The 58,417-nt window shown below is 36.9% G+C and overlaps 2 protein-coding genes across 2 annotated transcripts; both read left to right on the top strand.

The window, feature by feature from the left end:
- Positions 1-14,894: 14,894 nt before the first annotated feature.
- Positions 14,895-16,495, top strand: LOC311185465 (uncharacterized protein C2orf66; the record flags this gene model as incomplete). The annotated part of the gene is made up of 2 exons (XM_084256090.1): positions 14,895-15,023; positions 16,316-16,495. 2 exons carry the CDS (start codon positions 14,895-14,897, stop codon positions 16,493-16,495), a joined length of 309 nt encoding a protein of 102 aa, XP_084112216.1.
- A 4,256-nt stretch (positions 16,496-20,751) lies between these two features.
- On the top strand, positions 20,752-53,959 carry GTF3C3 (general transcription factor IIIC subunit 3; the record flags this gene model as incomplete). Its single annotated transcript, XM_084248615.1, has 18 exons — positions 20,752-20,853; positions 21,757-21,868; positions 23,375-23,565; positions 25,653-25,776; positions 27,036-27,227; positions 27,998-28,160; positions 31,826-31,973; positions 32,500-32,569; positions 35,585-35,688; positions 36,567-36,738; positions 45,273-45,475; positions 45,796-45,897; positions 46,835-46,970; positions 49,181-49,418; positions 50,021-50,211; positions 51,872-51,996; positions 52,399-52,551; positions 53,837-53,959. 18 exons carry the CDS (start codon positions 20,752-20,754, stop codon positions 53,957-53,959), a joined length of 2,649 nt encoding a protein of 882 aa, XP_084104741.1.
- Positions 53,960-58,417: the final 4,458 nt, after the last annotated feature.

The following is a 58,417-nucleotide window of genomic DNA, read 5'->3' as shown; positions in this document are numbered from 1 at the left end:
GGTCAGAGATTGTATACCAGGTCACATACTTGCAACAATATGTCTCAGGAAATATCTCTGTCTAGCATTTCAGAAATCTGAAGGCCCATATGTGGATCATAAATCATATATAAATTTTGATAATAGATAAATTCTAGCATTTCCCAACTTGATGTTCTGTAACGCCTCATGTACATGTGAATTGACATTTTATGGTTCCCATTCTATTTGATGGAATTGCAGTTGTTTCTCCCGGAGACGTGCTTTCTACTTTCCTTATGCTAGCTTGATGTATAATCTTGAATGTCTAGTTTCCCAATTTTCATGAAAACAAGAGTGATATAGACATTGTTTGTAAACAGATTACCAGGGCACCCTAGAATTACTAAATTTGATAGGCAGAGAAGAAATCTGACATTGTTTTAACAAGTGCCCCAAATAGTAATTCTTAAACATTGCTTTAGTCAATAAAATTAACTTTCTAGGGCTCCCAGAAGCAATTAGAAAGACTGTCCATGAGATTACAAGGTGCCACAAGAGACACTAAATAATTGGGAGAATTTTATATAGATCTAAGCCTTATAGAACAAATGAGAGGAATAAAATGAGGTAGGACAAACATCAAGGGACAAGAGTCTTCTGATGCATTGATTAGAACAACGTTTTCTAAACTATTTAACCAGCTTCTCTAAATATATGACCATTTATGTAATATCTACATATGGTAACCTTATGTATGTTTTTAAGTATACCCCCAAAAAGTAAGAAATAAGGTAAAAAATATGCAACTAGAAGTTTTAATATTTTCCTTAGATACCTACAGGATTATCTTGAAACCATCCCAATTTGGAGACCACTGGAATATATAATATGAAAGCTTCATAATTGGCTTTTCTCACTAGTTTTTATCCTCTCAATTCCCATTTCATGCTCCTTTTCCATACCTCTATCTGTCTCTATTTGTGTGTGTATATATACATGTGTGCATATTTGCATATATATTTTTAATTGCTACATAGCAAATTAGAAAATTTAACATCTTAATGCCTATTTATTTGCTCACAATTCTGGGCACAGACCAACTATGTTCTCTGCTTATAATTACACTTTCTGAAATCAAGATATCAACCAGGACTACTGTCCTGAGACTCATTCTGACGTTCCTGTTTTCTTGTTGGCTGTGCTCAGTAAGCACCCAGCTCTTTCCCATGCCATTCCTTACTATGTGGCCCTCAACAAAATGGCAGTTTGCTTCTTTCAGACCAACAGAATTCCTTTCACATTTTGAGTTTCTTAAACTTCCTCTGTCTCTGACCATTAGATGCCTGTTCAGAGGGCTCATATGAATAGCTCAGCTCCACTGAGATAATTTCCCTTTTACTTACATCAAGGTCAGCCTAGCAACAAATGCAGAATCCTTTTCACTGTGTATGGTAGCGTAATGATGTTAATTGAGGTATGTTTAATAAATATTTCATACTGCGTATGAGTTAGAGTTGTGACAGTATTCAAGCAAAATTATATAAAATCAAATTGAGTTTAAAAATCTCTTTAATGATTTACTTTTCTCTTGAATATGTTTAGAGAAAGAAATTTCATAGACTTTCTAGGTCTGCTTAAATTGTGGAATACTGTGTAAATGATGCTTCAGGCTCAGCAGAGGTATGTGTTCATTGGTTAAATACATAAATGAATTTATTCTTCAATATCAAATTATTCTGTAAGATATATACTGTGCCCAACAGAAATACAATGAGTGTACTTTTTGCATGTAGTATTCATGCTATCCTGATCAAGAAAGAACTATGGAAGTTTAAGAGAAAAACAGTGTGATCTAGGTACTAGAGTTTGGATTTGACTAAAACAATATAACACTTCACTGGAACTGCAAAGATATAATTAGAAGGTTATTGAAAACAAAACCTTATAATTCACTGTTTTTATATTTTAAGGAATAGTTTCTTGTAAAGAGTATTTTTTAGCCACTTACTCATTTTGTGACAGTTATGTTAAAACTAGATAACGTAATAATAACACAATCTGACTTGTTTAACTGGCTTGCAAGTACTTCAGTGTTACAATATGCTTAAAGTGAACATGCAAATAAAACCAACTAGTGGGGTACCCTGTTATCTTCCTACATGCTGTAAAATTACCACTCTTCTCAAAATATGTCCCGTAGTGACCAGCTATGATAAAGGCTGAGCATTTATATCAATCCATACTAGAATATTAGGGCACTAATTTTTTAAAAACATGAAAATAATTTTTTTCCTCCTATACCTCAATGATCTGTTTTCTTGTTTACCAGGTAGATTGTACATAACCCTTTTTGGAGAATCCAAGAATGCGTTTTGTAACTCTTTTAACTTGTCTTTGATAAGTTTCTAATATCTATATTTACATTATCCTAGAAGCAAAAAATGGGGGTTTTGGTCAGAATAGATTACTATTATCTTCCTGTGTTTGATTTTACCTTAACCCTTTGCCTGATTCCTGTGATGCAGAGGGTATCTTGAATACAATTTTAACATTTCTGAAGATGCTGCCAGTCAATGCCTATCTTAATTATCATTATCTCCAGCCACAACTACAAGGGAGAGAGTAGAAAATAGATATTTTGTCTCAATTTTGTTCATTAATCTGTGACAGTACTTTACAGTTTAAAGTTAACTTTTTGAAAATGTTTATTGTTCTGAGACTATAATGCAGTGAGATCTTTAGGTACTAAGTGCAATTGACTGAAATCCTTAATCAGAAATATGAGCTACTATTCAATTTTGAAGAAAAAGAAACAAAAGAAAATGAAAAGGTATAAGCAATTTTTAAAATCAGAACATTCTAGAACACACTGTGGGGTTTGCACAGACTGTCTTGTCACTGTACCTTATTCTTTTAGCAAACCTTCAGTGAGTACCTTGTGTACCAGAATCTATGCCAGACACATTCACATTCAGATTCTCATCTCATTCTCCATAAAAACCTTCAGAAGAAGGAATATTATTCTCACAATGTAAGAAAGGAAATAGTCTCAGGGAAACTAAGCAATTTGTCTGTGTTAGAATTCAAGCCAGATTGTCTAAGGAACAGAGTTTTTTCCAGTGAAGACTTGTAATATGTAATATTAGTTCACCTCCTATTCTCTATGAAAATCTTTTCTGACCTTACTTGTCATTCCTTTTGCCTTGAAAAAAATTGTTTCCCAATGATTTGCTCGTTGTCTTCCTTGTTAATCTTTCTATACTTGGAGATTTCATCTAACTCTGCCTTCATTGTAATGTTCTTGGATGATTCACCGAGTTGAGCAGACTTGGTCTCTCTGTTTCATGTCTATCTCCTAGTCAATAACAATACATCTAGCCTCTCTGAGACTTCATCCTCATCCATAAATTATAGCTAATAATATCTTGCAAACTTGGGGTGAGGGATAAAGGAGATAATAGAACCAGGGCACCTGACACATAGTAGGTGCCCGAGAAACGGTAGGTACTTCTTGGCTTTTGACTCTCTAGTTTTCCCCAAGCTAGACAAACTCGGTTTCAACTCACAATTGAAATTTAGCATGACAATTTCCCCCTCTTAACAATTCTTTTTAGTTTCTGAATTTCTATTGTACCCTCCCATTTACTCAAGTTGAAAATCCATTCATTTTGATAATTTTCCCTTGTCTGCCATATCCAATTACTTGCTAACACCTAGAGTGTCAACCACTTTAGGGTTACTCTTACACTGGTCCACTCCTGTCTAGCTCCCATCCTAGTTTAGGCCATTATGACTAGTGTTCCAAATTTTACAACAGCTTCCCAAATGATCTCCCTCTCCTTGTCTCACCAACCCTTCTAGCTTATACATTATGTTCCCATTCATCTTTTTTTTTTTAAATATCAATTTAGCATTATCACTTTCTTCCAAAACCTTTTAATCTTCTCCCACATTCTGTAGAATTCAGTCCAGATAATATAGCCAATCTAGGTTTCCAGCCTTCTCTAACCATTTCCCACAGACACCCATTCTCCCTCCCACCCACACAGGCACACAAACTGTTTCAGTTAGGATTAGTTTGCAAGAAACAGAAAAGATGACAACAGTTGCTTAATCAAATCTTCAGGTACAAGTACAGGATAAGACATCATGGAATCATTAAGAACTAAATCTCCTATCCCATGTATTTTCCATCTTTAATATTTGGCTTTCAAACAAAATGGTAGCTGCATGATTATTCCATTCCATGAGGAAGAAGGGAAAAGAAACAAAAGAAATTCTGCCTTTTATTTAGAAAGGGTTCTCCCCCCTCCTCTCTTTCCCAACTTGAGGGGGTTCCAAATATAGTTTTTTGGTCAGAATATCACATGGCTACTAAGAAATAGCATGCATATCCATAAAATAGAATACTAGTAGGCCAGCAAAGGAGTGAACAACTAATAAATGAAATAATGATTAATTTCAAATGCATTATGCTAAGTGAAAGATAACACACTATAGGATTCCACTTCAGGAAAAGGAAAAACTGGAGACAGAAAACAGGAAAGTGTTTTACAAAGGGACTTGAGGGGATTTTGAGGGTGATGAAAATGTTCTAAATCTTGATGGTAATGGTAGTTACATAACCATATACATTTGTTAAAATTTATGGAATGGTTCACAATGACTTCTGCTCATCAAAAGGCATCATTAAAAAAAAAAACAGGCAAAGCGCAGAGAAAGTTATTTCTGACAATGGATGTGTTTTTCAGAATATATAAAATGCTTCTACAACTCAATCACAAATCTTCAAGTAACCTGATTTTTTAAAGTAGAATTTTTAAAAAACAACCTAATGTACTATTTTATCAGAAATCGAGAATGTTCATACTACCACTTGAAGCACATAATTTTTGTAGGATTCAGGTGAAATCATCTCTGCTCTTGAGACTTGTCATGGATTTTCTCAATGCCAGAATTACAGAATATACTTTGAAGGGAAAGAAAAACAAATCTGCTATTCTTTTTTGTTTAAAATAATTGGATATCATTGTATATACCTAGAGTACTAAGGAGCTCCAGAATACTAGGAACTGACCATTGTTGCTTGGGATAGGGGGCAGGATTAGTTTGATTTTGAGGAAAGAGGGGTTGCTGGTTTATTGGTTTTTGTTTTTATGATAAAATCTCCCTGGCTCTATTTTAGAGCTCACAATTGAGGACTAGCAGTAAGAATCATTTACTCATAATTTTCAAAATATCCAAAGAAATACCCATTTATTGATAAATTGTCCTCAGTTTTTTCCTTCTCTGAAGCTGCTCCCTTTATCATACAAAATATGCAGGAAAATTTAGGTAGTTATTTTATTTTTTTTAATTTATTTTTAATGCATTTTTCTTTTTACATCATTGATCATTTTTAAACAATATTTGCTTCCCCCAATCCCCTCAGGTTTAGTCCCCATAGTATTTCCTTCCTCAGTGCACCCGTGCACCATCACCTCAGTCCCCTGCGCTCCTCCCTCCCTCCCTCAGATCCCTCTTCTGCCTCCTCCCCTGTAGTATGTCTCCGATTTATAATTGTCCATTTTTGCTTTGTTGTGTTTTGTACTGTTATTTTTTTTTTTACACTGATGTCTTATTTGGTTTCCCTATATTCCTGTTATAAGTGAAACCATCCAGTATTTTTCTTTTTCCTTCTGGCTTATTTCACTGAGCATAATTCCTTCTAGCTCCATCCATGTTGCTGCAAATATCATGAGTTTATCTTTTTTGATTGCTGAATAATATTCCATTGTGGGAAATGCAAATGGCCAACAAGCATATGCAAAAATGTTCAACAGCCCTTATAATCAGGGAAATGCAAATCAAAACCACACTGAGATACCACCTTACACCAGTAAGAATGGCACATATCAAAAAAAAAACAACAACAAATGTTGGCGAGGACGTGGTGGGAGGGCAAACTGGTCCAACCACTATGGAAAGCTGTCTGGAGGTTCCTCAGTCTACTAAAAATGGAACTACCATATGACCCTGCAATTCCATTCCTAGGAATCTACCCAAAGGACACAAAAACATTGAATTCAAAAGAGCACCTGTACCCCTATGTTTATTGCAACACTATTTACAATAGGTAAAACCTGGAAATAACCCAAACGCCCAAAACTAGATGACTGGATCAAGAAGATAGGTAGTTATTTTAAGAATGTGTTTTTTTTTTTCCCAGACACTTAATTTTATTAATAGGTTAAAATATGGGGTTCATTACAAAACTGTGTGAATCTTGGATTAGGTCTTACCTAATTTACTAGTCTAAGATGAAAATTTATTCATTTTTTATTAAAAAGACATTTTAAAGGATAGTTTTATATAAAACCTTGGGTTTATAATAGATGTTTCAACCCAAATATCTTTTATATTATGAATTGGGTGACAGAAGAAGTTCCACCTTTCTTGGAAGGGAATAAAGAATTTAGATCCAGGGCCTCCTTGGTGGCGCAAGGGGTTAAGATGCAACCTATGAAGCAATCCACAGCCACTGCAGCACGAGTTCAATCCCCAGGCAGGGAGCTACACACATGGTGCAGCAGACCTCTCCTAACTCGCCCACTGCTCCCCTCAGTAGTGTATTTCAGTCAGTCTGCCTGTTCTGTTCCCCACTCTGTCTCTGGTGGATCCTCCCACCCCCCACACCTCTGGCCTGTACCCCAGTTCTTGTATGCATAAATAAATAAATCTTTAAAAAAAGAAAAAAAATAGATCCAGCTTCTAGGTCTGTTCAGAGTAGGTGCAGTCTATTTAGTAGAAGACAAAGCAGTTTGGTGAGCGATGGGTCTTCCTCTTTTGTGATTGACCTGGTATCTTTACATGTCTTGTAGTAGCTTCCTTGGCTATTGTAACAAATTACCCCAAAGTAGGTGACTTAAAACAACAAAAATTTCTCTCTCACAGTTCTGGATGCCAGTATGAAGTTAGTGTCACTAAACCCAAATCAAGGTGTGGACAGGCTCACAATCTGTCTGGTGACTGGGAAGAACTTGTTTTTTCCTCTTTTGGTGACTGCCCATGTTTCTTGCTTGTGTCTTCAACTCCAGAACAATTTAAATAGGTGTGTGGGCATAAAAACGTTACATGCTCCCCAGTTTCCGTTAGTGTGCAACAGCTAGATTGACTATTAGTTTATACTTTACTGTTCTATTAAATACTCATGTCATATCACCACATATTTATTTGGTCACCTTCAGTTATCTCTTCTCCTATACCAAAATATAAAATTATGTAAATTTTTAGGTGAGCAATAAAAATGGAAATGTAAAAGATTCTGGTAAGACTCTATACCCACATTTTATCTAAAGAATTATTAATTCTTGGGCCTCCCTGATGGTGCAAAGGGTTAAGAACAGCATTGTGAAGCTATCCACAGCCTCTACAGCATGAGTTCACTCCCCGGCCAGCCAGGGAAAAACCCACATAGCACAGCAGACCTCTTCTGTCTCGCCCACTGCTCCCCTCAGCAGTGTCAGTCTGCCTGTTCTGTTTCCCCCACTTTGTCTCTGGTGAATCCTCTCACCCACCCACATCTCTGGCCTGTGCCCCAGTTCTTGTATGCATAAATAAATAAATCTTTAAAAAATTATTAATTCTGAAAGCATTTGTGACCTGTCTGTCTACTCTGTGTATGTAAGAACCGTTTATGTGAATTGAGTTGTTTTTTTTTTCCAGAAGTGAAATTTAAGGTGAGCCTTGAAGGCTAGAGAGAAGTTCTGATTGCACTTAAGGATTACAGAAGCCCCAGCAAGTTCAAAGGCACTGAGGTATAGGGCCTCCCTGGTGGCGCAGCGGTTGAGCGCTGGGTTGCGAAGCTGCCCGCGGCCTCTGCTGCGCAGGTTCGATCCCCGGCTGCTCCCCGGCCACCGAAGGCGGGTCCCACATGGCGCGCAGACCTCTCCTGCTGCCCGCTGCTCCCCTCAGCAGTGTACTTTGGTCCTTCTGCCTGCTCTGCTCCCCGCTCTGGCTCTGGTGAATTCTCTCACCCTCCCGAGCTTCTGACTGTACCCAGTGCATGTATAAACAAACAAACAAATAAAATAATAAATAAAACATGCCTCTATAAAAAAAAAGAAAAAAAAAGGCACTGAGGTATAATAGTGGGTGATAATCACTAAAGAAGTCAAATGACTTGAGTGGCAGAATTGGGTCATATTGAGGACATTTTTATATGGACAAGAGTTTAGATTTTACCTTTTTATCAAGAAGCCACTAGATATGGATGTGATGCTAGCAAACTTTTCTTTAGCAGTCTGACTACTGTTGTCTCTGCTACAGGGTCAGTTGCAAAACCAAATGTGTTGCCAGCCATCTCAGGCTCTCTGCCACAAAAGCAGCCTTCCTGCTGAAAGCTGTGGAGACCTAAGAAATGATTTAGCCTTCTGTGTATTTGTTGAAAAATTCTTTGCTCTTCTATTATGACTTTGAAGGTACCAGTGTGAACTGAGATGACAGAGTGTTTTAGAAACCTGGCTGAGAGTTCAGTTTATATCTTATTCTAAATATAAACTGTGTGAACCCAGATGCCCAGATGTCTATTTTCTTGCTCTGATTCTGTGAACTGGCTTCAGATCAAGCATGATTATTATGGTTTCTACTTTTTGCCCCCTATACTATACTTCTTTTTTTTTTTTAAGTTTTTTTTTTAAGATTTATTTTTATTATTTATTTATACAAACACTGGGTACAGTCAGAAGCGCCGGAGGGTGAAAGAATTCACCAGAGCCAGAGCGGGGAGCAGAGTAGGCAGAAGGACCAAAGTACACTGCTGAGGGGAGCAGCGGACGGCAGGAGAGGTCTGCGCGCCATGCGGGACCCTCCTCCAGTGGCCTGGGAGCAGCCAGGGATCGAACCGGCGCTGCAGAGGCTGCGGGCAGCTTCTCAACCCAGCGCTCAACCACTGCGTCACTGGGGAGGCCCTCCCCTATACTTCTTTATCTTAGTTGCAAGAGAAATTGCTCGCATATTGGGCAAGATTGAAAAGTATGTGCTTGATTGCCCCTCTTTTCCTACCCAGAATGATGGTATCCATGTTTCAGGGGAAGGCTACTAGCAGGGAGAAAGAGGGACCAGATCAGGGATCATAGGAGAGAGGTAATAATGAAGACCTTACAAAAACAGAGACAATAGGTCAGGCTGAGCTTGAGAGCAAGTGCTGTCAAAGAAGGATGGCAACACTTGACCTTCTTTCATTACAACGTAGGCTTCTAGAATTGGCTTACTTAGGCCTTACGACATGAAAAGAGCTAAAATATGTTTTAAACAGAGGAAGATTATTTTCCCTCATTTTTATACCACTTTAGAAAATTTGTTCAATAAATGACATTGAGAAAATTATATAACCACATGCAAAAAGAAACTAGTCCACTATCTCATACTCTATATAAAAATTAATTCAAAGGGGATCAAAGACTGTGGATTTAAGACCAAAACTCATAAGATACAGAAGAAAACATAAGCCAACATTCCATGACATTGCCTTTAGTGATATCTTTTGGGATCCCACCCCAATGGCATGTGAAACAAAAGCAAAAATAAACAAATTGAACTGTATCAAACTAAAAAGCAAATGAAAATATTGTTAAAATGAAAAGATACACTACTGAATGGGCAAAGATACTCATACATCATATACTCAACAAGGTGCTTATATCCACAACCTGCAAAGAATTATATAATTCAACAAAAAGAAAACAACCCAGTCAAAAAATGGGCAGAAGAGCTAAGTAAATACTTCCTGAAGAAGACATATAGATGCCCACATTGGTCATCACTTATGCCCGACAGGTAAATGCTCATCACTTATTGCCAGGGAAATGACAACCAGAACCACAATAAGATACTACCTTACATCTGTGAAATGGCTCATATCAAAAAGACCAAAAACAACATGTGTTGGCAAAGGGTGTGGAGAAAAAGAAACCCTCTTTTGTTGGTGTGAATGTAGACTGGTCCTGTCCTATGGAAAATAGCATGGAATTTTCTCAAAATATTAAAAATAGAACTACCATATGATTCAGTGATTATCTTCTAGATACCTACCTGAATAATACAAAACACTCATTCAAAGGGAGCTATACACACGCACACACACACACACACACACACGCATTCATTATAGTACCATTTGCAGTAGTCAAGCTATGGAAGCAAACGTAGTACCCAAGAGCAGATGAGTAGATGGAGAAGATGTAGTATATAAACACAATGGAGTGCTATTCACCTATGAAAAAAGATGTAATCTTTCCACTTGTAACAATGGAGGTGATTATGCTAAACGAAATAAGCCAGAAGGAAAAAGATAAATATTGACTGTTTTATTTACACATGGAATATAAAAACCAGAACAAAGGAACAGAGAAAACAAACTCTTAAAATGTGTCTGTGGAACTGAGGTCGTCAGAAAAGGAGGGAGTAGGTGGAAGCAAAGAGGGAGGGGCTTCAGTAGACCTTGGAGAAGGATTATTGGTGCTTTGGTGGTGAGCATGGTGTGGTAACATACAGCTGAAGAGGCATAAACCTATACCCATAAAACATATACAGTGTTATAAACCACTGTTACTTCAATTAATGTAATTAAAAAGTAATTATACCCCTTTAACATTTTTAAACATAAGGAAGGATAGCAATGTATAAGGCAGATTTCCCCATGGTAAATGATAGGAGATTTCTCAGGATCAGTTCTATATAATCAGAGTCACTTGCATTGTATTGGTACTATGGAAAGAGACAATTGGTTTGCCATATTGTGCAGGTGTTCCAAAATCTCCAGGCTTTTTGTTAAAACCAACCTTGTCAAGCTCTAAACTCCATCCAAATGGAGGAGGAAGGGAATCTAATTTCACTGATATCTGGGTCTTCCCTCATCTCCAGGGTCTCAGAATCTGGAAGATTTTTGTGGCCACAGGGTAGAAGGAGGGAGCCTATGCTCTGCTGTCCATCGTGGTCACTGTGGACCCCTTGACTTACTGCTCTTTGCTTCTGTCTTGTGCGCAGCAACAACAGATTTAACTCTCTTCTCCTCATTTCTCCTGGTGTATCTTTGAGCTAAAATCCACCCACTGCCACAAATAGCATTTATTATTGCTATGAGCAGAAGGCTGCCTGGAGTGTCCTGTTGCTCATTTGAACCACCTTCCTGTGATCTTTGAAGTTCTTGTCGTCACTGAGGAAGCAATCGATAAACAATAATTTTCCCTTTCCCTTTCGCAGACCAGGGAGAAGAAAAAGGAGATTAAATTCTAACTAAATAGCTATATGAGTTTTGTCTGGTTTTTTCCTTAATAGAGACAGAACAGACTTGAAAAGGTTATATAACCCAACAAAGAGTTTTAAAATTTGTCTCTGCCTGCCACAATATTCTTATTTAGCAACTTTTCATCACTTTTACCATTATTTTTGAATTTGTAATCTAATTTTGTGATCTAATCAACACACATTTGTTGGATTTCTTTTATGTATATAGGTCTGTGCTGAGCACTCTCTTTTCTTTCTCAATTTTAATTGAGTAATGACAGGAATGACCTTCATTCAGATACCCTTGGTATGGAAGAGCCTAGGATATCCCAAATACTACTTTAAAAAAATTATTTGTATAGATTTTGCATCATTGTTTATTTTTGTACAATATTTGCTTTCTTCCTCTCAGGTGTAGTCCCTGTAAAATCCCCACCACCAGTTCACCCGTGCACCATCACTATAGTCCCTTGTGCTCATCCCTCCCCTGTTTTGATCCTTCTCCCTTACCCTCCCCTGCAGAATATCTCTGATATACAGTTGCCAGTTAATTTTGGTTTTTTATTTATTATCATTTTTTTCCTGCTCCCTTATTTGGTTCACTTTTGAAAAATGCTATATTTTGAGCTCCCAAGGTAGCTTGTTAAAGACCTTTTAGAAAGCTCCACTTGTATTTTAAAAAGTTTTCTCCCATTTAAAGACAAATTCTAGGACAAAAAAGAAATGCTTTATTTTATGAAAAGACCAAATGGGATAATTTGGATCACAAATTAATGATTTGGGAACCTGAACTAGCTTGAGTTTCCAGCCCTCTTCAGGACAAGTTCTTTGTTGAGAAGGCTAGCCATCTGGACTGGAAATGAGGATATATGGCTATGGTCTCAGTCTTACCATCATTATCTTGGGTAATTCACTATGATGAAGAGAATGTCATCATCAACTTATCAATGGCATTACTCTTTTAAACAGAGATTTAAAATAGGGCCTCCCTGGTGACGCAGGGGGTTGAACACAGCTCTGTGAAGCTGTCCACGGCCATGCAAGGATCCTCTCCAGCCGGCCCACATGGTGCAGCAGACCTCTCCTGTCTCACCGGCTGCTCCCCTCAGCAGTGTGTTTCAGTACATCCCTGCTCTCTCTTGTGAATCTTCTCACTCCCCGCAACTCTGGCCTCCCCAGTCATAAAAAAAACAAACAAAAAACCCCCCAAAAAACAGATTTAAAATAAATAATGGCTTTATTTAAATATACAATTTCTTTTAACAATCAGGGAACTCCAGTTTTAGTGAAGATACGATGTGTGTTGCCTTTAGTCCATTGCTGCTTTGAGAAACTATATTTTTAAACAGAGAACCCTTAAAGGGGATATCAAATGAGCTATCTTTTAACAAATTTATGTCTCTCTTATTTAAAAAAATGACAATACCTGCCCTTGACTCCACTTCTTCCAGTTACTTCCTTCTCTCTTTTTCTTCATAGCCAACTTTTTCAAGAGTTTGATGTACTCTCTACTTCTCCTTTCCATCCTGACACTTCTAATATATCCTCACCTCTATATATAAAAACAATGCTAATGCTTGATTTTATCCAATTTGTCCCTTCTCCAAATACCTTCTATTGTTTCCATGCTCTCCTGGTTTTACCCTTACCTCCAAGGTCACTTTTGTGTGTGTGTGTGTGTGTGTGTATATATATATATATATATATATATATATATATATATATATATATTCCCAATTATAACTGTTACATGTTAAAACTTTTCAAAGCTTAAGTCCTACGCCACCTATTTTTCTCATTTTTTAATCTTCACTGAGGAGATCTCATCCACATATATGCCAATATCTCCCACATGTGCATTTCCTGCCCAGGCTTCCTATCTGAGCTCTAGACCTGGGTATCCAGATCTGTGCTCACCATTCCCATTTGGAAGTTTCCTCAAATTCAACATATCCCCAATGGTGGTCGCGATCTTTGTCTCTCCATGCCAGTGCTTGATATCTCAGTGAATGGACTATAGTCTACTCAGCTACATAATCCTGAGATATAAGGAATTGCCCTTAAAACTCTCCTCTTCTTAGCTCTCTCTCCCACAGTATCCAGAACATTGCCAGTATCTCTCAGATCCAGCCACATCTCTACTTTTGTGCTAACTACTAATATGTTAGTTCAATGAAGGTAGGAACTATATTAGTCTTACCATTTTATCCTCAAATCCTAGTGTAGTACCTGGCACATAGTAGGCATTCAATGAAAGTTTGCTGAATGAATGAACAAAGGAATGAACAAATGAAGCTCATAGTGAGTTACCCAAGATCAGGATGGCAAGACTGAGATCATAGCCATATATTCTCATTTCTAGTCCAGATGGCTAGCCTTGTCAACAAAGAACTTGTCCTGGATTGTCTGAATTACTGGAATCAGAGTAACTTCACAACTCATCAAGTGCAATTTCTTGACCCTACCATTTTCTCCAGAGGGCATTTATTCAACAAGGGGATGCTGTAGATATAGTAATTTTTCTTTTTTCCATGAAACATGTTATCTACTTGCTTTATTTTGAAGGGATATTATGATAAACCATGCCACTACTTAAAATTTTAAAAAGCTGCTTAAGATTCTCAGAAGAAATATAAGGTATAGGTCAAAAAGAGCAAACAGATTTCCTGTTCAAAAAATGCTGTTAATTTGAAAAGCTAATACCTCCAATAGAGAATTCTATTAGGTGAGAGAATCATCATCACACCCCCAGCTACCATGTACACACTTTCTCTTAAAAGTGAAAAGAGAGAAAGCCACTTTGTGTTATGGAAGTGTCTTGTATGTTTTATAAAAGCCCACAGAAGATTCAGTGGTTGGAAGAGAGGCTGCTGTATTTATAAGACAAATAGGTTCACTGTTACCCCTGAAGAAGCCTGAAGATGTGACTCTCAAGGGTCTTTGTGCCATGGATGAAAATGGAATCATTATTTTTGAACTCCCCCTGCTCACGTCAGTGACTCCCACCTGCAGATAATCTACTGATTGACTATAAGTAGCCAAGAATCACCTTGCAGATTGTAAGCAGGGTAACCAACCAGAGTCAGCCAAGACCAAACTCCTGGTAAGCTTTACTGAGTCTTTTATGTATTTCATTTCCATTTCAGATGATGCAATAGGAGAAAATCTCTTCTTACACTGCTGCAGTGTGTCTGTCTCAGATGTGTGTGTAGGCACCTTTCTTTGTGTGAGGTACCTGAGTTCATTTATTTTCTTTTCCTTTTGGGGGAAAAATTATCATGCATAAATAATTTAGGACTTTTTCTTTTAAGAATTTCTCTTTCTTTGGAGATAGCAATGCAAAATTTCAAAGGTAAAAAAAGCATTTTTACAATTCTAGGTTATATTCATAATTGCTTTGTTCATCACTATATCATGTTCTGATCATCATGGACTCCTTTAAGCTAGTCAATTGGATTTTGGAGACCTCATTTGCATGTGAATTTGGAAAAAGGGGGCTGCAAAATGCAGGCTGCAAAAGGGGGCTGAAATGAGATGCTATTTTTTTCTTCTTTCAACAGTGTTTCATCTTTCTCTTTTGACTTTTGCCCTTCTCTCCTCTCTTTCTTTCTTGTTGACCATTGGTGGGTATATACCCCATCCATCCTTTCATCCAGCTTCATTCCATCATGCCCAAAGCATTCCTGTGGCTGTGTGTTGCCCTGTTGCTGTGTGTGCTACTTGGGCCTGTGCATGGAGCCACACTGAGAAACAAAGAGAAGTGGAAGCCACTCAACAACCCCAGAAACCGAGATCTGGTAAGATGTGCACTGCTGCAGGGGGAAACTGGCACCTCTCTGGATTGACACACACAGCACTCTGCTAGAGCACAGTGGAGAGAGATTACAAAGGACTAAGACAATTCTCCATCAGAAGCTGATGAGGGTTTTGCTTTCCTAGTGGCTGGTGTCCTATTGTTCCTGTGGCCAGCTGACATTTGTTTCTGTAAGAAGAATCAAATCTATCTTTGGAAATGAGCTTATACACACATAGCACATTACATTTGTAAATGATCTTATCTGCACTTTCACTTTATTGCTTTTATTTCTAATACATGTACAAAATCAAATGTTTTTTGTACAACTTAGATTAAACTGGTAATAAAACAGATTCCCAGGGCCTCCCTGGTGGCACAAGGGGTTAAGCACCACACTATGAAGCAATCTGCAGCCTCTGCAGCAAGAGTTCGATCCCTGGCCGGCCAGGGAGATACCCACATGGCTCCGCAGACCTCTCCTGTCTCACCTACTGTTCCCCTCAGCAGTGTATTTCAATCAGTCTCCCTGTTCTGCTCCCCACTCTGTCTCTGGTGAATCCTCTGGCCTGTACCCCAGCTCTTGTATGCATAAATAAATAAATCTTTAAAAAAAAAAAACCAACAGATTCCCAGCCAACCAACATTTGCAAAATACACTTGCAAAAACTGAAAGTGGGCCTGCATTCTTATTAATGTATTAGGCAATATTTTCAACATTAAGTTATCTAGGAAATATAATTCAAAATATAAGTAAAAATTCTCTCTTAAATATATACCAACTAGAAGAAACATGCTATGTCAAAACATAGTTTTCCTAAAGAAAATTATATGAAAAATAGCAATGTAGGATTAGGATAATCTGGTAACACTTTGCACAGCTTCCATGTATTCATTTTCTGGAGGTAAGCTGAAAACAAAACATGTCTAAAAGGAAGACACTGAAGAAAATAATGACTGAGAGCTCTCTGTCAGTGAGAGGGGAGATCTCCCAAGATCAGATCATGAGGAGTTCAATTTAATCTCTGACTCTGGCTCTCAGAGATGGCTTTCAATGAACCCTTGGACACTGGTGCTGTGTAATAATTAATGTTCCTCTTTTAATTTCCACCAACAGTGGTGAATTACCTTCAACAAAGTAGGGTCCAAGATAGTGGAGGGGGACGGGAGAAGTAGCCAAAGCTTGTACTTTTGGATTTTCTACATTAGCCTTTAGATCAGTTGAAGGGGGAAATACTCATTGTCAATTATTTTGATGTTTATATATGGCATTGAACTTTTTTTTTCTCTCTTCAGTTTTTCAGAATCCTTCAGGAATATTTTAAGGGAAGAGGTCTTGATCTTGGCAGGTTTCCAAGTACTTTCTCCATGAATGAGAATCCCAGGCCTCTCTCTTTACAATCAGAACTTATTGCTTCTGCATTTACAGATTATGAAGAACAGAAAAATTCCTTTCCCAGTTACCTCAAAGGCTAAATGTTCCTTCTGCACACAGGTAAAACAATGTTCTCTTTATTCTCAGGATTCATTAAGACTTACAACTTACTCATAAGGAGATTTGGAAATAATTTATTTGAAAAATGATTTTATTTTCTTATGGACATAAGTCCTTGGTTAAGATGGTTCTCATCAATAATAAAGTTTGGATATGGTTCAAATATTTATTGTCTGATTATAAAATAAAATGACATGATTTTTTAGCATAGTTTTACATTAACATAGGATTATCACTTTTCATAGGATTATTAAATATAGGCAACACCATTTACAGATATCTTTTTAAAACCAGGCCATATGCTAACTTATGTGAAAAAATCACATACAAAGAAATATATTGACTTGTACAGTTGGATTAAAAGGAGTGTGAAAGTTAAAAGAACAATTCTTTTTGGGAGAAAGTATGAAGCATATATTTGAGTTTGAATTTCTTCACCTAGAGAAAAAAGGTAGAATAGTAATAAAATGGCATTTTTCTCATAGAAAAAAGTTAGAAATTTATGTTTAAGATTTGAATGTTGTTATTTGTCAGCATTCCTATAAAAAATGTCTACCATTTAGAAAAGAATAGGTATGAAGCATGCCAAGAAAATGAATTATTAATATTGTCTAACAGATTTTTGTTCAATTGAATAGTAAAAGTAACTGAATCATAAATAAATCTCTTCCTATGAAATTGAGAGGAAGCATAACATCATTGTACTTCATTGTATTTGTGAAAAGATTTTGATTATTCTTTTAAAGTGGTAATGTTTTTTAAAAAATGGTTGTTATGCCTAACAGAAGATGAAATTTACCAAGTGGCATGTGCATTTGAAAGCTGTCCTACAATGAGAAAATAAAATAGAATTTTAAAAAATATGTCAGTGAAGAGTTTCCTTAACTGTTTTTACACTTAAACCCGAGGCTAGCAAAAGCTAAAATAAATAGTTATTAGTAGTACTGTACCTAGTTTAATATGAGACATGATTGCATACAAGTTGCTTGTAAGCTTCAGTTTCATCTATGAAATGCAGTTACTAATCTCTAACTCATAGACTGTATCAGAGAAATATCAGAAATACATAGTTTTGTGTGAGCATAGAATGAGGTAATGGTTAAGGGTAGAAAGCTGAGAAAGTACTCAGTTGATAGTATTGTAATATAATGGGAATTATTCAACTTTAGGAAAGAAATAAAACTGCTGATTTGGAGAATATTTCATAATTACGAGCTCTCCTGTCCTGATGTCTCTGATTAGAAAATGAAGACACAAAGAGTTTTGTTGAAATATGTTGATCTTTGGGTCTTTATTTTGCTTTTTGTCTTCATTTTCTGTTTAATTATAGTATTTTCTTGTTCTTTCAGGTATCTGGCTATTTTAAAACAACAGATGAAGCTTCTCATTAGAAAAAATCAATCATGGTCATGGCTAACCTTTTCTCCCTCCACCTTTGTCAATTTGCAATGATTTTATTCACCATTTCCAAATTTACATATAAATAGCTTTATCTTTGGGACATAGGTGATTTATGTGCATGTTTTTGGAGCACTTTTTCTACTCTATAACCATAAATAGTGACCTAGAATATGGCATGTATTTGTAAGAGCTACAAAAACACCACACTGTCAAAGGAGATGATGATTTTCTCAATTACATGTTTCCTTTAAGTTTATTTTTAAACTTGTTTATGTTGTTATCAATCATAATTTTTATTCTAAAGGAATCTTGCTCCTTTTCACTGTAATTCATTATATTCAATAGAGATTTCAGTTTAAATCAAACAAGATGTATTCCCATTTTCACCATAAGATACTGGAAAGACTTCACAGCCTTAGTTTCATAAGAAGGGAGAGTAAGTGATAACTATCCACAATGAAGTGGGAAGCAAAAAAACATGGCATCCTAGAAGTTACTGGGGTCTCTGGGAGATGTTCTTTACTACTAGTCAGAGGTGGACATTGTGGTATACCAAGTATCCCACCCACAACCCCCTCAAGAAAGGAGAGTAGAGACGAATGGATTGCTGCTCTTTTATAGCCAACCCTCCCGCCTACCCCCAACTTTAGCTTTGGCTGAATTATTCTGATTCTCATATTCTTGTTTGGAATAGGCACTTTTCCTGTGTTTTTCTGGAGAGCTGTTTCATTTCCCTGTGATTTTTGCCAAAGGAATGTTGCAGTAGAATGCAAACATTGGTGTGGTGTCCATGTGCCACTAGTCTGTACATTCCAAATTAGTTTTCTGTGAATACTGACAATGAATAACAAAAATAAAACACGCAATGACAGATTCTACATCTGTTTTAATGTGTTCTATTGTAATTATTTCTATGTGTGTGTGTGTTTTCCCTGGAGGGCTATTAGGTCTTTGTGAGCAGAGATGATATCTATGCCATTTTTATTTCTCTAGCACCTAGCACAATGCCTAGCAAGTGTTCAATTAAGTGCTTGTTGAGCTGAAGTAAATGTGTACCATTCTGCTATTATTTTATACAGTAATGGAAACTTTCTAATGTCAAGATTTTGTTAAACCATTCATTTTTTTAAAGATTTATTTATTTGTACATACAAGTACTGCAGTACAGGCCAGAGTTTTGGGGGGTGAGAGGTTTCACCAGAGACAGAGTGGGGAACAGAACAGGCAAATGGACCGAAATACATTGCTGAGGGGAGCAGCGGGCGAGTCAGGAGAGGTCTGCTGCGCCATGTGGGTCACCTCCCTGGCCAGGGATTGAACTTGTGCTGTAGTGGCTGCAGTGAGCTTCATAGGTTGTGTCTTAACCCCTTGTGCCACCAGGGAGGCCCCCTTTAAACCATTTAAAAGATTAAAGTTATTATTGATGAGCTGTTCCTCAAAAAATATAGCCCATTCTGAGAAGTGGTAGAGTATAGGGAGTGTTTCACTGCTATCCATTTCCATTCAAGTGCCAGAGACTGCTTTTCCCTTTCAACACCCCCACTCTGAATGTGAACGCCTCCACAAAGGGAATAGATGGAATTCCAAGCAATTTAATTCATAAAAGTTTTGAACACAAATCATTAGGTTACAGTGGAGGGTTCACAGATTCAGCAGGTAGTGCTGTTCTCAAGATGGTTACCGCTGGTGTGTCTAGAATAGGATAGGCAGAGAAATATAATCCAAGGTTAAAAAATAAACCAGGGAGTTGTTGGAGTTGAAAAACAGTTCCACCCAGGGAAGGCAGTATATCATACAATTTCAAGCATGGGATTTGGAGTCAGAAATATCAGGGTTCAAACCCTGGCTCTACAACACTAGTCCCCCTAATCCATACTTACTCATTTGCAGGTTTCTGGTACCTACAGTGAATGGTGGACCAAAAATATTATGTGCAATAAGATATTTTGAGTGACCACATTAACAGTTTTGTTGTAGTATATTGTTATAATTGTTCTGATTTATTGTTACTGTTCCTAACTTATAAACTTAATCACAGGAAAAAACATAGTGTATAAAGGGTTTGGTACTATCTGTCTTCTCCGGCATCTGGTGGTGGTCTTGCAAGGTGTGGGCCCTGCAGACAAAGTGCCAGTGTCTGTTATACTTGCTAGATATTTGCATTCGGAATAACAACATCCGCTTTGTCTCAACATCCACAAGGATTGTTGAAAAATGTATGTTACATGCACAACACTGAGCTGTAGTAAATTGGCAACAGTGTAGAGGGAGCCCGAGGAAAGTGGATGTGAGAATTTGTGCAAGAAGGGAAAATTGATGGTGCCGTTAACTGGAGGGGATGAAATTCAGAGCTAAATTAGGGGAGGACTCTAGCTTTCAACAACAACAAAGAAGTGGAAATTAAAATAAGCACACGCCAGACCCAAAAGTTAAATTAAGAAAAAAACAAAACAAAACAAAACAAAAGAACCATTAGAGTGAAAAAACAGACTAAATTTCTAGGGAGGAAAAAAAGATTCAGAAAAGGAAACGGATTGGGGTAAATGATCTAATGAACGAAAAATTCTTCAAAGCACATCTTTTTCAAGTCCTTAATAAGCAGAATCCCTCCACCCTTTGCTGGGTCCCGCGGGCGCGGGGAGGGTGGGTCGCGGGAGGGTGGGTCGCGGGAGGGGCGGGGGGAGGAGCCGGGCCTGGCGCGTCCCCGGAACCCAAGTGTAGCAGCTGCGGTGCAGGCCGAGCCGGTTTCGCGAGGACTCTGGGTCGCGTCTAGGAGGAACTGCGTTTCCGCTTCTGCATTCCGCTTTTCGGAGCTGAGCGTCCTAACCCCGCAGACATGTCGGGGTTCAGCCCGGAGCTCATCGACTACCTGGAAGGGAGAATCTCCTTTGAGGAGTTCGAAAGGAGGCGAGAAGAGAGAAAGGCTCACGAGAAGAAAGTGAGGAGATACTAGACCCGGATGCTTCTCCCTGTCTTGTTGCCCTAATACGTTTAGGCAGGTGGGAGGGACCCAAATGACCCCTTTCGCTGTTTGGGGGCGGGCCGAGAACTCCCAGCTGTTTCGCCCCATTCTTAACCAAAACTCTGGTTCTCACTCTTCATCTCTGTGCTTAGCTCCTTTTAATAACCTCCCCTCCCCCCCCCCCCAAGCATCTGCATCGGTGGTAACCTTGTTTTTCTTTTGCCAAACAGTAAAATTTTACTTAAGGAAGGATAGTTTTAATGCAGGTTGGTTAAATTTGTAGTTGGGAGTAGAGTTTGAAATTCGAGTATCTACTAGCTAATCTTAGCTTTTCCATTAAGGCCTTTTGTGACCTTGGATGGGCAACTGTCCTGTCTTCTCAGTTTTTCTGTTTCTGAATAGAGATCTGAGCTCCCGTTTTTGAGAAGTCTCCCAGTAATGCGATACAGCTTTCTTGTTTGATAACAAGATCTTCACTCATATTTTTTCAAACTTTTGAAGAAATACCTAACATATCTCTTACTTATTTGAAGTTAAAGGGAAAGTAAAAAAAATTACACCTTTTGAAATAAGCTAGATTCTTTCCTAATTCATGTATGCTCAATCTTTTTTCACTGAAAAGGTTTGGACACAATGTACAGATTAATGGAATCATCAAATTTTGTTTTTTAATTATTTTTTGCAAATGACTGACTGAAAGATGAGATCTAGATCCTCCGAAATGCTCTGACAGTTATCACATTTAGATTTCACCTACTGTATATGTGTGCAGAGCTCAAGTTTTATAGAAACAAAAAATGATGCAAATGTCCCATTCCCAGTTGGACAGTGCTATGTCTGCTTTAGCTTTAGGAATCATTAATTCATATTCAATCACAGACTCTTCAAGAAAAAGGAAAGTTGGCAGTTGAAGAAAATCCAAATGACTCTGAAATACCATCATCATCAGGAATTGACTCTACCAAATTCCAGGATAAAGATGTCAATGAAGGTATGTTAGGATCATTTGCAACCAGCATTCGATATTAAGAATACCTAATAATTGAATGAAACATTTTTTTCATTGCAGTGGCATTCTGTTGTTTATTACCTGATTTATCAGGAGCATGATGCTTGGTACATCATTCTCAATAAATTTCTTGAGTTAATGAATGTGAGGATAGTTTTGGGGGAGATTTTTGTGAGAAAGTTTCAAATTAATGGTGCTATTCGAGAGCTTTTTAAGTGTCATTTAAAAAAACTGAACTCTCAGTTGTTTACTAATTCCAGACTGTACTCCCTCAAATTGTAGAAATTACTCTTCTATGTAAAGTGGCTTCTGAACCACTCCTTTAGTTTTAAAGGATAAGATAGAAATGTCAGAGTGAAAGGACAGTTGATCTATTCCTTATCTCTGCATGTCTAGATTTTGAATTTAGTTAGTGCACCAGTGCGTAAACTCATGGGATCCTAATTGATGCACTCACATGCAAATTTATTAATTTCTGGTAATTATATACCTTTTTAGTGATCAGAATACTGATAATTGTTCCTGGCATCCATTTACTGCTGTCATATTACTTGGGATGCTGAACTATCCATTAGAATGTAGCTTGGTGTATAAGATTTGACTGAAGTTGAAATTAAACTCTCTTGTCCTAAGGGGTAGAAGTAGAGGCAGATTCTTTACTTTTTAAGTTACTAATCCTTTGCACAGAGAACACATTTATAGCATGAACAGAAAAGAAATAGACTTTATTACTACCTCCTTGGTCCAAGTGGGAAAGAAAGGGCAAAAAGGAGAAAAAAAAGGCAAAGTTCTTACTTTGCCAGGCAATTTGGGTAGAAAAGGGGGCCAAAGTTCTAATAACCTGTGGGTTCTTCCTTATCTGCTCTTCATCATAAGGTCTTTGAGATGCAACTGCAGTAGCAAGCATCACTTACTTGCCAGTACTGTTGCCTAACCTGCCCCTAAGAGGTGGACATCAGGCGCTTCCTAAAAAAAAGTGTGTGTGTGGGTGCAAGGGGAGGGTGTTAATTGAATTCAGTTGTAGCTCATTATGAGCTAGAATAAATGGCTTTGAGACAGATTTCTTCTTTGTTTTGTTTTTGGGAGTGTTCATTTGTCTGTATTTTACTTACAAGTTTGAGGTTGCTGGGGTAGAAATTTATATTCTGGGCTTTCCTGGTGGTGCAAGGGGTTAAGTCTCAGCACTATGAAGCAATCCGCAGCCACTGTAGCATGAGTTCGATCCCTGGCCAGGGAGCTACCCACATGGCTGTCTCACCTGCTATTCCCCTCAGCAGTGTATTTCAGGCAGTCTCCTTGTTCTGCTCCCCACTCTGTCTCTGGTGAATCCTCTCACCCCCCCACCTCTGGCCTGTACTCCAGCTCTTGTATGCATAAATAAATAAATCTTTTTTTTTAATTTATGTTCCAAAAATATGTATTTTTCTTTTGATTACTTGGATGTTTGAAAGCTGCTTTATTTTTTCAATTTCATGGTGTCTTTCTTAGGAGAAACTTCAGATGGAGTCAGTAAGTCAGTTCACAAGGTCTTTGCTTCCATGCTTGGAGAGAATGAAGATGATGAGGAAGAAGAAGAGGAGGAGGAGGATGAGGAGGAAGAAACACCTGAGCAGCCCACTGCAGGCGATGTGTTTGTATTAGAGATGGTTCTCAATCGTGAAACCAAGAAAATGATGAAAGTAAATTATTTCTTATTTTGGTATTCATAGACAGATGTGAGAAAATGACGTAGTAACTGAAAAAAGAAATCTTTAAATTATATTCAGAAAACAATTCAAACTGTATGAAAGGAAATGTGAGAAAGCTATTGTCACTAATTTCTCATCTTTCATTTTAGAGATTTATTAGCTGTAAACCTTAGTCATTACATGTATCAAAATATAGTATAGTTTTTCTGTTAAAAGGTTCCATTTTAAACCAAATAGAAAACCCAGAAATAAATCCACAGATTTATGGTCAACTAATCTTTGACAAAGGAGCACAGAATATGCACTGGAGCAAAGAAAGTTTGTTCAATAAATGGTGCTGGGAAAACTGGGTCTCTACATACAAAAGAATGAAACTTGACTACTACCTCACACCATGCCCAAAAACCAACTCAAAATGGATTAAAGAACTAGACATAAGACCTGAAACCATAAAATATATAGAAGGAAATATAGGCGAAACACTACATGACATATACCTCAAAGACATCTTTACAGACATATCACCCAAAGCAGTGATAGTGAAGGCAAAGATAAACAGCTGAGACTACATCAAATTAAAGAGGTTCTGCACAGCAAAAGAGACAATAACCAAAACAAAGAGAAACCCCACCAACTGGGAGAAAATTTTTGCACACAATAATGATAAAGGACTGAGCACAAAAATCTACAAAGAGCTGATGAGACTCAACAAAAACAAAGAAAATAATCCAGTCAAAAAAGGGCAGAATAGCTAAAAAGAAACTTCTCCAAAGAGGAAATGCAAATGGCCAACAGGCATATGAAAAAATGTTCAACAACATTTGTAATCAGGGAAATGCAAATCAAAACTACAATGAGATACAATCTCACACCAGAGAGAATGGCACATATGAAAAAAACTAGCAACAACAAATGTTGGTGAGGATGTGGAGAAAAAGGAACTCTTCTGCACTGCTGGTGGGAGTGCAAACTGGTCCAACCACTATGGAAAGCTGTGTGGAGATTCCTCAATCTGCTCAACATGGAGCTTCCATATGATCCAGCAATTCCTCTCCTAGGTATTTCCCCAAAGGAACAGAAACATTAATTCAAAAGGGCACCTGCACCCTTATTTTTATAGCAGCACTATTTACAATAGCTAAGCTTTGGAAACAACTCAAATGCCCAAAAATAGATGACTGGATCAAGAAGATGTGGTGTGTATACACAATGGAATATTACTCAGCAATCAAAAAAGATAAACTCATGCAATTTGCAGCAACATGGATGGACCTGGAAGGGATCATGCTCAGCAAAATAAGCCAGAAAGAAAAAGAAATACCAAATGGTCTCACTCATAGCAGGAATTTAGAAAACCTAAATAAGAGACCAGGAAAAAGAATAACTATAATAAAGAAAAAAATCAAAATCAACAAGCAACTATAAACCAGAGGCAAAGTATGGGGAGTGGGGAGGAGGTATTGGGGTCAAAATTAGGGGGGGGGGTGCAATTGTATGGGGAATATAAAAAAAATCTAAAAAAAAGTAAATTTAGTTTGTGTTTAAATAGAAATTTAGCACTTTCAAATAAATATGTTTAGTACTTAAAAAAAAGGTTCCATTTTATAATGACATTTTTAAACTAAATTCTTTCTGGGTCTTTGGTAAATTATATCATAATAAGCCTAGTGGCATAGAAATCCATTTTGCAGCATCCACTTCTCCATTTGTTGTTATTTGAATTAGTAATTTAATAATTTCTTACCACTTTGGATATTGCTTTCTCTCTATATTTTACTGTTTTAGCATGCTTCAGACTTTCTACTGTAGGAAGTTTTTTTTTTTCCCCCGAGATACTCTGTTTTGGAAACTATCATAGAATAATTTCTTTCTTCCCTGCAGTTGAATATTAGACTTTCTTGAAATATAAACTTTAATGTTAATGATCGTTAGAATTACAGCCATTTAGTCCAGTTCTGAATTTATAAAATTGATAAGTTTTTAAGAAAAATTTCAGGTCTGTATTGATTAATATGGTAGGAATTAAAATTTAAGACATTACTGTATTTAAATCAAAATGTCGTTTTTGTTCTGTACAGGAGAAAAGGCCTCGGAGTAAACTTCCCAGAGCTCTCAGAGGCCTCATGGGTGAAGCCAACATTCGCTTTGCTCGAGGAGAACATGAGGAGGCAATATTGATGTGCATGGAAATCATAAGACAAGGTATGTTCTGTGGGATTATTGATAATATTTACTAGTCTGACTTTTCAAACAAATGGAGGCTCACTTCACTATACTTTTTTGGGCTTCCAGAGGTGGTTATATAAAAGTGATTCCCACTTTTTATATTGAGCAGGAATTATTATAAGAAAAAAATTACATTAATGAAGTATTAATGAAGTATTAATATTTATTGAACTCACATACTTATTTTTTTGTTTTTTTTTAATGTTTTATTTTAGGGGTTTTAGACTTTTGTAGTGTTAGTTTTTTTAAATATGTCAAAGACATATTGTTAGAACCACTTGAAGAATGTTGTTTTTTTCCTTCCATTTTACAAATCAGGTAATGCTAGGTATCTTCATCTACCTTTGTGAAAGACACATATTATATACCATTCATCTTCCATTAAACTACAGATCTTGGACAGAGTGAAGGATATCCCAGAGTAACTTTTTGACTAAATACTTATATTTCCTATTTTACTTTCTTGATGCATTGCATCGTGTAGTTGCAATAGTGTGAACTTTTTCATTTATCTTTTCAACATTTTGGCATTTCCTTTCATTTAGAATAGGGTAATTTTAGAATTCTTATTATAAATTTCCTGGGCTAGTCACTAATTTGAGGTTACTGCTTTTTCATTTTTTAATCCCAGCAGAAATAAGATTAACCAGACTTTCCCTTTCCTTCAGGATATTTTGATTGGTTCCTACTTCCCAATACTTGTTTCTTCAGTTTATAAAAATTATTTATTTTTGACAATTACCTTTGATTTTAACCTATCATAATCTTACAGCCCCATTTTAAAAATGTTATTTCAGAAATGCAGATTAACCATTCACTTCAATATATCCTGGGTTTAGGTGTTGCTTAAGTGCCCTTGATCCATTCATTCTGTACTCCTGGGTGTGGAAGCCTGCTGAGTTATGAAGATTCAACCTCATGATGTGACTGAAGCTCATTGAGATGAACTTGCTGAGTTATTGAGCCATGTTTAGCTTAGCAAAGGGGTATTTTTATAAGGGGGTGCTTGATAGTAAGGATTTTTCATGAAATAAACTTTATTTAGAGAAAAGAATGGATTAAAAATGTCAAAAAATATGTGAAACTAAAGTAAAGCAAATTTAAATTTAGTATTCTAAATAAGTTTGTATAATTCCACTAGAGTTATTTAAAGAGTTTAAGTTTGAACCATGGGATTGACATCAGCTCAAGCCTCTTCCCTCAGTCAATGAAATTTGTTTTTTAATTTGGTTTAGCTCCTCTGGCTAATGAGCCATTCTCTACTCTTGCTGTGATATATGAGGACCAAGGTGACATGGAGAAATCACTGCAGTTCGATTTGATTAGTGCACATTTAAATCCCAGTGATACTGATAAATGGGTCAGATTGGCAGAAACATCTCTGGAACAAGACAATATTAAGCAGGCTATTTTTTGCTACACGAAAGGTAATTAAAATATTTTTCTCATAATGTTTGATAAAATGTTACACAGTATGGATATTTGATAATTGTACTTGCTGGGAGGATGTGAATTGAAATTTATGTTATACCTGGGGTAAGTATTGGTCTCTCTGTTTTCATGTTTATCAGCAACTTTATTTATATCTTCAGTTTATGCAGCATAGAAGTTGGAAGAATAGCAGAAACTTTAGTTTCCTACCAAGATTAGAGTTGGTTATAAGATTTTCCTTAAAGGTTTACAATCAGATTAGAGCGACCAAGTAAAGATTAGTATGGAGATTCAGAATATATCTTGTCTTGGGTCAAACTTAGTTGAGAGTTGCTGTGAAGGTAGATTTATTTCAGAATAACCTTTTTGGTTCCACTGAAAAATTAATTTAGAATGTATATTAAATTATTTGAAAAGAATGTATATTAAATTATTTTATTTATGCATGCAAGAGCTGGGGCACAGGACAGAGGTGTGGGGATGGTGACAGAATCCATCAGAAACAGAGTGGGGAACAGAACAGGCAGATTGACCGAAGTACACTGCTGAGGGGAAGTACACTGCTGAGGGGAGCAGCGGGCATGTCAGGAGAGGTCTGCTGTGCCATGTGGGTTGCTCCCTGGCCAGCCAGGGATTGAACTCATGCTGCAGAGGCTGCGAATTGCTTCATGGTACGTTGCTTAACCCCTTGCTCCACCAAGGAGGCCCTACCTGAGACCCTTATTGTGATAAAATCTTTGTTTTATATTCCTTTTTTTCTCTTTAGCTCTTAAATATGAACCCACTAATGTCCGTTATTTGTGGGTGCGATCAAGCCTTTATGAACAGATGGGAGATCATAAAATGGCAATGGATGGTTATAGGCGTATTTTGAACCTTTTGTCTCCATCTGATGAACGTTTTATGCAGTTGGCCAGAGATATGGCAAAGTAAGTTTGATGTAAAGTATGTATAGATGCTCTTATTACTTATTTTAGAAATCGAAGCTTATGTATTTGAAGTCAAATATACTTTTAACTGAGGTTCAAGGATTTTTTTCCCTGTGTTTCTATATTATGTTTAAAAAAAAATAAAAAAAATATATAGTTTTTTTTCTGTTGACTTTTCGTTTACAACTCAACTGTGTGATTGCTTAGAAAAATTTATATATATGATTACATTTCAGGTGCTCAGAAGGTTAAAAATGGGGCATGTACTGAAAGGATGATTTAATTCCCAGATTCCCATAATTTACTTGAAGTTATGTACATTTGCAGTAATAGTATTTTAATTTTATCTATTGCATATGTGCTAATGAAATTTTTATGATCTGGGATCTGCTATAATCATTTTTTTCTTGAGCCAGTACAGAATCATATTTTAAGACAAAAATTCCTAATAGCTGCCACATGCTAAATCATGCCCTAATGCAATTTCTTCTCTGATATACTTATATACAGCAAAACAAAACAGGAAAGATTTTAGCTAAATAATCTCTTGATGTGTTCTTTATCCTAGGGTTATCTACTATATAGTTTTCAGCCTAAGATTAACAATTTTTTTTAAAGTTTTTATTTATTTTTTATTGCATAGAAGAATTGGGATGTAGGCCAGAGATGCGGGGATGGGGGTGAGAGAATTCACCAGATACAGAGTGGGAAGCAAAGCAGGTGGATTTACTGAAATACATGGCTAAGGAGAGCAGCAGGTGAGACAGGAGAATTCTGCTGCGCCATGTGTGGGATAGCTCCCTGGCTGGAGATTGAACTCAGGTCATTGAGGTGGGCTGTCATGGTAATAGCACTGAGACTTAATCTCTCGGGCACCAAGGAGGCCCAGTATAACATTCTTGGTCTAGGTGTCTTAGGGTTAACCTTATTAATTCCATGGTCATTGTCATGAAGATGCTTGTGAAATCACCCTCTGCCCTCCTAAGAATGGATTTTATAGGAATATAGAGGATTTTTAGGAAATTTGTTGATGCATGGAAACCCTAAGTTGATACCTAATATAAGTGATGAATATTGAGGATCTTCCCAAGTTACCTTCTGTTAGGTCTCTGTTATAGTGATTCTACTTTGCACACTATTAGATGGTCTCTGAGAGTAAATTTGCTTTCTAAATGTATTAATGGTAGTATTTTCTGTTACTGTAACTTTGATTAGGCTTTCTCCCAGTCCCTAATTTCCCTCCAGAAATATTTACTGAATATATATTATGTACTAAGCATTGTTAAAAGGTGCCAGGATGTCCAGTATTGAGTGAGTTTAAAATTTGCTGCCCTTGTGGATCTTTACATTCTACTTGGAGAGAAATAACAACTAAATAAATAAACAACTAAATACATAGTACATCAGATGTTGGTAAGGGATATGAAATCCAATGAAGCAGGGAAGGGGAGATAGAAAATTGAGGTTTAGGAATATATTATTCAAAATAGGGTGATTGGAAAAAGAGTTAATTCTGTGTTATATTCACACTGACCAGAAAGTGAACTGAAGGGCGTGTGGGAGCAAGAATTAGGGAAGAGTTACAACAGGCAAAGGAAATGGCGAGTGCAAAGGTTTGCCCAGGGAACTGCATGGCAGGTGAGGGTTTAATGAATGCATCCCAGGGGTCAGAGGACATAAAGTCAGAGATATCAGGGAAAGTTTACATAGCCCTATGGATCATTGTAAGAGCTTTGACTTTTACTCTAAATGAGTTTGAAAGTCACTGGAGCATAGTGAGTAGAGGTAGAGAGTGGCATGATCTAGCTTAAATTGTAAATGCCTCGGTTCTGGCCGCTTTTTTGAGAACATATTGATGAGTGGTGAGGGCAGACAGGAAAATCATTTAGGAAATTACTGCAATAATCCATGAAAGGGATAATGATAACTCAGCAGGGTAAAAGCAGCAGGAGGTGGTGAGAAGTAATTAGATTCTGGCTATATTTTTAAAAGGCCAAGTTCACAGGATTTCTGATATTTTGACTATTAGGTAGGGTGTGTGTGAGAGAGAGAGAGGAAGAGGAGAGAAGAGGCGAATTCTTAGGACTAAATGGTGAGGTGCTCTAGAAGTCAGGAAGATGAGCAGGAAATGTGAGAAAATGAAAGGAAATGAAAATGGACAGCCTGATTTAAGAAGATGCAAATTTTATTGGAGAGAGCACTTCAAGAAGGGATGATCATCTATGTGAAATACTGCAGATAGGTCATGTAAAATAAGGACTGAATTTTGACATTGGATATGGGATGAGAGGGTCTTGGGGTATAGGTAACTCTGGAGAAAGTTATAAGGGGATCAAAGAAAAGGGGAGGTAATTGGAATGGGTGTAGAGGTAAAAATGTATTTCAAATGGGAATTATGCACAACTGAGGGACATTGAACATTCATGAAAGAAGGCACAATTACTTGATAGATACCTTTTTTTTATTTTAAAGATTTATTTATTTATGCATACAAGAGCTGGGGCACTGGCCAGAGGTGTGGGGGTGAGAGGATTCACCAGAGACAGAGTGGGGAGCAGAACAGGCAGAATGACTGAAATACACTGCTGAGGGGAGCAGCGGGTGAGTCACGAGAGGTCTGCTATGCTATGTGGGTAGCTCCCTGGCCAGGGACTGAACTTGTGCTGCAGTAGCTGTGGACAACCTCATAGGTTGCGTCTTAACTTGCGCCACCAGGGAGGCCCAAGAGATATCCTTGAGTAGATTGGAGGGAATGAGATCTAGTTGGGGATTAAGTTTACTATAAAAGGATAGGGCAGAAGACATAGTCTTGGATATAGATACTAGGTCATGTATTGGGTTTATATGGGATATTTGTTTTGATTCTCTTTGTAAAACAAGAAGTGGAGTCATCAGTTGAGAATGAGGTTAGAGAGTGTTGGAAGTTTGACAAACAGCTAAGAAGATGTGAAATGGTTGTCTAGGTCCTTAGGAACTTGCTGTCGCACAGACCAGCAGCGTTGCATCACCTGGGAGCCTGTCAGAAATATAACCTCTCAGCCCTACCCCAACTCTACTCAATGAGAATATACTTTTTTGCAAGATCCCCGGTTAATTTGTATATACATTCCACTTTGAAAAGTACTGGGCAGTACCGGGCAGTGTAACTGATCAGCACCATGGTCTAGTTGAGGCTTGTGGTCATTAATTTAGTTTGAGTCTGGACAATATAGTCAGCTGGGAAGGTGGTGAGGAATAGTAGGCATATGACTTATCCAGGGTTGGGGTTTTGTCAGATGATTTTGATAAAGGGTGATAAGGGTAGGAGAATTAGGAAATGTACAAGGGAGTGATTATACTCTTAAACCATGGGAGGAGGAGTGTATGGACAGGAATGGTACAGAAAACAGCTTTATAGAGGTAGAAGCTGTTGTATTGGGTTACAGAGAGAATGAACTGGAATGATGGGAGGCAGCTTGTGGAGAGTAAAATGCTTGATATCATGATATTGTTATGCTGACATTTATATTCTCCTCTGGATCAGCTGTGATTATGATTTTAAGGACGTTTTTTCTCCACAATTTTAAGAAAATGAAAATTATAGTTAATAGAGAGCTTAAGCAAAGAAATGGGTTTTATAATTGGTTAAGTAAATGCTTATTTAATTTTGCCGCTTATTTTTTTAGGAGTTACTATGAAGCCAATGATGTTACTTCAGCTATTAACATTATTGAAGAAGCTTTCTCAAAACACCAGGGTTTAGTCTCCATGGAAGATGTTAATATAGCAGCTGAACTATACATTTCTAACAAACAATATGACAAAGCTTTGGAGGTAGGAACTCTGTTAGATTTTGAACGCATTTCTGTGTTCTAGAAGTTTTTATAAACTGAGTTTTCATTTAGCTATTTACATATTAAAATACATACTAAATTTCATATTTAAAGTGTGTATGGAAACTATTTCTAGATTCCAAAGTAATTCCACATGAAATATGAAATGTAAATATCATGATAAAAGCTGTAGCTATTATCACAGGTGTCAGATATGGCTGTACTTCAAGGTAGTAGAAGTCAGCAGGCCGACTGTGATTCGGTTGCTCTGATTCAGTTCTTAAGCTTTTGGGAAAAGTAGATAGTTTGATACAGAGGAATTATAAACATTAACCTTTAGTAAGCATTAATGTGATGTGAAAGTTAATATATCACAATGTTATTTCAAAGAAACTTATTCTTTGTTTTTTTATAGCTGATTTATGTGTTGTAAGGATTATTTAAATTAACTCTGCAACTCTTTGCAGTGTGGAAATGTTTTCCATGCATACTTTTGTCTTATTTTCTTTATTTCCTCATTCTTTTAGGTAATTACAGATTTTTCTGGAATTGTGCTGGAAAAAGATACAGAAGAAAGCACTTTGGAAGAGCACAAAGGTTGTAGTTTCCTTGCATGGGGAAGCATATATAATCCTTCTTGTTCATAATGTATCAATTTGAAATTGATAGTTAATGTTCTCTTTAGAAGTTTTCCCCAGAAACATTCTTTCTGCTGAGAGATTTCATTGTTTTCTTGTATTCACTCACAAGTAATCTTGACAACATTGTTTTTGGACCTTTCATATCTCAATATATGTCCATTTGAACACTGCATTTTTATTTAGTCATGGTGTTTTTAGGTTATGGAAAAAAAAAGAATGAATTGCTAAATGAACAGCTTATCAGAAACCTGTAGCTCTAAAGTAATTTACTTTTCAAAAAGGACATCAGATGCTCTCCTTGAAGAAAATTCTGCTTCAAACTTAAGCATTCACATAAAGAATAAATACTAATGTAACCACCTTATATTGTTTGAAAACTTAACATATATAATTAGGAATCTGGTTAGAAAGTTGTCGCTATAATATAATTTGCTCTGTCCCTAATCCTAGTTTTCTTTGTACCACATCCATTAACTTGTTCTCTGAAAATACTCAGTGATCTTCTTTGGAGCAGAGTGGATATCCCTGTTCTTACAAAAAATTCTTGCATACCTTCTACCCCTATCCCATGCAGCTTTTATTGGTGATGGGGGAGCAAGGAAGGCACTTGGTAACAAGTGCTGTCTGCTTCAAAATAGATCCCTCTCTAACTTTTCATGATGCCAAAAAATTCCATCATTATGTAATCCCTTGAGTTAAGACATAATTACTCAAAAACCAAAAACCTTTTTATTTAAACGATCCTTCTTAAAAGAGAGCAGTAATTAATTTATACTAGTCATTTTGTGCTAATTCATATACATCAAGGCCCAAGATGGGATATGATGCATGTTGACATGGAAAGTTATCAGGAAATGAAAAGCTCAGTTCAATAAGTTTCTTATCAGGCTCTATACTAAGTGTGTGGGGAATACTTAGCTAAGTATAAAATTGTCTGCTCTCAAGGAAGTGCGGAGGAGTTCAAGTGAAGTGTATACAATTTAATTATAAGAGGAGCTGTGTAATAATTTCTGTGGTAAAATTGGCTTTATGAGAAAATAGAGGAGGGCAGTATAACAAGGTCAGAGGAGGTATCTAGAGGTAAGGTTTCAGCAGACATCTATGGGTAAATATATCAGGCTGAGGTCCCAGGGTGTGGGAGAATTGCTTGGTATGGACAGGATCAGATAGGAAGCTTTGGTGGGTGATCTTAAATGATTAGAGTGGGGTGAGTGAGTAAAGTTAAGGAATGAGAATTGTAATTCTATGAAAACATTTACTAGGCCATCCGAAGGACTGCCAGTTTTGATACTTTTCTTTCTTTCTTTTTTTTTTTTTAAAAGATTTATTTATTTTTATACAAGAGCTGGGGTATAGGCCAGAGATGCCGGTTGGGGGGGCGGGTAGAGGATTCACCAGAGACAGAGCAGGGAGCAGAACAGGCTGAAGGACTGAAATACACTGCTGAGGGGATCAGTGGGGCGACAGGAGAGGTTTGCCACGCCATGTGGGAATCTCCCTGGCCGGCTGGGAATCGAACCTGCGCTGCAGAGTCTGCAGACAGTTTCACAGTGCTGCATTCGCCACTGGGGAGGCCTTGATACTTTTCTTGCACCTGATTTAGGTTAGAGCTGAATCTCAATTTGTTATCTTCTAGCTATTATTTCTGTTTAAGATTTGTCTTTAAAAAAATATATTCGGTTTGGAAATTATTGCTATCCTTTGTCCTGGTAAATATTAAAGAAATGCAGAATTCAAGGTTTAGTTGTAGGTTTAGTCATTTTGTTAGTTAGTATATTTTACTGTGTTCTGTTGACTCTTCTTCCTTCCCTTCCTTCTAGTCCTCCCTGCTTCCTGTCCACTTCCTTTCCACTTCAGTTTCCTAATGATTTAGCATATCCGAAGTCACGGAACGTCTTAACATAAGTCAATGACTTGTTAGTTTTAAGTTGTGTTTTTCTTTCTTAATATATAAAATAGTGGTATATCTGAACTCTGTGACATCTTAAAATTGATGAAAAAACTTTAAAGAAAAAGATATGTCCAGAAGACTATGAGATTTAAATGTTTCCAGAGTAAGCAAAGATAGTGTTTCTTACATACATTTTGGAAAACAAGAACATTTGTTAGTGTGTTAAGTATTGCTCTTGAAATTCATATTTTATTAATTCTTGTAAAAGACCTAAAAGTTCAGGAGAATAAATTGTTAGTGGCTAAAAATCAAGCTCTTTAAAAGATTCTGTTAAGGGTCTTATTTATGTTGTAGAAGCAATAAATAATAAATTACTTTCTTGAGCATTGTCTGGTTGCCATTCAAGCATCTGAATACTTACTCTTTTAAATACAGTTTCTGTACTTATCTGATTAAATTGGAAATTGCCATAGTTTTCAATTTACTCTTTGAGTAATACTTCCCTGTAGCATCATAAAGTACACTTCTTGCCTTTTTAAATATGGTTGACCTGATTTCTCCCGTTTGATAGTGAGATTATAACCACTACTTGGAATTTACTAGACTTTACAAAATATAAAATACTTTAAGTGAATAAAACTTCCTTTAATTTTCCAGGACTTTAAAATTTCTGTTGCTGTTTTAGAAAATAACATACTATTATCTTATCCTTTTCTCAGCCTCTTTGTACTGAAGACTTGAAAAAGGGCTTTTGTATCCAAGAAGAAAAAAGAAATTCATATACCCTTGATTATCATCTATATTTTTATAGTTCTCTATAGCTTTGATAGATGGTGTAGGAGTTTATGTAGATTTTAGATAAGTGTGTAAAGTATTAAGAAAAGAATAGAAAGGGTAATTGCTACTGAAAGACAGACTGAAGGAGGTATGAGAACCTAGTAATAGATTTGGCTAAATTTAGAATTGAATATGGAATTACTTACTTTGAAGTAAATGATCTCTTACATGGAAGATATCATTTGCTTTATTTGCCTCACATTCTAAACTTGATGTAGGAACTACTTTTTGTCTGTTCCATAGATGGTGAAAATGTTACCTGCTCTATACCTGATAGCGTGCCAATAGATATCACGGTGAAGTTGATGGTCTGCCTTGTACATCTTAACATCCTGGAGCCACTTAATGTAAGAAATGTTAAGATCTGTACTTGAGATACTTCAGATTCTATACGTAATGTTTTCTTTAAATGGGAAAAAATTTAAGTTGATCCTAGATTTCACATTTCTTAATAACCAGAAAGTTATGGTCAGCATCAAATTATCTTTATGTGAGTGTCTTAAAAGTGTTTTGAAACTAGATTTGTGATAATGTGTCTCTTTTGAAATGAGAACAATCTAAGATCAGAATTTGAGATTGAATCTTTTAGATAATTGTGATGATGCTGATATCTATTCTTTTTTTGTCGACTTTGGATCAAGTATTTCATTGAATAAATTGGGTTATCTTCTTTGCTGACCTTAGTATAAAGTATTAAATAAAGTGTGCATATCTCTACCTTCAAGTATCTCTTCTTCTAATGGGATTAGATAGATAATAAATAAATAAATATGGAAAATAAAATACAATGTTAGGTGGTGGTAAGAAACTTGGGAGAAAAATCAAGTGGAAAATAGAGAATATTGGGATGGAGGAGATGCACTTTTAATTCAGGTGGGCATGAAAGGCCTCACTGAAAAGGTGACTTGTGAATAATGACCCAGAGGAAGGGGGAGGTAAGCTTCGTCCACATTTGCGAGAAGAGCAGTTCAGTGTTGTGTCCGCTCCTACAAGGCCTGTCTTCCAGTAGGGCCTCAGAAGTGATGGGTTGAATAAAATATGAGTTCTTTTTAATAGAGATACACAAGTGAATAGAAAGACAGTTATATAGAGCTGTTGTTTTTAAGCCTTGCTCCTCCTATGGGCTTGCCTTACAAAACTGGTATATATTTTAAAAAGAGAAATGTGCATAGTTGGGCATATTTATAATGAATGTTTGACCTCAGGCTTTTATTTTGGGGTCTAGCCTCTGCTGACAACACTAGTGGAACAGAATCCTGAAGATATGGGAGACCTCTATCTAGATGTTGCTGAAGCTTTTTTGGATGTTGGTGAATATAATTCTGCACTCCCCCTCCTCAGCGCATTAGTCTGCTCTGAAAGATACAACCTTGCAGTAGTTTGGCTTCGGCATGCAGGTAATACTTCTTTTGTGGTAATACTTCTTTAGTGTCCTAGTGACAGTGTTTCCCATGTTGTAGGGCAGTACTTTAAATCAGTCTTAAAATGTCAGTAATTTAAATCATCTTGGTGTACCCCATTAGGTAATTTTCATCACTAATGCTCTGAAGCTATGATTCATTTAATAGTAATCAGAGTAATGTAGAAGGACTAACTAGTCCCTGTTAAAAATATTTTAAATACCTGTCTTTTACCTTTCTAAACCATAGGCTTTGGTTATTAGTAATAGATTGTCAGACTTGTGAAATCTAATTTTTGAAGAGTTTTTATGGATTTATATTTCATGATATTTTGAGAAAAAGTTAATATATTTTCAGTGTTCTTTGAGCTGTAAATATGCTCAAGATTGGGCTTTATCATTTTTGTTTCATTGTCTCTAAGTCCACAATAGTCTGAAATAAATCACTAGAGTAAGAAAAAAATAACAAGAAAAATCTCTTAAAGAAATATATAAGGGCCTCCCCGGTGGCGCAGCGAAGCGCTGGGTTGCGAAGCTGCCCGCAGCCTCTGCAGTGCCGGTTTGATCCCCGGCTGCTCCCCGGCCACCGGAGGAGGGTCCCACGTGGCGTGCAGACCTCTCCTGCCCGCCCACTGCTCCCCTCAGCAGTGTACTTCAGTCTTTCTGCCTGCTCTGCTCCCCGCTCTGGCTCTGGTGAATTCTCTCACCCTCCCGCGCTTCTGACTGAACCCAGTGCTTGTATAAATAAATAAATCTTTAAAAAAAAAAAAAAGAAAAGAAATATATAAAACCCAGAAACATTCTAATAGGATTTCCTATTGAATTAACATTAAAGATGCATTAAAATTTGAATGTTCCTGGTTTAAAATATTGCATGATGACAGAAATTTCTAATAGTTCTTAAAATACTACATAATAGCAAAAAGTTTCTGACTAGAGAAGTATTAATTGACATTTTGGGATATGGAGACATATCACAAATATGAAATAGCAAAGAGAACACTTAATGATTAAGATAACACGTTATTGTTGGATGAGTGAACATGAAAACAAATGTAATACCATCATAAAAGACTATATTGTTTGTGATGCTAAAATTTAAAGACAGGTGCCTAGAGTTGAAGTTTGTATTGCCTTTTTAAGACTGTGATATTGAAACTGCTCTTGTTACTAATATGATACTTTATAAATCCCATCAATTTCTGCTCATAATGCTGGTAAATGCTGTTTCCTTTTTGAGCCTGTGTGGTTTGAGATAAATAGGAGATAAAACCTGTGAATCATCTTAATAAAAAAATTTGGGAATCTTTATACAAGAAAGATTGGTAAAGGAAATTAAAGCTTATAGCATAATAGCAAATAATACCTTTTGAAGTAAAAAAAAAAAGTAATGAGAAATGCCATCGTGATGATCCTTCCATATTTAGAAATCTTTCTTTACTATCAAAGATTAACCTAAAGATATAATCATTTGGAAAGATTTGAGAAATTTGAGATTTGAGAAAACATTTGGAGGCAAAAGTACCTTCTTTGCAGATAATTGCAGTTAAAAGGGAGGTGAAGAGGGCCTAGATTAGTGTTGTGACTGTTAGGGGAGGAAGAAAAATTGCTTATAAGGATTTGTCTTCAAGTTTAAATGATAGGATTTAGCAATTGATTGACACAAAATTTGGGGAATAAGGCACAATACCCTCACTTAAGAGAATTTATCCCAAGGTGATAAACTAAGCAAGGGAAGTGTGGGGAGGTAGGTGATAATTCTGAATCTCAAAACTCAAAGAACCTGTCAGGTAACAAATGTAAGTGGCAAATGGGAGGACTGGAGGCAGTGACAATGGAAGAGCCCTGTCTAAAGGTGCTGCTCTTTTTCAGCATGTGCTGTGTGGGAATGGAAGGCCCCACTGGTGTCAGCCAAATCAAGATTTTTCAAAATAAGCCAGTAACCTGAATTTCAAAAAGATCCAAGTTTCTAAAATGTAGATAATTTATTGTCTAAAAGATGTGTTTTGTGTTATGTGAGTTAAATTTGTCTGCCAGTTTGTGAACTCTGACTTATGTACATGAAGATATACATTTATTAGAATGAAAATTTGGAAATAATCTAGATGTCAGATAACATGATTCAATAAACAATTGTGTTACTTGAATGTTACAACCATTTAAAATACAAATGAAGAAATAGGAGAACGTTGAAAGCATAATTCTAAGTGAATAAAGCAGAACTACAGTTTATGTATAATGCTGATTCTACCCTTGCAACAGTTTGAATTTAGAGAAATTATTAGATTGATCAGTCAATACAAGATTAGAAGGTATAGCAGTGTTCTACAAATCTTCATACATTTGTTATTTTTTTATTGCTATATTTCTTTTTTAATTTTTAATTTTTTTTATTTTAACATTTATCATTTTTTACATTTTTTTAGACAGTATTTGCTTCGCCCCATCCCCTCAGATTGAGTCCCCATAGAATCTCCTTCCCTACGGCACCCATGCACCATCACCACAGTCCCCTGTGCTCCTCCCTCCATCCCTCTCACCCCTCTCCCTCCTCCTCCCCTGCAGGATGTCTCTGGTTTATAATTGTCTGTTTTTGCTTTGTTGTGTTTTGTACTGTTATTATTTTTTTACACTGATGTCTTATGTGGTTCCCCTATATTCCTGTTGTAAGTGAAACCATCCGATATTTTTCTTTTTCCTTCTGGCTTATTTCACTGAGCATAATTCCTTCTAGCTCCATCCATATTGCTGCGAATGGCATGAGTTTATCTTTTTTGATTGCTGAATAATATTATATTGTGTATATATACACATCTTCTTGATCCAGTCATCTATTTTGGGGCATTTGGGTTATTTCCAGGTTTTACCTATTGTAAATAGTATTGCAATAAATAGGTATACAGGTGCTCTTTTGAATCACTGTTTTTGTGTCCTTTGGGTAGATCCCTAGGAGTGGAACTGCCAGATCGTATGTATGGTAGCTCCATTTTTAGTAGATGGAGGAACCTTCAGACAGCTTTCCACAGTGTTTGGACCAGTTTTCACTCCCACCAGCAATGTAGGAGAGTTCCTTTTTCACCGCATCCTCGCCAACATTTGTTGTTGCTTGTTTTATTGATATGTGTGTAAGATGGTATTTCAGTGTGGTTTTGATTTGCATTTCCCGATTATAAGGGATGTTGAACGTTTTTTCATATGCCTCTTGGCCATTTGCATTTCCTCTCTGGAGAAATGTCTTTTGAGTTCTGCCCATTTCTTGACTGGATTGTTTATTTTTTTTGTTGTTGTTGAGCTGTGTGAGTTCTTTGTATATCATTGTGATCAGTACCTTATCAGTTGGATGGAGTGCAAAGATTTTTTTGTGGGGTGTCTCTCTATTTTGGTTAATGTCACTTTTGCTGTGCAGAAGCTTTTCAGTTTGATGTAATCCCAGGTGTTTATCTTTGCCTTCACTATCACTGCTTTGGGTGATGAGTCTTTAAAGATGTTTTTGAGATGTATGTCTTGTAGTGTTTTACCTATATTTTCTTCTATATATTTTATGGTTTCAGGTCTTACGTCCAGTTCTTTTATCCATTTTGAGTTGATTTTTGTGCACGGTGAGAGGTAGTGGTCTAGTTTCTTTTTTTTGCATGTGGAGGCCAGTTTTCCCAACACCATTTATTGAACAAACTGTCCATGTTCCATTGCATATTCTTTGCTCCTTTGTCAAAGATTAGTTGTTCATATAAGTGCGGCTTTATTTCTGGGCTCTCTATTCAGTTCCATTGGTCTGTGTGTCTGTTTTTGTTCCAATACCAAACTGTTTTAATTATTATGGCTTTGTAGTATAGCTTGAAGTTTGGAAATGTGGTACCTCCTTTCTCCTTTGTTTTCATCAGTAGGGCTTTGGCTATTTGTGTTTTTTTATGGTTCCATATGAATTTCATCAGTATTTGTTCTATTTCTTTAAAGAATGTCATTGGGATTTTTCTTGGAATAGCATTGAATCTGTATATTGCTTTTGGGAGGATGGCCATTTTAATAATGTTGATTCTTCCAATCCATGAGCAGGGGATGTCTTTCAATTTCTTTGTGTCTTCTTTAATTTCTTTTAACAGTGTTTTATAATTTTCTTTGTATAGGTCTTTCACCTCTTTTGTTAGGTTTATTCCCAAGTGTTTGATTTTTTTGGTTTCAATTATAAAATGGATGGTTTTTTTGATTTCTTCTTCTTCTGATTGACTGTTTGTGTATAGGAAGGCTACTGATTTTTGTGTGTTGATTTTGTATCCTGCTACTTTACTGAATTGGGTGATTATTTTGAGTAGTTTTTCTGTGGAGGTTTTAGGGTTCTGTATGTATATTATTATATCGTCTGCAAATAGTGATAGTTTTACTTCTTCTTTCTCTACCTGGATTCCTTTTATGTCTTTCTCTTATCTTATTGCCCTGGCTAGGACCTCCAGTATTATACTGAAGAGCAGTGGTGAGAGAGGACATCCTTGTCTTGTTCCTGTTCTTAAAGGAAAGGCCTTCAGCTTTTCACCATTGAGAATAATGTTGACAGTGGGTTTGTCGTATATGGCTTTTATCATGTTAAGGTATGTTCCTTCTATCCTGAGAATTTCAAGGGCCTTCATCATAAATGGATGTTGGACTATGTCAAATGCTTTCTCAGCATCTACTGATATGATCATATGGTTTTTATTTTTCTTTTTGTTGATGTGTTGGATTACACTTACAGATTTTCATATGTTGAACCATCCTTGTGCCATTGGGATGAATCCCACTTGATCGTGGTGTACTATCCCTTTGATGCATTGTTGGATTCTGTGGCAAGGATTTTGTTGAGGATTTTTGTGTCAGTGTTCATTAGGGAGATTGGCCTGTAATTTTCTTTTTTTGTGCTGTCTTTGTTTAGCTTTGATATTCGTGTAATGTTGGCTTCATAGAACGTATTTGGTAGTATTCCTTCTTTTTCAATTTTTTGAAAGAGTTTGTGTAGGATAGGCACTAATTCACTGCTGAACGTTTGGTAGAATTCGTTTGTGAAGCCATCTGGGCCTGAGCTTTTGTTTTTGGGGAGTGCTTTGATTACTGCCTCAATTACGCTGCTTGTAATTGGTCTGTTTAGTTGTTCTGTTTCTTCTTTGCCCAGCTTTGGATGATTATACCGTTCTAGGAATTTGTCCATCTCTTCTAGGTTGTTGAATTTGTTTGCATATAAGTGTTCATGGTAATGTCTGATTATTCTTTTGATTTCTGTTGAGTCTGTTGTGATTTCTCCTCTTTCATTTATAATCCTGTTTATATGTGTTTTCTCCCGTTTTTTCTTTGTGAGCCTGGCTGGAGGTTTCTCTATTTTGTTTATTTTTTTCAAAGAACCAGCTTTTGGTTTCATTGATCTTTTGGATTGTTTTTTTAATTTCCAGTTCAATAATTTCTGCTTTGATTTTTATTATTTCCTTTCTTCTAGTGGCTTTAGGGTTTTTTTGTTGTTCTTTTTCTAGCTCTTTGAGATGTGAGATTAGGTTGTTTCTTTGAGTTCTTTCTTGTTTTTTGATGTGAGCCTGTATTGCTATATATTTTCCTCTTATTACTGCTTTTGCTGCATCCCATACATTCTGCAAAGTAGTGTCTTCCTTGTCATTCAACTCAAAATATTTTTTAGTTTCTTCTTTGAGCCCCTCATTAGGCCAGTGGTCTTCTAGTAGAGTGGGTTTCAATCTCCATGAAGTGAGAGTGTTCCTTGTTTTCTTTTCATGATTTATTTCTAGCTTGAGGCCTTTATGATTGGAGAAGATAGTTGGAATGATTTTGATCTTCATGTATCTGTTAATGTTTGTCTTGTGGTCCAGTATGTGATCAATTCTGGAGAATGATCCATGTGCACTTCTGAAAAATGTATACTCGGATTTTTTGGGGGTGCAGTGTCCTACAGATGTATGTTAAGTCCATGAGTTCTATGTCTTTATTTAGGGGTCTAGTGTCTTTGTTTATTTTTTGTCTTGTTGATCTGTCCATTGGTGAGAGTGGGGTGTTGAAGTCTCCCACTATATATGTATTTTATTTAATGTCTGTTTTCAGAGCCGATAATAATTGTCTAATATATTTTGGTGCCCCTTCATTTGGTGAGTATATGTTGATGAGTGTTATATCTTTCTGATATATTGTCCCCTTGATAATAATGTAGTGTCCGTTTATGTCTCTCTTTACTTTTTTTAATTTGAAGTCTATTTCATCTGATATAAGTATGGCTTTTCCTGGCCTTCTTTTTTGGTCCATTTGCTGGTAGGATTGTTTCCCAACCTTTTACTTTCAGTCTATGTTTCTCTTTTGTGGTTAAATGTGTTTCCTGGAGACAGCAGAAGGTTGAATTTTGTTTTTTAATATAGCCTATAACTCTTACATTTCCTCTCTTCATGGAGTCTGATAATTGTCAAAGAGTATTCTCATACTGCTTCATTTGCACTTCTCTCTCTTTTTCTCTTTTGGCTCTTTTTATTTCTGTATCTTCGATAGTACTGATCCATTCTTCCATTTCGTCGATTCTGTTTTCATTGCTTTTCCCTGAGTTCTTTATCTCCTCTAGTAATCTTTTAATCTCCTGTGTTTCTTTTCTTTCCTTTCTTAAGGTCTCAGTTTCATTCTTCAGTTCAGTATTTGTCTCAAATCATTTTTTTCCTTTATTTTTTTTTCTGTTTTTTAATCATGATGATTATTCTCTATCTGATAGGCCAAGAAGTTCTTCCATGTTATTGTTGAACTCTGGTGACTGTATCTCTTTTTGTGGTGTGTCCTCCTGTGGGCTTGCTTGGTTATTTATATTTTTTCTTCTCCCTGTTGTTTGCTTTCTAATTAGTTTTACACGTTGGGATGTTGTGCCACTGGTGTTGGCAGGCATCCCTTTGGAGTGCTGCTTTAAAGGTGTTGGAAACTATTTACCAGACTGAGACAGCACTGGTAGGCCAAAACTCCACCAGGGTGTTGATGCTGTGTTGCTGGGCACTGTCCTTTACAGTTCCCTCCCTCTGTATTTACTCAGTTCCAAGAGGGAATCAGCTAGTTGGTGATTTTGTTCTCATCACGAGGTGGCGCCAAGACCAGTACTTGCTGACCTGTGCTTTTTCCCAGTGGTTCTCCTCTCCCGTGTCCCATGGAGGGAGAGGTGGAGGGAAGCACCTCAACACAGGAGCTTTTATTCAAGCTGGGTGCTGTGTCTGCCCTGTGTTCACCGGGTGCTGTGCCCGCCGCTGTATGGATTCAGTGCCCTGAATTCTGCACTCTAGGTCTCAGTTCCAGAGCTATCAGATCCAAAACGCTGGCTGTTACCCTGTGCAGTGCCTGCTGCTATGGTGCGTCCCACGTCCTGGATCCTGCGCCTGGCTCTCAGTTCCAGGATGGGGTCTTGCTCCATGCCTTATTTCCCTTCTTACCCCCGTTTGCATGGCCTACCCTCTCTCAGAGCCTGAGGGTGTTTTTGGGATCCTGGTTTCCAACTATCAGGATTTGGTGATTCTTTTTTCCTGGTCGCTAGGTGGCGCCAGAGATCTTTATTAGTGTCCTTCCAGAACTGTTTCTTTTCCCCCCCCGTAGGTCCGGGGGGGAACGAAGTGGGAGTGGTGTGGAGAGCCTCAACGGCGTGGGGGTGCTGTGTCTGCCCTGTGTCCCACTGTCATGGGGATCCCACGCCCTGTTTTTCGCGCCCCGGGTCTCAGTTCCAAAGCCCTCAGATCCAGGACGTAGGCTGTAGCCAAAGTCAGTGTCCTCAGAAATGGCGCCTATTGCACCCCGCTCCCAAGTCCGGGCGCCTGGTTTCTGATTACTCAGTGAGGGACATTCACCTCAATGAGAGCTCCTGCGCTTCTCCCCGCAAGCCTAGGTCGCAGGCGCGGGGACCTGGGCAACCATGATACGCCACCTGGGCAGCCGTGATTCGCGACCTGGGCAGCCGTGATAGGAGACCCTCATATGATTTTTGAGCGCACCGCTTTTCTGCTTAAGCTTACTGGCTGGCCTCTGAGTCTTTGTTCTTCTCTAATGGCGCCTGGAGCCGTTCGGTTCGCTCACCTCCGCTGCGATTCCTGCACGGTTCTCCACAGTTCCAGTTCACAGGGTGCGGTGCCTGAAATGGTTCCTTTCCACTCACAGTCCCGCTTGATGTGGTTTGTTCTTGTTGGTTGTTTTAGTTGTTGTTGTTGTTGTTTTTCTCCTTTCTGTTGGTCAGAGAGTGTTGGTCCGACTTTGTGGGAGCGGGAGGGTAGCAGAGTTCTGGGCTTTCCTCCCTTTTAGTCCTCTTTTATGGCAACTTTCTTCTTCAGGCAGTTTGCCAGAGTCGCCCGTTTATCTCCCGTGTCCCAGTTCTTGCAGGGACCTGCTGCTTTTCCTCCCTATTCATTTTTTTTTTTATGGGAGGTCTTATTTGCAGCGTTTCCCTGCCACCCTGTTGTTTTCGTCTCTATTGCTATAATATTTTCTTAAAAACTGAAAAATAATTTTGATCCCTTGCAACTCTGTGGTTAATATTTATACTTTATTTTAACATCTTAGAATGTTTAAAGGCCTTAGGTTATATGGAGCGTGCTGCTGAAAGCTATGGCAAAGTAGTCGATCTGGCCCCCCTCCATTTGGATGCAAGAATTTCACTCTCTACTCTTCAGCAACAGCTGGGTCGTCCAGAGAAAGCTCTGGAAGCTCTGGAACCAATGTATGATCCAGATACTTTAGCACAAGATGCAAATGCTGCACAGCAGGTAAATGTAACATCCAAGTAAGTTTTTCTTTATATTTTAGAACTCTCCTCAGTTAAGGATGTCGCTATAGTTTATATTTAAAAGTTTTATTTTAGTGTATTGAATTCAGTGTTTTGGAAAATTATTTGAGTCTCAAAAATCAACCATCATTAGACATTGCAAATTATAGTTCTAAAATAGTGGATCTCAACTATTGTGAAAGATAATAAAGCAAATATTCTTAAAGTTTGGTTTCTAAAACAATGGTTCTAAGTAAACAAAACATATTCAGCAAAGGAATTTTGTCACACTCACTATCATTTACTTATTTATTTATTTAGGAACTGAAGTTGTTGCTTCATCGTTCTACTCTATTGTTTTCACAAGGCAAAATGTATGGTTATGTGGATACCTTACTTACCATGTTAGCCATGCTTTTAAAGGTGAGTAATTGTTTTTCTTTGTAGTAGCCTTGTTGACTTTTTAAATGTTCAGGATTTAAATTTAACATAGGTTATAGCTTATTTATAACTTTTATTCTATTAAAACTTTTAAAGTGAAAGTCAGATAAACACAAAGACTTAGAGATTAGTGATAAGTATATGAAAATTTTCTGTGAAAGTATAAACTTAACTGTAGATTAAATAAAATAAAATTTTTGATAGTAGGTATTTAGAAAAATGGGAACTGTAGTATTTTCAGTTATTGGATCTGTAAATAGTACTGTATGCTAATATTGTTCACTTTTCAAAACTGACATCCTTTCTGAGTCTGGCTTTTCTGTGAGGGAATGGTTGTGGATGTGTGTGTATGTTATATGGTTAATGTGACTTGCCTTCTTTTTCTCTGCTAAATTGAGATTGAGTAGTATAAACTAAATCCCTTTGGTAAGAAGAAAAACAAGTCTTTTCATTCTACTCTTAGGGTTTTTATACCTACAATAATTTGGTCTCTTTTGTCCTTATTAAAGAAGCTTTCAGGCATACCTGTGCTACTTGTGGCCCATAGGTTTTCTTTAAAAAATTATATGATTATGGGTAAGCCAGACTTTATTTGGTGAGGCAAGGTTGTTGGGAAAGCCCTGGAGTCTGGAATTCCAGGACTCTTGTTCCAGAACAGAGACAAAGAAGCTCTGCCCAACACTGCAGGAAACGTTGGCATCTAAATCAAGCCCACCAAAGCCATAGGCCTCCTCATGTGCTACTCATCTGCCCCCTCTGCAGAACCCCTATAGGGACTGATATAGGTGATAAGGAAGTGGATTCAGTTCTGCATCCTGAAATGTCTTCACACCTTTCTTTATTTGTTTTAATTCAATGAAGTTTGTTCTAATTTTTTTTAAGTGATTAAAAAGTTCTCACATCACTATCTTTAATTCAGGTAGCAATGAATAGAGCCCAGGTCTGTTTGATATCCAGTTCCAAATCTGGAGAGAGGCATCTCTACCTTGTTAAAGTGTCAAGAGACAAAATATCAGATAACAATGACCAAGAAACAGCAAACTGTGACGCAAAAGGTATTTCCTTACATTTTATTACATCAAACTTTACTGAGTTGAAAGAGTCTTGAAGTAACATTGGCATAATCTAATTAAAAATAGCCTTTTCAAAGAAAATGATATTTCTAATGTAACTCCTTAAGTTCAGTTAAATTTATTTGGTGTTAAAAAGAATGGAAGGAAAGGCTACATATAAATACTTAAATTTTTAAAAAGGAAAGAATCTGCTTGGATTATTCTATGAAAAAGTGAAAAATTCAGAATTTTTTAAGAAGAAAATTTGTGAAAGTTAGATTATTTGTCCAGTCACTTCTATTACATATATTCCATTCTGTTAAATTCATTTTTGATAAATGTAGCAATAGTCATAGAAGCTTTGAAAATAAGTTGTTTTGACCCAGTTTCAAGTAATATAAGTTTTGAAGGACCTCTATTTTTTGCTGGAAATGCATCAGGTATTTTGGGATGAGGTTATTACTCATAAGTTTGGAAAAGACCTAGGATATATACCGGAGATAACAGTTTGGCAGAAAATTGTTTCATTGTTAATTAATTCAATGGACGTTTATTAAATCATTGTAACAGAGATGGTAGTGTGCAATCAACAGAGGTTTTAGAATGTAGAAGAGTAAACAAGGGGGCTGGGAATTGTATGGGGACTATAACCAAGATGAAAATGCATACATTGTGCAAAAATGAAAAATGGTGTTAAAAAAAAATATATATATATATATAAAAGTTGAATCTTTAAGCACAATATGAGAACGTAAGGTGAGAGTTAAAGGAAGAAGAGTCAGAAGAAATGATGCCTGATCTGTTCCTCCTGTGGCTGCAGATGCTTTGAGCCCTGACATCTGTCCAGCTTATCAATTCTGTATTCATTACAGGGTCTTCTGCCTCTGCAGTATGCATTTTAGACTTATGCTCCCTTAGGATATTTTTTCTATATCTGAGCCTTCCTATTTTCTCCTTCAGTATTTCTTGATTTCAGTTACATTACTGGTTTTTCTTAGACCCAAGGTTTTTGTTGTTTTGTTTTCTTAGCGATAGGGATCACACCAGGAGAAGATGAGCAAAGCCTTTTTGTGTTACATGCCTCCTTGTACCCTGAATTTTTTCACTTAACATTTTTTCATGACTGTATTCTCTTTACAGCGACTATCTTTAATGACTATAATATTCCATTGGATAGTAGTTCCATAATTTATTTAGTTATTGCCTTATTTATTTAATTTTTTAAAAAGATTTGTTTATTTATTTGTTTGTTTGTTTATACAAGCACTGGGTACAGTCAAAAGCGCGGGAGGGTGAGAGAATTCACCAGAGCCAGAGTGGGGAGTGGAGCAGAGCAGGCAGAAGGACCGAAGTACACTGCTGAGGGGAGCAGCGGGTGGCTGGAGAGGTCTGCATGCCATGGGGGACCCTCCCCCTGTGGCCGGGGAGCAGCCAGGGATCGAACTGGCCCTGCAGAGGCTGCAACCCAGCGCTCAACCGCCGCGCCACTGGGAAGGCCCCATTGCCTTATTTTTTGATAAAAGGTTTTTCCAGTACTTTCTTTTATAAATAATACTGTAGTGAGCATTTTCATGCCTATTCACTGATCCACATTTTTGACTAGTTGTTTAGCATAGATCCCCAAGAAGAATTAACTAGATCAAAGACTAAAAAAAAGTTTTAGTTTTGATAATTTCTTAAAGGTTATATATGAAAGGGAGGCTTCTTAGAGATAAAGAAGAGAAGATTATTGAAGGAAAAGGTAAATTTTTGAGGCAAGGAGAAGAACATTATTTGAGACATAAAAAGATTAAGGACAATCTGAATCTCAAAGTATGAATTTGAAGGACTTTGCTGAGCAAACATTTGAATTCCTTGTATGTACAGAATCATGTGTCTGACTTCAGTCCTGTCAAGGTCTGCCCTAGGAGACCATAGGTCCCAGCCAGCACTTGAGAAACAAAAATGAAATAGCTGTTTGTAGAGAACAAATTAGAAGTGAGAATTAACGGGGGTTGCGGGTTGTTAGGCAGAACAGAAGAGAGTGGAATTGAAGGGGGTGTAGACAAGCAGCTCATCCCATCTTATCTTTGTCAGAAGAACATTGGCAAGAATTCAGGTCCATAGGATGTTGGTTACTAAATTTAACCTTAAAATTGAACATGTGACTTTTTCTATTACTGCTACTTCTGGAAATACAATATCCTGACTGGTTTTCATCGGTCTCATTTTAGCAATATTTGCCGTACTCACAAGTGTCTTGACAAAAGATGATTGGTGGAATCTTCTGTTGAAGGCCATATATTCGTTATGTGACCTGTCCCGATTTCAGGAGGCTGAATTACTTGTGGATTCTTCATTAGAATATTACTCATTTTATGATGACAGGCAAAAACGCAAAGAACTGGAATACTTTGGTCTCTCTGCTGCAATTCTGGACAAAAATTTCAGAAAGGCATATAACTATATCAGGTGATTTTCCAATAACTTATTTTAATTAACTTCTTTGCTAGAGTATGTATATTTACTTTGACTTGGTCTCTCATGCTCAAGATTAATCATTTGCTTATTGGTTTAGTTCACCAGTCATTGTCGGAGGTAGGACATGAAAGCATGCATTCTCAGTGCTTAGCCTCTTATGCTTCAGTGTCTCCACGGAGAAGACAGACATAATACATCCCCCTTATGACATTGTATGGGGGTTAAATGAGTTCCATATGTAAAACCTTTTAACAGTGCCTGGCACACTTTGTTAGGTGTTCACTGTACCGTGTTTGTAGTGAACAGGAAGAAGAAAGGTAAAACTTAAGCTACTTGATTATGGTTTTTGGTTTAACAGTTTTGTTGAAAAGCAGAAACAAGAATTAGAAATATTAACTTAAGCAGCGTTTTCTGGAGAGATTCTTTTACTGTATGAGTGGTTTTGCTTAATGAATTAAACACTTTGCTTTTTCTTTTTGAGAGATGGTACGTTTCATTGTTGGTAGGATAGCACTGAAAGGCTGATTCTTATGAATCAGATCGATTTTCTGCTTGTGTTACTTTTTACCCTCATCTTCTTTTTATAATTCTAGGATAATGGTGATGGAAAATGTGAATAGACCCCAGCTCTGGAACATTTTCAATCAAGTTACCATGCACTCCCAAGATGTGCGACATCATCGTTTCTGTCTCCGTTTAATGCTGAAAAACCCAGATAATCATGCCCTGTGTGTCTTAAATGGGCACAATGCTTTTGTGTCTGGTAGTTTTAAGCATGCCCTCGGTAAGTGTCCTGATATATGACTTTGCTAAGCATGGACTGTTTGGTGGTTAAGAACCTGGCCTCAAAAGTGGGACTGCCTGGGTTTGAATAGCAACTCTACTGCACTGAGTGATTTTGCCTCCTTCTGCTGTAGGGTCTTTACCTCTAAAATGGAGAGAATATAAACTACCCAATAGGTTTTTGAAGGAGTTAAATTAGTTAATATAAAGTACTTAAACAATGCCTAGCACAATAGTGCCTGGCTTCTAAATGTTAATAATGATAATAATTAGTATTTATTTTTCTTATGAAGTTTTGGTTTCTAAGAGACTGAAATAGGTCTTATAATTTATTTCGAAGGTCAACAGTTGTGCCTGTTTACGCAAGCTGTTTCTTGTTTTTTTTTTTACTTTTAAAATAATTTTCAATATTTATGGATGCCCTGCTACTTTATTTTAATTTGCAATAGTATGAAAAATGATTTCAGATTTGCTGGTAGATCATTCCTTTAGGAGACAAGTCTTAAATCAAGACTATTTATATAATGCTTATTAATTCTAATTAAACTCAGGAAAAATTCACTAATCATTTGTAAGAAATTTCTATAGTAAAGAGTCACAAGCAAAACAAGTAGAAAGATACCTAACTAAATATTTAAACTTAAAATGAGCCATGTATTTCCCGCTGCCTGAAAGCTAGTGTTGCCAAGTTTACCTATTCTGAATAAACTATGATTTTTGGCTAGTTAATACTTTGTTTATATATTGCTATTGTTTTATAATTGCTCAGCCAATAACTTTGAACATCAAATGTTGAAAGCTTCCTCCACTGTGTATGCTTTTTAGAGTTGTTAGTTTAATGTTAAGAAAACATAGAGATTTATTTTATTTTCCTATGCTTAGAAACTTTTACGCAAGGTAACTTTTACACTGTCATTTAGAAAGTCCAAATGACAGTACCATTTGGGTTATTGAAGAGAGAAGAGGTGCTGTTCCTCCTGGAACAGAAGCCAGAGAAATAGAAGTTTTTATGGATATAAGTATAGATCATTCTTTGAGAAGAAAAATTTGGCTAAATTCCACCTCAAGTAGTTAGACTTTTGACATGAGATATAGAATATATGGAATTCACAAAAATCACACCTTCTTAGTTTATATTAGGTATGTTTCACTTGTCTCAGGAAAAACAAAGTAGTTGCTGTACTTGGGAAAATAGGACCCATAGTCTGTTGTTCACACTTCCATGATCTATCACAGTTAAATTTATAAGACAGATTTATTAATTTTGCAAAAAAAATCACCAAAAGACACAATCCCCCATTGCTTCTTAGGTATATTTTAGACCATAGACTGGACTTATGATCACAATTGATAGGTTGTTGATATGGGAGTATTTCTCTGCATGGATTTGGCTAGCTGTGCCTAAAATAAAGTCACTTTCAGTTGCTCATAATTAATCTTCATGATCAGGATACATTTATGGGTAAATACTTCTAATTTCATCATATTGGTGATTATTTTACAATTCAAATTAATGTATATCTCCTTGATATTTGAGAATATATATCTGCATATCTTAAATATTAATAGTATTTTTTAGCCTTAAAGTATATTTAAATGGGCGTTAAAGAAATAAGAAACTGATCTCATGACACCATCTGACATCCCTGCTCATTTTTCAGGACAGTATGTGCAAGCCTTTCGCAGCTATCCCTATGACCCTCTCTATAGCCTCTGTATAGGCCTGACCTTTATTCACATGGCATCTCAGAAGTATGTATTAAGGAGACATGCCCTTGTCGTGCAGGTAATTCTCATCACTTTATGTTCTTTAAATATAGTCAAATATACTTAATACTTTTGCTGTCTTGCTTCAAAAGCAGTGCCTGGTTAGGTCCCTGTGTTCAGCACTCACAAACTCAGTGTCCTCTGTTCTTACAGATTATGGCTGTTTGACAGCTTGTAACATTGGGGGGGGGGTTTTGGTGTGAATATTTTTGCCCTTGACTTAAAATACCTTTCTAGTACACTTTCAGAAGGGTTCTTGTCTATAGTGTGATATGCCACTACGTAACAGACATAACTTCTTTGAGAGTGGGACCGTGTCTCTTTTTTTAATACTTACATTCCCAGCACATGGCACAGTGGTTCAAGACATGCTTGTCAAGTGAGTAAAATATTGAATTGTTTGTCTTTTTCTTTTTGGTAGGGCTTTTCCTTTCTTAATCGCTACCTCAGTCTACGTGGCCCTTGCCAGGAATCCTTCTACAATTTGGGCCGTGGCCTTCACCAACTGGGACTGATTCATCTTGCAATCCACTATTATCAGAAGGCTTTGGAGCTCCCTCCACTAGTGGTAGAGGTATGGTATGATTCACTTTAAAAATGGAGGAGTCACTCTTTTCATTTATAGAGAAGTGCAATTAGATCAGTGTTGTGGTCCAAATAATGAAATACTTTACAGCTTAAAATCGGTTATTTTCCTTATTCAACCTATTTATATAAATATGCTAAGCAGCAAGTGATTTTTGACATCTTGGCCTTATGACCTCATCAGCAACATGTGGGTCGATGCAGCTTGTGGTAGTTATGCCCATTGCAGTTTTCCTAAGATAGCCCCTGTGGCTTATATGAGCTGGTAGGTAATGAAGCCTGGTATTGAGTGATATGCCATTGTTCACTTCCAAGTTCAAGTATAACTATTATTTCTTCCCAAGGATGAAAGACCATTATTACTGTAGTTTTGTTTATTTTTAATATAATTTTTACTACGATTTTTGAAGAAAAGCATGTATTTTCATTGATTTTTTTTTTTAAGTTATAATTCCCACATTCCCTCACAATCATTTTCTTACCCTTGTTCAAGTTGATTTAGTTGTTAAACAAATGAATACATTCTTTTATACTTATGCTGACAATATATATACACATCTGTGTTCTTTATTTCATAAATACCTTTCTTATTCCTTAAGCTCTGTCAGTATCATTTTTCATTGTTGTAGATTTTTTTCCAAAATGTTGTACTGAGGAAAATTAGAAACATAGATCTAATCTATTACATTGAGTTCACTGCTGTGTCATTTAAACAGAATCAAAAGGAATAATACATCTAAGTTAGTCATTATAATCAACTTGATGTATGCTCCCTTAGACTATTTCTTAATATGTTTTTCTGTTATATAGCACAAGTATTTTTTCCCGCTGATCATTTGTGTTATAATTTATTATTTTACATACAAAAGTTTTACATTTCTTTATGAAGTCATATCTATTAATCTTTACCTTTCTATTTTTGCTATTATACTGAAAAGGTTCTTTCCTACCCATGATGATATTATTACTCAACTTCATTTTTATGATTTTTTTAACTCTTAATTCCTTAATTCATCTGGAGTTTATTCCTTTGTGGCTTGTGGGTAAGACTTTCAGTTACTGGTTAGACATTTAAAAATATTTGATGATATGGTTACTATAATAATCAGCATTATCTGATAAAAATTTAGATTGAAGATATTTTAAGTTTTCTAATGCTTTTAGTATTTAGTTTTAGTATTTAGTTTTTGAATACACTTGTAAAACTGTTTATTGCCATAAACTGTCCTGATTTTCAGCTTGAAATATCATTTATTCATGTATTTCTCCCCTAGGGTATGGAAATTGATCAGTTAGACTTACGAAGAGATATTGCCTACAATTTGTCTCTTATTTATCAGAGCAGTGGGAATATTGGAATGGCTCAAAAGCTTTTGTATACCTACTGTTCTATATAAAATACCTCAACTGGAAAAGGAGCATTGGGTAGCTGCTGTGTGTGGACCAAGAATCTCTGTCTCTGTGTATTTTATTTTTAATATGTTACAATGATCTTTTGGTTGATACACAAATATATCATTCCTACAAAATTTATGTATTGTCTTGCCATTTTCCTTTAGCATTTTTTAGTGAACTTGACCCCAAAGCTGAAATGAACAGTATTAGATTTATTGTCAGCTTGGCGTTGAATACACTAATGTTTTCCTTAAGCCATTTATTCATCTGTGTGTTTTATACTATATATTAAACACCCTTGGTTTACTAGGCACTATGATAGGTGCTTAGAATACAAAAGTAAAAGAGATGTGACCACTTAATACAAGTATTTACTTCAAGGAAATTTTTGCTATATTTCTATATACATACATCATCATCGTCAGTTGTTGCAGTGTTGGTGTTCTGGACCCAATTCCCACTGTATGTGTGGGTGCTGAGGCTTCCCCACCCCAACCAGCAAGTCTTAGATACCGGTGGAGTGTTCAAGAATTCATCTCAATTCTGACACTGTCTATAAAGACATATCAGGTTCCACGGATTAAGGGCTCAGTCTCACAAGACCACCCTGTCCTTTAAGATTCTGGCTGCAAATTGTAGGCAAGGCCATCCTTCTGATCCACTCACTACAGATCAGAAGTCCCCATAACCCTCCTTAAACTTCAGATGCCGTTTGCAAGCTCAAACTGGCTATAAATCAGAGGTTCCCAGGATGTCCTCCTTAGGTTCAGTTAATTTGCTAGAATAGCTCACAGAACTGAGGAAACCTATTTACTCACTGAATCACCAATTTATATTGGATACTAAAGGATATGAACCAACACAAGCCAGATGGGAGAGATGTGTAGGGCAAGGTGTGGGGAAAAGGCTCAGAGTTTCCATGTCCTTTCTAGGGGCACCAGTCTCCCCAAATCTTTACATATTCACCAACCTGGAAACTCTCAAACCAACCCCCCTCTTGAGTATTTATTGAAGCTTCATTACATAGTGGGACTGGAAGTTCCACCTTCTATTCAAGTTGGTTTCCCTGGTAACTAATCCCATCCTTGGGTAGAATCCAAAGTTACCTTCATGAACATAGCAAAAGACAATTTTATCATAACACTTAGGACAGTCCCAGGGGAGTTGTGAGATAAGAACTGTGAATGAAGATGAAATATGTATGAGAAATATATATTTTGGTCATTTGAATGGCAGAATATGTTTTTTGTAAATCACATTATCGCAGTCATCCATGTCTCAGTGCCCTATCACTATTGTATGGACTTGTTTTTCAGATATAGAGAAAAGAAGATTGCTTATTAAAGGGCACAAATCAGAACTTTTTCTTATGTCCGCACAGTTATGTAATTCACCTAGCTCCTAACAGAATTACTTAGAATCATTATGTAGTGAAAAGCAAATAATTGATAACATCTTTTACTTTTCACCTGCATGTATTTCAGCTAGATAGACTGAGACCTGGGGGTCTGGGCTTAATTCAGAACATCTTGCTCCAAGGCAAAAAAAGTATTAACAATGTTTCTGACTTTCTGACAACAAAATGGAAAAGAGGACCATGCTCTGTAACATGATTTGCTCTCCATTTCAGGACCACTAGGAATGTAGGCTAGACTGGGGAATTGTAGATATGGAATAAAGTCTTGCTGATGAAGTTTAAAAAAAAAAAACCAAAAAACAGTAACCCCTTACCTTGAATATTTTCTCTTTGTATAATTGATATAACAACATTTGCTAGAGATGCTATTATTTAGTAACAGCTTTTTAAAGTTCTTTTTTAGGGGAAAATAAATGATAAAATAAGTGTACATAAGGATTGTAAGATCCAGTCTAATTGTGGGAGGGAAGCAAGTATGAGATTAGGATCAGAGAAATAGAAAGGGGCTTTTAGTAATTCTTTTTTTTTTTTTTTAAGATTTATTTATTCATACAAGAACCGGGGTACAGGCCAGATTCGTGGGAGGGTGAGAGGACTCACCAGAGACAGAGTGGGGAATAGTACAGGCAGACTGACGAAATACACTGCTGAGGGGAGCAGCAGGCTTGAGACAGGAGAGGTCTGATGTGCCATGTGGGACCCTCTCAGGCCGGCCGGGATTGAACTGGCACTACAGAGTCTGCGGACGGCTTCACAGTGCGGGGCTCAACCGCCTGCACCACCAGGGGAGGCCCATTTTTAGGAATTCTTAACTACTTTTTTATACTGTATATATAACTTTCTAGTTGAGAAGCAGAATTATGTGATAAGTAATTTGTCCACTCCGTGTGTTTCTGGGTATACATGTATATATACAATATAAATAAAATTTATATTCAAATTGTGTCACATCCTGATGTGTATAATTTATTTCATGCCATTTGCAGATAATGATAAATCTAACTCTGATAAGGTAATAAGTTAGATTTGTGTCTTGGTATCCTGTGGAATTGAGCATTTATGTTCAGATTTTCCTTCTAGAATTAAACATTGTCTACTGAATAGCAGTGGAGGAAACAATATATCTAGCAATTTTCTAAGAGAAAGATAATATCGCATGAGTGGTGGGGTTTTTAGCATTTAACATCAGGGTCTCCATTTGCTGAGTGTTAATATGCTACTGTGTGCTAAGTGCAGTGCCAGGTGCTTTAGGTATATTACCTCAGATTCTCAGAGAATCATTCTCATGTTAGGTGTTACTGTTATTATCTCCATCTTATATATGCATATTAAATAGTACTTTCAACATCACTAGCAACCTACGTTTTGCTCAGAGATGTTTCTTCAGAGGAAAATATTTGCTCCAGTTCAGAGTAACAATATAAAAATTGTGCTTATGTTTATATTCCATGTCTTCAGCCTATTAAAATCCTCTACAGAGTAGAAAACATCTTTTGGGGCATATTTTTAAAAGCTGATACTGCCTTACCTGCCCACTTAACCCAGCATGGGATCCTGATAGTCACAATAAGCTTCTTTTCTACCAGTCATAGTAGATTCAGCAGGGAGTCTACTCCTATACCAAGCTGGACCAATCAAGTATTTGTCGCTCCCTACCTGGGAATTTTAGAATGGAGATAGAGCCTTTCTGTGGGATTGGAACTTGAGAGCTGAAGCCCTTTGCTTTCCCTGTGGGCCACTACTCCAATTAACCCATTCTGTTGAGAAGGAAAAGAAGGCCTGTGTGCTGAAAAGCAGAGGCAGCTCTCGTGGGTTCCCCATATTTTCCAGCTGTCCATTTTCATTAAAAGGTTGCAGTCTCTTGAGTTCTTTCTGTATGATAGCCTCGATTCTAGAATAAATTCTACTTTTACACTAGCTTGAGATTTTCTGTTACTTGTACTCAAAAAGTCTTAACTGATCCACTATGTTCCATCTTTCTTTCATTTAGCATTTATGCTTCTTAGCTATTTTCACAAGGAAAGACATATGTAATCACCAGAGATAATGTCTCTGAATTACAAGTAGTGTCATGAAGGCTGAACCACTTTTTCAGGCACAATATGCCTACCATCTGGTGGTGTAAAGTCACTAGCAGTTTGCCAGTAGCTCATTGAAAATTCTTTGGAGGTTTTAACTAAGAGTAAACAATATGAATTGACAGGGTGATGTTTTTATCAAGTGAAATGTAGTGTTAGGCAAGTATAATGAAAATAGAAGAAAATAGTGTCTCCTTCACTCTGATCAGATCAAACTGACTTCAGCAAATGAGAAATAGGAAAGTGTATGGGGGTCTTAAGAAAAAACATGGAGAACTCTAAAAGGAAATCAAGATTTTCAGCCTAGAACATAGAAAATTTGAAAGGGACTGATATTTTCAAGTCAGGAGAAGACATGGGAGAGTGAGGACTCTTATTCTGGGTAGCCCAGAATAAATTGACATCTCTTTTCCCCGCCCCTAACCTAATTCCTGTTATTTCCCTAATATTGTCCTTCATTTATCATCTGTCTATACACTGGCAACTGTCATTAAAATTTCTTTGGCGGGCTACTAGCTTACACTTCCTTTTCTGAAACTGGCTCCCAGTAAAGACCAAGTCCTGGCCATTGCTAATTAAACAACCTAAGCTGGGCCAAATGTGCCCTCTCTTCCTGGTATTTTGAAGCTTAGCCTGAAGAGATGATGAAATTTGGTGTCTTTGAAACCAAATCGTACCCCTGCATTACTTCAAGGAAAAGGAGGAAAACGTCCTGTTGCTGAGGTACTAGAGAGCTCTTGCCTTCACAAGTAAGTCTTCCTGCGAATCTCTGTGAGAGCACCATATCCTTCCAATAGGTTCCTTTTCTTACACAAGCAGGTTTGCTGGTTGGATTCTCTGGGAAGCAAAAGGTGTCTTGGTAACATTGTGGTGAATGAGGGGGGCGGGCTTAGGCAGCGCAATGCAGACATGACAGTCTATACCAGCCCAACCGGATACGGTGGGGGTGGGAGGGAATTCCTTGT

This window comes from Talpa europaea, assembly GCF_964194135.1.
Source record: "Talpa europaea genome assembly, chromosome: 1".
In the NCBI taxonomy this organism is placed as follows: Eukaryota; Metazoa; Chordata; class Mammalia; order Eulipotyphla; family Talpidae; genus Talpa; species Talpa europaea.
This window is presented reverse-complemented; position numbering and strand designations above follow the sequence as displayed.